Here is a 72089-nt window from a genome sequence, read left to right as displayed (position 1 = left end):
TTATCCAGGTACCAGGGCAGTAACTAGTACAGAGAAACATTGCGATTGTTACTGTACCTCAAATTCTAAAAGTAACTAGAAAAATTTAACTACAATGTTATTGTATAATAATTTGCATAGATAATACATACATTATGAATATGTAAATGTGGCACTTAGCAGGCCAATGACACCCCAAAGTGATAGTACAAGAGCAGATGGAATACGAAATTGATTGCGCCTTAAACCTAGATATTAGCATAGTAGACATGGGTTATGACTTGAAGAATTAGTTGTGGTCCATGCTAATTAGCACTTGAGTCCAATTCTCCTCTTTGACTAGACATAGGCATAAATTATACTAATAATAGGCACTCAAAGTTTTACCTACATTTGTTTTTAAAGTTACAGGGAATTTATATTTTTTGTAAGATTTTTTTTTTTTTTTCTTGAAATACAATAATTATGAATTGCAATAAATATCCTTTAGTGATCAGTCTGCTTTTGGCCTTTCCAATTTAATATTTTAAAATACAAAAATGATATATTCTGAATGCTTCTAGGCATTAATTATTTAGTACAATCACAGTACATTCCATTCTATCAACTCTTTCACAAATTCCTATTATACTGCATTAGAGATGGATGCTGACAAAAACAATGTCTCTCCCCCCTTTGAAAGGCGACACATACTGTAATTATACTCCGGCAATTTTAAGTAATTTACTTGCATTGGAATCTGATACTTCTTTGTTTTAATTTATAGCCACATTGAATACAAAGAACCCATGCATTTTAATATTCCTAAATTCTAGTACAATTGAAACCATCAAATAATGTGCTGAGTGCAGTGGTTTCATGAAGATTGTGAGACACAGAGGACCATACAGTAGTGACTGGTATTAAAAATATGGTAATTTAAGCATTGTCAACAGAAGGGAAGTGTGATTAAATTAGAAACGAGTATACATATATATATATATATATATATATATATATATATATATATATATATATATATATATATATATATATATATATATAAATTCCCACATCATTATGGATAAGGCAAAATTATTATGATGGTAGCAATACAGAGCAACCTTCTTGCCATTTGCATATTTCTCTGGCTATTTTGTCAGAATGTAATCAAGTTTAACAGCAAATACACATAATAAAAACTCAGCTACCTGATTTAAAACAGTAGTATTTAGATGTAGCTCAGCATCCTGAAGAAGGACGGCAGTGACGTAACCACAAATGCAAATATTTTCAACCTGTGTTTAACAGCATGATTTTTTTCCCCTGCCTTAACTAATTAGATCTGTAATGTTGTAGGTGTTTAAACCATTCATAGTTTATGCTTAGCATTCCCCTGCCATACAGTTGGTGATGCATGAACAGTTTAATTAAATTCACTATACGATTATAAAGGATAGTCGGCTCAGAAAACAGAACACTCTTTTTAGAATATTTTGAGGAGTAGTAGATAAGGATTAAAAGCTTGGCCGTTGTTGAGGGCAATTTCTAGTCGTGCATCTTTACAAGAGAGACTGGTCCGCAGACTTGAATTCTTCTTAACCACATCCTTCCACTTCCCACCTCCTGTCATTTTTTTAAATAAACAAATAAGCTCACTTGATTTGAAAAACAACTTAAACGATACAAGCAAATTCATACTACTTGGTTTCATTGAATGAGTAGTACACAACAAGCTTCACTATTGTAATGTGGTGGTACAGGAAGCAATCTAGGCAGATATTCTGGTCTCAAATGCATGTTTTATTTTATAAAGAACGAGCAGTCAATAAAATAAAGGCAATGAACAATAAGGAACACAGGATAAATAAAAGGGTGTAACAAACAGGCAGGTAACACACACACAACGCTAACAGTCTCTGTGTGTCTGATTCAGTTATTCAAAACAGATTCTTCTCTCCCACAGCTCCAAAACTCACACTCTCCACCCAGCCCCCCACCCCCCACCCCCACCATTTCGTGCCTTTGTGCATGCTCCCCCAATCTGTGATTGGCTGCACTCCCGTTGTCTGCGCCAAGGGGACCCTGAACTCAATAACCTGGGTTGGGCTGGCTGTCATGTGAGAGAATGTTTGTTGATCACGGGGTCGGGCGGGGGTGGGGGGGGGGCGTCCAAGGTTCGACGGAGCCTCGTTGTTACAATATGAAATCTGAACATTACTTTAAAAAAAGAACAAAAAAAAAAACATTTTATTTAGGCTTGGTGTTGAACTTAAATGAATTCATTAATTTTTCTGCACATACTACTACTTTATATGCAATGTAGAATAATACTAGTATCTAGAACACTCTTTCAAATAAACTTGTTATGATTTGGAATGTGCGGTTCTTAAGAATGGTATTATTGTCATTGCTTTCACCCTGGCACCTCTGTGTACTGATTAAGCACTGCTGATGTAGAGCCAACTTTAATTAGTACTTTGCATTATTATGGGCATATTGTCAACAGTATTTTGATAAAGAAATAAGGACTCCTTGCTAGGACAGTAGGTTGTTCCATGCAGGTTTTGTTATGCTATTGCTCATTTTTCTTCCTGTTTTAAATAGTGATGATATTTTGGGCATACAAAGGCTTAGTATATTTTGCTCCCATTGTGGGTATTCTATAGTTCTAAGGCCTGCTGAAAGCTGTTCGGCTTAAAAGGTGGCTAATACATAAAAGACAAACATATCACATTGGCTGCCTTCTGCGGCTGTCAAATTAGTGAAACAGGATAAAACAAATCACAGCCTCTCATGCAGGTGTCTGCTTGTATGAGCTGCTGAAACGATGTGTTGGCATATCCTCTGCAGCACAGCAGAATGGAACTGGAACAACGGTTGAATAATTAGACTCACGGATGTGGGTGTGTATGAAATATATTTCTGTGCAACAATGTATAACATTATTGGTACCCTCCTTAATACTAGGGTGAGAATTGGCCTAGGCTAATGTCGACCCGCTCTGAACACGGGTGTGCTTCATGTCGGATTGAAAACCTAAATGTGTGTTTTGTGAAGCGACATTCGGGCTTAAGACAAAATCAGTTAGCTAGTATGTAAGGAAAAATTATGGATTTGGTTGAAGAAACCTTCGGATGAGATGTGAAACCAAGGGCCTATTGTAATGGCTCTGCAATAGGGGTTGTGATGAATAGTTCACTCCCTTGTAGTAGTAGTAGTTGTAGTAGTAATAGGGTTCTGCATACACTATTAGTCTATTCTGTAGGGCAGTTTTTGTATCTTTGCATAATAATCAGTCCTACCAATATGATATGTGATGGTGTTAAAAGTGTCAAGGTACAGTAATAAGTATTTCCTTGAATACTTTTATAATAATTTCACACCATTTATTTCAGGCCAGGAATAAAAATGAAGCTACGTCTGATGCATGGTGGTTTATTATAACTAAATGCGGGGTTTGGAGTTTTTAAATCCATATTCATTGTCTTTAGTTATTGTAATATAATATCTAAACTCTTTGTTCTTATTGTAATGACTTCAATTTGTAAGCACATGGTTGCGTTCCATAAAATATAAACACTATTAAGATATGTAATGATATTTCATTATCCATATGCTGCATGTAATTGCAAAACAGTAAACATTATTGATTATATTGAATGTGTTTAGCCTTACACAGAATGTGATACCAAGAGATGTTTTGCCAACACACTGAAAATCAAAGCTAGTTCTCAGAGTGAAGTTATCATGTGGGACTCGCTGTCAAGTCTCAGCAGGATAGTTTGTTTGCCTTGAACACTCAAAATTAAAGGAATACAGTATAACATGGCAGAAACTGAGCACGTCAAAACAGAACATAGAAATAGAGACACCCCACTTAATATAATGTAAATAAGATGTGTTGGGCTAAGAATCTATCAAACCGATCCATGTAAAAATGTCAGTGTGAGTATGTTTAGTTAGTGAAAAACCATGATTGAACTTTCATGACAATGACCCTATACATCGATGCGACACTGAGTTTGAATTCTGACTATATTTGACTGCTTCAATTGTTAAAAATATATTGTTAGTTCTACAATTGCTGCTTGTTATGTCTCCATGTAATATAAAAAAGAATATACACCAAAACTGTACATAAGGGTGGAGTTCTATCTCAGGTTTCTGGTGACATTAATAAATCCTTTGAGCTCTCGTTATTTGTATCACACCAGAAACCCTCGTTAGAATTACAGCCTTATTATACAGATTTTGGAGTACATCACCATTATTATTATTATTATTATTATTATTATTATTATTATTATTATTATTATTATTATTATTATTGCACTTTTTAATGTATCAATGTATTTATTTTACAAATGTAGTGGTTTAGTTAAGCACACACACGCAAACTCATACTGCCCAGTATAAGCAGGAATGGCACTATATTCCCAAACACTTGCTTTATACTTTATGCAAGCAAAAATACACTAATTACATCTATACAAATGTTATCAACAACATACAACAGGAAATACTATGGATTTGTACTCCATCTCAGCATTTGCAAGCATAGGTGAAACAGAATTGATTGCGCTGCTATTGCTAACGACCTTCGTCTAGCTGCCTTGGAAACTTTTTTTCGATCCATCCTGTGTCTGTTTGTACTACAGCTCATACATTTTACAGCACTTGCAGAATCTAGTGGGAGTTCAAACAACTGCCTTTACAGCAGAGTTTTCCCATAGAGGAAAAACTACAGTTCTATTTAAAAGATTGATAGGACGACTGTTCTGAGAATTTGGATTCATAAATATTTTATTTTGATGTGTAGGATACACATATAAATTAGTAGATGTGGAATATCATTTGAGTTGTTTTTGGTTTTATAGAAACATGGTAAGACTTGATTTCAAATCATTTGATCACAACACATACAAAGTGCCATACTTTATATAAATAAATACTTTTTAATTGTCAAAATGTATACTTTTTTTAATAACCTATAAAGATTACAATGTAATATTTATATCCATTGAAAAACATAATATTGTAAGACAACACAGCTGTTTCCAAAAATGTGACTGGGGGAATCAGGTTGGGATGAACATTTAATATCATACATACAATATGGTTCTGACTTCGGCTTTGTGCACACCCATAATGGTTATACCAAGTTTTAGGAAGATTGAATATTGAAGATTGAAAATCATCTATTAAAGTGTATAGTGTCCAGTAAACTGATCAGTTTTCAACTGTATATGATTTTCTTTTTCAAAGTAAACTAAATGCTTTGCTAAGTATGAAAGCAATAACACAACCTGGTGTTCAAATCTGGTTCAATATCCGCACGCCTGGGGGTGCTGTTTGACATGAGACACAGCCTGCACATTTTTGACTATATCTGAACATCTTGGAGTATGTTACTGCTTGTAGAATGGCACCCTCCACCCTACCCACACTGCTCAAGTAGTCAGAATGCTTCTAACATTTCTGAACTGTGATAGCATGGTGATATATCTGCCTGGATACTTGTTAGCCAATGAAATAAAGAAAACACAACTGATCGAAGGAAAGTAGTTAATTTCCGTTTGTATTGTGTGTTTCTTGAGGAAATATCTAGGAGACCAGGGGTAAATATTTATTCCTTTGCATTTTTTTTTTATGATAAAAGAAGCCTGGTGAAAATATTCATAGAAAAATGTCCCAATTGAGATATTTAATCAAAAAAAGTTTTGGAGTACGAACCCCTGATGAAATTAGATAACTAGGGTATGTGTTATTGATGGATATTGTCGCTTCTCACAGGGCTGAAGCATGGAGATATCACAAAACACCACACATCCGTTTGTGCTTAAATCAAAGAACAAAATATATCTTTATTTTGTACAGTATGTAGGTTATTGAAGTTATATCAAGCTCTACAATGGGGTTAGTAACTTTACAGTACATACCCAAGCTGTGTAGACATTATTTACAGAATACGCGAAAAATGCAGACTTTTAATCTGGCTGAGTTTTTTGTTTTTGACGGCTTAATAAACTTTCATCAGTTCACCCATTCACTGGCCTTTGAAAATTTCCGAACTGTCCTATTTTGAGAAAAATAATATAAATGATGTGCCTGCTTTTTTAAGTAAATGTTTCCATCTGCTTTGAAAGGGCTGACTCTTCATCCAGATGAGATATGCTTTATTTAGTGAAAATGTTCTCATAATCAGTACTTTCTTTCTTCTGATCACCACGCATACATATTGACTTTTATAACAAACTACTTTCTTACCACAATAGTAGTAATCTTGCACCATTCCTCCTCAGTTTTGTAACTTGTATTTCCTAATCAAGCCATACTGATCAAAGTTTTTTGGTTTACAACTTCTCATACTTGACATCAACACTACTCCAGAAGCTTCCTGTCACACTGCGGGAGACCCAGCGTGTACAGTATGGGCATGTGTTCAATAATTTCACCACCCGATCTATATAAAGAACGACTGAGCTTGCAGAAGGAATTCTATCTCGTCTCCACAAAATAAATAGAGCAACTTATACTCAGATCACACTATGTTTTTTTATGGACATCGAGAGAAGGCTAAAAGTAGTATTATTATCCCTGCCAGCTTTTATTACACAAGTATTGCACAAATAATCTGGATCAAGAAATTAATGATCAATTTAACACACATATATATATATATATATATATATATATATATATATATATATATATATATATATATATATATATATATATATATATATATCCTTCCTATAGCTGCAGATCCTTAATTCTATTTTTGAAAACATTGATATTTTTACTAATGACCTCCAGTCCAAGGCATCATGCAAAAATATATTTAATAATACCTTGATACCTTTCCCAAAGAATTCTATAGAAAAAGCTGTTCTCTCCGAGGGTTTTACATAGCCCTGTCCATGCATCTATCCTTTTGGCAAGCATGTCATTAATATTAAAACAAGAGCAACTCCTTAACACATGCGTGAAGAGTCTTATTAAAGTTATGACTGAGTTTGTTCTCCCCTCCATGATGTTTTTAGGTTAGAATGAGTTAATATAGGTTAGGCTCATTTTAATCTCAAAAGTATTATATTTTCTTGAACTTCAGACAACACACAAGGAGACACCCAGAATGTACTTAATACATATGTGCTCCAAGGGTATTCCACTGCAACAATGTAACTGCTATCAATGCAGTGGCGAACAATAAAACTAGTAACACCACTCATACACTTAACACCCACTCAACCCTGTAGTTAGCCAAATACATTAATAAATCACTAAAATTACTCAAATCAATGCCCCCATCTGTGATTAGGAAATAAAAAATATATTAATGTTTTTCATTTAATAATATGTGGCATGGAAATATGTAGTTGTTCAAACTAATCAGATTTTCTACATTTTGAATCATTCTTTTTTTTTTTTTTTCCATGCACACAATTTGTGTTGATTATACTCACTTCCAACCTTTATGACTGAGTCACTGACACACTGAATAGCCCCTCAAATATCTTATCTGGATGACCCACAGTTCAACTCTGAACTGAGTTTCCATAGCAACATTCCAATGGTGGTAATACAGACTGACTGAAGAAATGATGAGAGGCCTTTGTAAAGGATAAACCCGCTATTAAAAGGAGTGTGGCTTCACTTTTCTTATGAGCTGTCCTGCTTTTTATATTTACCTTCAACCTTTCCATTATTCAATTCCCTGCTCTTTGCATACTGTATTTCTAGATAACTGAGCGTTACTGTTTCTCCATCTAACATACGCCAGTTCTTCATTCCTCAACCGTATTTGAGAAAGACAATCTGATGCAATGTATTTTTCATGTGTCCAATTTTTCCTTTGATACTGCAGGTTCCTTGATGGTTTCATTAAAAAAAAAAAAAAAAAAATGTTGCTGGGGATGAAAGAAACAAATATATTGACACAAATTGTGTGTTTCCATCCAACATTGAATCACAACATTTGTAAGATAAGGTCTTTGAGGCATTATATAAATGTTTTTTTTTTTTACATATACAAGAAAACACCACTTTGGAGATCAAGCGATATTTTCCATGTAATCTCTTTATAGAGTACACTTGAATAAAGATGGCATCATCTAATGATCTTGAGGCCCAACAGCTTTGATCTTGAAACAGCATGACTATAACAGATTTCCATAAGAACAGTGATATTGTCTTTTCCAGGCGCCTATGAACTGTATTATCATCAAAGATATATATATATATATATATATATATATATATATATATATATATATATATATTATATATACATATAAATATATATATATTATATAGATATATATATATATGGTTAGTATAGATATAATATATATATAAATATATATCAATATATATATACAACTTAGATAGACTATTACTCCTGGTTGTCGGAAACTAGAACTACTTTGTCGTCTGATATTTGGTATATTAAGGTATTTCTGTCACTATAACAGAAAAGTCCGGATACTTGCAGCTTATAGTTTCTAGATATATATATAATAGTATATATATATATATTATATAACGTAATAGTACTATTATATATATAAAGTTACATGTGCAAATTATCTTCATTTTGTTCGTATATATATATATATGGTTTCTTTATATTATCTATCAAGTTGTTCAGATTTATTGTATTTGTATTTCGTATATTGTATACTGACTCACCCAAGTAGACAGTGTAAATTATTTTAAGATCCTCTTTATAGTTAAGCTAAAAAAGAGCATTCCATTAACTATAAAAGTCAGACAGTGACCTTGTGAGAGTAGTGATGGCTTTTATTACCTTAATTCCTTTAATAATAATCAATGAAGTATCAAATTTATCATTTGCAAACGAATGTGTTCAATTTTGCAGAAGAAACATAATTATATTCCTAGATTGTGTTGCTGTATAACATGAATCATTTTGTAGAATATTACAAGGCTAATTAGAAATCATTAGAGAACCCAGTCAGCCTGTAATACAAGGCTTGTGTCTTTATGAAACACAAACTATAATAAATGGTACAGGGTGGGTAGAATCAATGCAGTGAACGTACAGATGGTTAAGCACAGCCCCAAGCTTCCCTACTTGTAGCAAAGTGTCTTATCGCTGACTTGGTGCCGACTTTTTGCTAAATGTTGCCAACTGAAGCACGACTGACTTCAGATCATTTTAGGTTAAAGTGTGCACCTTTGTCAAGCATACATGTGTGAGTGCTTTATTCTTAAAGCCAGGAATTGACAATGCAGAGCACATCTATAATTATCAGACATGCCTTTTCAATCTCTTTACAAACGTACACAAAGTAGAGGTTGGATTTATTTATTTTTTTTAAATAACAATGTGGCAGGACTGAGTCCCCCTGCATTTTAAACATGTATGTACTGTGTCTTTATGTTATAAATACAGTTTTGAATATTTTGAACTTGAGTTTGGCATGAATGGGGTTAAAATCACAGTCCTACAGAAATACGTGGAATGTGGCCATTTCCAAATTGGTTAACTGATGTATAAAAGAGGAGCTGGGAGACAGCTCCCTGGGTTAGTTAGTTGAGGGGAAGGACGAAGCAGGTTGGAATAGCTTGGGTGCTGTTTTATGATTTGTATGCTTTTGTTATTTAGTAAAAAGTGAATGAGGAGCGCTGAACTGCAGTCTCCTGTCTCCATGTCTGCTGTTCCTGCCGACCTCAACACTACTCAGATAAGCCTAAATACATTTAAATAATTTACTGACGAAAGGTTTGGTTTCATCAGAAGAGTGGAGGAATGTCAGTAAAATTTAAAGCCTCAAAAGTTTTCTGATCTTTAGCTTCAGTCCAAAGGAGTAATTTGTGATTCCTAAAATTTATTAGCATTACAATTCATTCATCTGTACAGTCCAATGCACCTAAAAATGTGTTACCATTGAGGTCAGAATGCAATGTTCTTTTATGATTGGATTGTGAAGTTCAATGGGCAATAGAAGTCTTTAACTTGTTTGACTGCACTACAAAAAGCAGCAGAGCATATAGCTAATACTGCCCAGGTATTTATGATTGATTCCCATTGTGAATACTGAATTAGAAATATTGTTTTAAGTCTAGACTATAAATTTCACCTTTTTGTCACAAGTTGTAAATACACACAAAAAAGTGTAACAAGCCAGCTACGTTTCTTTCAAAAAATATTTTAAAACGTAAATGACAAAGAAAAATGAAATAATAAATAGAGCAAAACATATCAAAATGTTATCAAAGTTATATTACTATAAATCTAAGACAGATAGACTATCTTGAGCTGCCAAGTTCGTTGCAATTGGTATTGAGTACTAGTTTAGTACGTAGCTCTGTACTAACCATAGGATTAGTACGGGTTCAGTACACTGCTTTCAGTTTGTTGCAATAGATCTTAATTAACTTTTTGTAAATATTACAACCTGTGACTTGGAGACCCTGTCGCTGGTTCTTGAGTGCATGTGTGCCTTTATGGAAGCAGCTGGGATGCGCAAGAGGAGACGAGTTACTAAGGAACTAATTGAGCATGTAGGCTCACTTGATGCAGAGTTGATAGGAGGGTCCTGATTGGCTAAGGGGTGTGCCCGGGGAGGATGCGCGGAGCTCTAAAAACATCTACACCACAGCTTGAGGCTACTGCATGGCCGTTGCTACACAGACGGACACAGAGCGAAAGCTTGTGTTTGTTTACAGTACATTGAGGAGCAGAGCTTCCCCTCTGCAGGAACTGCTACACGAAACCCTTCCACTCCAAGGCGTTCCTTTTAGTGGGACTAGCGTACATAATTTGTGTGGCAAACTTATTTTTAGTTTTTGTTTTCTTTATTAAATGTGACACTAGGGCTCCCATTGCTGATATCCTAGTGTGGATATTAAATCTGCGCGGCTGTGTGGCGTGCCAACACACAATGCACCTCAAATATCTTGACTGGATGACCCATAGTTCAACTCCAAACTGAGTTTCCATAGCAACATTCCACTATCAGTAATACAGACTGACTGAAGAAATTATGAGAGGCCTTTGTAACAGATAAACCCAATATTAAAGGAATGTGGCTTCACTTTTCATATGAGCTGTCCTGCTTTTTATATTTACCTTAAACCTTTCCATTATTCAACGCCCTGCTCTTTGCATACTGTATTTCTAGATAACTGAACGTTATTGTTTCTCCATCTAACATAAGTCAATTATTCCTTCCTCAGCTATATTTGAGAAAGACATACAATTTAATGCCATTGTTGTTTTTTTCACATACATTTTCCCTTTGATACTGCAGGTTCCCTGATGTCTGTGAAAGAAACAAATATCTTAACATAAATTGTGCGTTCCCATCCAAATTGTGTGTTTTCTTTATTAAATATGACACTAGGGCTACCATTGCTGGTACTCTAGTGTCAGCACTTGTGTTGGTGTTAAATCTGCGCACATATGTGCTGTGTCATCAAACAAAGTTCAGTGAGGATTCACACACGTAACAAACCCCCCTGTAACACAGCCCAACAACTTCATTTTCTTTATCATAAAACGATCAACAAAACAAGACCAAGACGAGGATAAAGGAAAGCATGATAAATATTTTTGATCAGTTTTGCTTGGCAAGTAATAGAAGGGCGTCTTGTGTAAGGGTGGTAATAAAAAACAGGCTAGTGACACATAAAGGGAATTGCATAATGATTTTGGATTATATAATAATATGTAGCTCAAGGGATGCTTTTCTATTTTGTGTTGTATTTGTCAGAAACAAAACAAAAACAAAAACAAAATCTATAATTATAAATGGATGTCAGATTTAATTCACGATCCGTTAACACAGATCCATTTGTTTACTTACAGGATACAATTATATTATTAATTGAAATAAAGTAATAGCATTTGATGAAAAGAAAGAAAACTCCTCTGTTACAACTATAGTTGTTCACATATAATTTGCCTGTACTGTTGGTGCAGCAAATTAATTCTAGCTAGGTAAAATGCATTGAAAATTTTCAGCGATGTATAAGGTACAGTAGCTTATATGAAGAAACAGATTGCTATTTGCAAGGAGTGGCCAATGTGCACTCACTGGGGAATTAGAACAATAGAGATAGATGTACAAGACAATAATATGTTGAATATAACATAGGGATTTGCAACTTCGCTAAATCCAAAACACCTGATAATTCATGCCTCGGTCTTATTGCAGACTGAACTGAGCCCTGTCTGTTCTCATCCTAATCACTACTGCGTATGCACAAATGCTCTACGTTTTCCAAAAAACTGAATTGAATTTATCAGAAGTGTAACTGGATTATCTGTTCCAAGTGTCATTTTCAGAAAAAAACTAATTTTCCCTGATTCAGTTTTCCGAAAACTTGATCTCATGTAAACATACTGAATGCATCTGATCACAATGTAATTTGTTAATATGAGGATTGTACACTGGAATCATTGTACATAAAACAAATTGAGCTTCAGAATCACCTTTGCTCTTTACTTACCAGTTTGTGTACGATAAACATGGATTGGAATAATAACTGTTCAATTTACTCTACTGGATATATTACAAATTGCCCACTCAATTAAAGGAAATATGACAAACTAACATCAATAGATTCAGAAGAAAAAAAAATGGCTAAAGACAAAGGGTTGCTTTCCCACAGGATAAATATATAGAAATTATCAGCAGATGCCAAACAGTGCCTTAGCTGGATTTACTTAGTGCACCAGTAAACTGACACAGCTTGAGCAGTATCTATTTTTTGATAGCTTCTGTTCCTGCCTATCCAGTGTAGAATTCCTTAAGCCGAGACAAGCAGCAGGAAGTAAAAGTGATGTACGGTACACAAAGGTCCTCATACATATTTATGAGTAGAACATCTGGATTGGATCATTCATGTTGAGTTTTATTGACAGTAAGTGGTAAAATGTAGACAAATCTTATTATTTATTCTGTTTAGAATTGTATTTTTGTAGCACTAATTTTCAACAATCATATTTATATAATTATAATTAAAAAAGCAAGCATATTCTTTTTTATTTGCATATTTGAAAACATAATTGTAGGTCACAATTAATTCAAGGGTACCTTAATGTATAAAGAAATAAGTGGAATGTAAGTTTTGTTGTCAATAATTTAGCTGCACTTAATACTGTACTTACTTGGTATGAGAGGAGGGGAATCGATCCTATTGCTTGACATACTTTTTGATAAAATAAGATAATGAGAAACTCAATTGCATGGTTGGAATACAATTGATGTATTTTTAGTGGCTCAATCATTACCGCATGTCAGATATCACTGGATGAGATCAAATGACATACACAAACAATCACTGTATGATGTATTATTTTCACAATGTTCAACATGACCCACAGTCCTCTTCATATGTCACTTAATACCTGTCTACTCAGTTCTCCAGGCCTATACACAACTGAGTGACTGGATAAAAGAAAGCCTTAAGCCTTATCCAGATTGAATGAGTTTGTCCAAAAAGAATAGATGACAAATAGTCTAGAACTCTGAGGTCCCACCCAAGACAAGCTGAAATGTTTTATAGAGCACAAACTATGTATTAGATTGTATTTATTTTATACACAATTCCTGGAATTTCTAATACAACTGAACTGAATATTAAAAATAATTTTTAAAATGAATGCTAAAGTTTTGTTTTTTATTAACCTGCATGCCTTCTTTAAGAATTTACAACCAAAGGGGTTTAAAACAAATAAAAAAAGGTGACAAATATTTATTTTTTGCCAGGTATCCATTTTTAACAGAAGGTAGAAAGTTATTGGTTGATAAGCGCAACAGCCTGACTTCCCTAAATGCACTGTACACTGTAGTATCATTTCCACAGTATTATTGGTTTATTTAGTCACTTACAACATGTCTCACCTGAAAGATGGAGCACAAGGAGGTTAAGTGACTTGCTCAGGGTCACACAGTGAGTCAGTGGCTGAGCTGGGATTTGAACCCGGGACCTCTTGGTTATGAGCCCTTTTCTTTAAACACCGCCCATTCTTGTCTATTTCGGAATAGTGGTTCACCTAATATGATTGTATTAATGATTTACAGTTAATAACCCAACATGTATAAACCTGATTTATGCAGACCACATCAGATTAATATACAATTCAAGAGCAGCTTTAATTATATCTGCCACTGTTTACATTATGAAACTAGTCCCCTTTGTTCTCCAGAATAAGCTAGAAACATGACATATAAAACCTAGTACAGTTATACCATTAGATCAAAGTGTATAAGAAAGAGTGTATAATTAATATAAACAAATTGATATTTATTGAAACACTTTTTCTTTTCAAACTGCATTTACAGTGAATACATGCCTCTGCTACTGATTCACATGTGTAAGATTGTTGTTCTATTAAAAGCAGAGAATGCTGTTTCGCAACAAAAAACAATTAAAAAAAAAAAAAAAAAAAAACATTACATATACAATGTTGTGTTATTTTTGGTAAATTAGTTTGTTTCCAGTCCAGGATCAACAGTTATCTCAATCTCCTTTCTCCAAACACAGGTCATGGAACCTTAACTATGAGTCGCTGTGCTTTTCTGGCAATGTATGACATCACCACATTGCAACATTGTAATGCCAGTCCACACGGCAGAGACATCTCAATGGACAGTGTTAGGACAATGACTGCACCTCCAAAAGCCACCCAAAAATAAATAAGCACATTTTTTCCTAAGACTGTTTGGATTTATGTAGCACAGACTCACTAATGACTATTGGTGGCTGTGGATTCCATATAAATAATACAAATGTTTTATTTTGTGTAATAAGGACAGAACAGACTTACATAGCGCAGATTTTACAAGGTTTACAATTGTAAATGTTTAAATAAAAAATTGTTTAACTAGACAATTTACTAGATTTTATAAAATATATATAATATATATATATATATATATATATATATATATATATATATATATATATATATATATATATATATATACACACACCCCAAAACTAAACATTAATAAGTATCATATATAGGAACACACATTAAAGCGATCTATTATTTACAATCTACAAAGAGGAAAAAAAAAAAATAAAAAAATAAATAAAAAAAAAAACACACACACAAAAATAAAACATTACAATAAGTATCAGTAATATAGGAAACAACATTAAAGCAGGCTATTATTATACAATCTCAATTCAAACGTATCTCAAGTTAACATGTACTGATGATTCCATTATTAAATTATTAAAGTCATTGTTAAATTCTCTAGTGGTTGCACAGAAAAGGTGTTCTGTTTGACAGCCAGTGGTGCATTTTATCAATACATATCTTTAACTTCAGCACTGTACAGTCATAACTGCGTCCACAACAGAATGCCTGGAACCCTAGCAACAGGGAAAGATAAATTCACAGCCTGTAAATCTGAACACAAAGCTGCTTCTCGGTTTTATAATATAGAGGCACCGTATAACATCTATGTCTTTAGCTGACAGAGAAGAGGTGGTTTTTGTAAGCAGGAATCCAGTTAAGAACATTGAAAGCCGTTCTGGCTCTGTGATTCGTGTGCTAATTGTGTGTGTGCTTTGGGAAATACAGCAGAGGCAGTGTGCTTCCTGACTGTAGCCAGTGAAGAGACGCACACACACAGGCACACACACACACACACACACACACACATGTACACAGTGCTGCTTTGTGGATCGCGGTTAAGTGGTTAAGCAGGAAGCTCAGCTGAGAAAATGGTTTCATTGTCACTCAGCTGGACTGGCCACCCGTAAGGACTAACACTGGCTAGTTAATGCTTGAAGAGGAAATGATGAACTGCTCAAAGATTGGAGCTCTTATCTAATGAAAAGGAAGAAACAGGATTTTTTCAGCTCAGTTTGGTAAGTAGTGAAAATCCTTTAAAACTATACTGAATATTGCTCTGCAAAAATAAATAAATAAATAAATAAATAAATAAATAAATAATCTACACAGGTTGCTTTAGACTTTAAATAAAGCTCTTAATGTGTTTTTTTTTTTTTAAATAATATACAGGTCTGGTTTATATTTGCTGTGACCCAATTATGTGCCTGTTCTTTTTCTTCATTTTGTTCTTCATTTTAAATGAGAAATGTGTAGCATCAATTAACTAACCCCCTACCAAAACTCTTATCCTCATACAGCAGAATGCTTTTAAACTTCTATAGTCATTTTAATACAAAATGGCAGTAGTGCCTGTCATATCAGAATATACATCTGTAAAGTTTAATTAAAGTTCAAGTAACAATAAAAAGGAAGCTGGATGATATCATTCTGTACAAGTAGCAACCAATCATGTGCAATTAAAAACTAATACCAGTGTAAGAGGGAAAATGAGATTACTTTGTATTAAAGACATTACGAATACACACAATCATGATCAAAATAATGGAATTCATTGGGCTACCCAAATATATATTATCTGTGTTATGTGCCTTCGCTTTAAGAAACACTTATGTGTCCCCATTGTTATCTCATGCATATAATACATGTTCTATGAGGAATGCATGCCTTTGGCTGCTGTGATTTATCTTCATCTTTGGCTTATTTTGACCAATCTTGAGCTATTCTGCAGATATTTTGGTGGGTGTAGGCAATCAATAGAGATAGTCTCCCGTTTCCACAAACAGTTGCAGATACTGTACATCAATGCTTAACTGTGTTTAGAAATAGCAACAATGTTCTTCTGCATTATTTCTGTACAGCAAGAAACAAGTTTATTTTTTAATCAGAACTTTTGTAAGAGTTACAAGCTTTCTAATGGGAGGATTTTAATGCATAAGCTTACTGTGTACCCCTGAATTTGACTCCAAAATGTAACATCTGAGAGTGAACTAGTCTAACAGAGTGGAATCTTGTTTCATTCAATAAAACATCAACACACACACACAGTATATATAGCTTTAAGGATAATATGACAGGGCATAATAATAATAAAAAAGAACTCCCTGCACTACACACACACACACATATATTGTATATAACAGTTTTTTAAATATTTGCTCATTATTTGGTTGGTAACAGACTCAGCAGAGAAGTTAAATTTCAGCACAGACAGCTTTATCATTTATCATAGCTCCATATTTATTTCAATTTCAGGAAAGCATTATTAAGCACAGCTGGGCCTATTATGCTGCATGCTTTAGGAACTTAAAAAGCCATACTGTACTAACTCTCCAGAACATTCTATAGTTTAATTTGAAAATTGAACCTGTGATATTATGGTTTATAGTCTCTGAGGATGACAGGTAATTGTTTATTATAATGTGACTCTGGTAATATCATACTCTTTCTAAGGGAGGGTCTGATATAAGGATGTGTGCAAAGTGATTTGTGGCTGCAAATTACCTATATTGGTAACAGCAAAGTGGGACTTTAACGGCTACTAAAAATGCGGCTTATGTAAAAGAATGTTTTTTCATCTGGCGTCCTACATATGATATTGAAATGTATTCAAATGCACTTGGGCAATTGCTGACCCTGCAAAAACTTTGCACCTCCTCTTACAAGGTGCAAACCATTGTAAAACTGAGTAATTAAGAGCTGAATAAAACCACACACCTTCAGAGACCTGTCATTAGACTCAGGATGTCTTCTGCGGTACATTTCCTGATGTGGTGATACTTAGCTCTTGCTGAGGACAGACAGGAAAACCTTCGTCGGAGGGCCACTTTGTTTGGGATGCCGGAGGATGCAGTGATGAGAAGTTATCGTCTCACTCCACTCGTCATGCTCGACCAAATTTCACCTTTTCAATCACCTGGTTGTCACCACAAATCTCATACAGCATCTACTGCTCTCTGTACTTCTAACTCACCTCCTCTCTGGGCTGTAAGTGCATCCGCTAAGTAGCCCGATGCACAGGCGGCTCTCTCTGCGACCCTCATTATCATGATTGCAGCTCATTATTTGTGTGTGTGTGTTGAGTCATTTGCATTGCTCTTAAGCTTACATAGGCATAGTGCAAAATAATTCCCTGGCCGCCAGGCAATTTGGATTTTGCAGTCACAGTTGTTTGCACTACGTCTATCCTTACGGCGGCCTCTAAATGTTGTGCACTATCCAGAGAGCTCAGTTAAGTCTCTTCATGTATTTTAGTCACTCTTATTTTGTTTTTAGTGTTATCCAGAGACCCCTACTGGGAGACACCAGCTTCCCTAACAGCTGGAGCCTGATAAGGCTCTGCAGTGAGATGAGTTATAGCTCAAGGTGTTCTAAAGCACAGAGAGGTCAACTTTACTGAAAATGATATTATAATAATAGCTGACTAAAAAATAGGTTTGGCTCTAAACATTGCCAAATGTATTAAAAGAATTTTTTTTTTTTTGGTATATTTAACAACAGTATTTGCACCCTCTGAACAACTAGAGCTAAAGTTAATTTAGCTCCAAGCTTTCCCTCTTGATTGGAATATATATTATTTAAATAGTTTTGTAGCCTGTTTTTGCAGTAAGTGAAATAAACACATGCAACACATTTTTCCCCAACAATGTGATTTGCGGAAAAACATATATTTTTTTAATTCGCACTTGCATAACTATTCACAACGCCTCCTCTAGAGTTGAGGAAAAAACACTTGCAATTTAAAAATGAATTAACACTTTTTTCTTCTGCAATTCCCATTTGAAATTTAAATTCATAGCAACAACTTTTATCCCAATGATTAATAAATTCAATGCCAAACGTTTTGACTCAAAGTCTTTCTCAGTGTCTTCAATAAAAAAAGACTTCTAGTCGAAACGTTTGCCATTGAATATATTGCTTTTTTTTTTCTTTTTGTTGTATTTCTAAATTTTGTACTATTGAGTGTTTAATAGTTACGGGTCTCCTAAAACTACAGAAAAGATCAATCATTTTGATCAGATTTTTTTTTTCTTTAAACTTGGCATAACATGTTAAATATTTAAGAAAGGTTTTAGCGCAGTTAAAATTTGATATACCTCCAATCTTCTTTATACAATGCCAAGAAAAGAAGTCCCCGAGCCAGGGATATAGAGATACTATAAACTCCAATCCCACTGGAAGTATCTGTGTGAGGTCATGAAACTCCTACACTAAAAGGCTTATTGCAGTTTTCAAAATGACAAGGAACAAGAACACAGCAAAAAAACACAGCAATCTTTCCCAGCCTTACCACAAAAATAAGTGTTTAATTTAATAATTCACAGTAGATTCAGACAAAAAAAAGCAGATAGGCTGAATATGTTCCCTATTTTGAGTCTTAATGGGTTCCAGGGAGAATGTTTGCACTGAGTATAACTGCACAGCAGACGGCATATTGGAATGAATACACATTATTGTGGTTATGAGCATTTGTTTGGATTTATGTATTTGTTCAATGGAAGCTAGCCTTGGGAAGAGAAGCACAGGAGGCCTATGTCCTCTGGGAAGGTTATTTTATTTTCTACCTATAGGGGCATACTAACAGATATTCAGTGTTCTGCTATTGCCTTTTACTGACAGTGTGCCTATCAGTAATATGCATGTATTGTAGCTGTATGTGTTACTGCCCGCTTCCATGGCAGCAGCACTTGAAATAGCAGGCAGCATTATCGCAATAATTGCTGCGACTTGGAATCCGAAATTGAACTAAGCATGATAAATATTTCCATTTTACCTTAGCAGATTGTACGTATGTGTTCTAAAGAACTCTTGAGTTGAGGAGATGCATTCTGCAGAAGCCGTATCACAGGGATTCACATTTTGCAACAGTACAAACTGCACTTGTCTATTTTAATTACAGTCTCACTAGGAATAAGCTGCCTTTCTTCCTTTCTGGTAGATGTGTGTATATGTATTTGTAATATGGGATCAAAAGCTCTGTCATTATCCTTCATGTTCTATAGTTTCATAGCATGTTCCTCCAACACCAAGAACAATTATATTCAATCAGAGTGATTCAAGCCTTTTTTCTTGATTAACTGGATTACAGCACTACTGTGTCTTGTCAGCAACATTTCAAAATTCCCTAATACGATTCAGCTAGCAATACACATCGCAGTTTATTTAAAAGTTACAGTAGAATTGTTTAGCCTTCTTTATCAAAATTATCATACAGTTTTTTTGTTCTGTTCACACCAGTGCACCATTTTACTGCAAAGGAGAAAAACAATATTATACATGTGGCAAGAAATAACTTTGTCAAATGAACTACACAAACTCGATCCTGGTTTGTGTTGTAACATTTTCTATATTGGGGTTTCTATATTAGTATGCTTAGCTACTGGGTAAATCAGTCTTCACTGGTATAAATGACCAAGAGACAGAACTATCATGGAAGGACAGTGGGGATTTGTCTAACAAAATTGGTAGAACACTGTAGAGCTAACTATATCTAGAGACTTAAAACAACATCAGCCTCTTCAGCTAAAACCGATGTCTTCCTTGTTTTGTGAAAAGCTGAACGTTGTGGTAGGCATTTCTTTGGTTTATTTTCTACTTTTGAAAATAATTTTTGTAGCACCCTATGCTTGACCTATTTGAAGTCATTAGTTTGTGAAAAAAAGAACTGCAACTATCAACATTAAGACATAGGGGGTTAGGAGCAGCAGTATAAATTAGGTACACATTAGTCAACTGAGAGAAGCTGGATTGGAAACCGTGTGGCAAAATGTCTTTGGAAGGAATATTATGTTTATGCAGGAATTCTATGAACCGCACACTTGAGTGGTAGCCGCTGTCACACATATACATACCATAATGCAGGATGCCTCTGTAAAACCATTGCCATTCAACCCAAAAATGTATGCAGCAAGGTAAGAAATATGCTTACAATTTAACTCTGCAGTTATTATACATAATGTCTAGATACAGGTTTTATATATCCTTATTGTTATAGCAGGGCAAAATAGATTGCATGCAATATTTCTCATAGGCTAGTAAACACAGGGGTCTAGTGCATCATTTAAATCATTAACAGAAGAAGAGATTGTGACATCAAAGGGGTTTTAGATTGTTCTGTCCAGTCCCTTTGGGTGCATGTGCGTTTATTCTGAAACCATAGCCTGTCTGTTTAGGGCATGGCTGCAACGGCTGTATATTCAATAGGTTTTCCTCTTTATTATTCCTTCCACCTACGTCTTCCACTTACGCAGATGCAAGGTTAAAGTCTGCAGTAAAAGCTGTCAGAAGAAGGCTAAGAAACATAACACAAAAGCGGACAGAACCTCTGTCTCACTTTTACTTAATTATGTCCAGTCCCCTTACCCCATCGCATAATGTTCAAAAAGGTCAAACTTTAACAGCAGTAATCAACCTTTTGGCTGTGACTTAGGAATTTAAAGGTGTTCAATCCTGCATGCGTATTTATGAATTGGTCTTTGGCGTCAGGACTTCAGTTTAAGCTCCAAATGTGCATTTCATGACTGACTGATTACAATTACTGCAAGGCAAAACTATACATGAAATCCAGTAGCTGTAATCATTTGAAAGATGAATACCTTGGCAAAGACAGCTACTGGAGTATTATAGGCAATTTAATGTCAGAAAAAGTGAATAAAATTACAGTTCCTCAAAATGTTGATGACAATGACTCACATACATTGACATTTAATATATTCTTAATGTCAAACAAGCTGTGTCTATGACCAACAGGATTTGCTATTTGTTACATAACACAACTGTGATTGACACAAAATTTGACAAAAATCTACATTCCTGTTGCCTGTTATTTTTTTCATCTTTGTATGGTAACCTGCTCTAGTGTAAATCTAGTTTAAATCATGAATTATGTTTTAATGCATTGAATATATATATATATATATATATATATATATATATATATATATATATATATATATATATATATATACACACACACACACAGCTATGTAAACATCTTAGACATGTTGCATTTTTCTACTCTGATGCATTATGAGCATCAACAATTTCCGAGGTGTGGTATCTGAAGCATAATCAACAAGTACAGAGAAACATAATCTGTAATTGATAAACCCAGGACTGAAAGAGCCAAAAATCTGTCTAACAAAGATGAGCAATACTTAAGATAATATCCTTAAGGAATAGAAAGACAACAAGCGTTGAGCAATGTTCCACAGTCCAATTTCTGTGTTCTTGTGCATATTTTAAATTTGTAGTCTTGTTCCCCTTTTTTAAGAGGTATTCTTACTGCAGCACATCCTTTAAGCGCTTTGTGATGGTGGTCCACTATGAAAGACACTATATAAAATAAAGACTGACTGATTGATTGATATATTTCAAGAGTGACCTTCGTACTGTTGATTTGATGGACAACATACATATTAGGGATGCACCGAATCCAGGATTCTGCCCAAATGCCTACTTTTTGAGCAGGGTTCCGATTCGGCTGAATAGTTAGGATTTGGTGAACAGAATCTGAAATCAGTCCAAAACACACATCCATTTTAACACATCCTTCCAATATGTACAGTTCTTTAAAAAAAAAACAAAAGACACAAATCCGTTATTGAACATAATTGTTGTATTTAATAACAAGATGAACTCTGTTGCAGCTCTCAACTCTCTAAATTACTGGTGGCACATGCAGCTACTGAATGCAAACATACCCCCATATGCAACAGTACATTCACATCACACTTTTCATGGAGTGAAGTTATGCAGTAAACCTGTAATATACAGCAACGACAAACTCTTGTAGACCTTTGTGCTTTGTTGCGTTCTCTGTCAAACGTGTTCTAGTGATTATACTGAAGAGAAAAAATTCAAATCAGTGCACTATATATATATTGTACAGTAGTAAAACAGGCTTATTTAGCCCACCATACTGATATATATATATATATATATATATATATATATATATATATATATATATATATATATATATATATATATATAGTAACTTTACAACTGTCAGATGTGCAAGACGTTGTTGAATGCTTTAGTAAATTAAACTACGCTATTGTAATATGCCAATGCAAGTAGAACTATTTGGGAACTGCTGTGTTTTATTAAAATAGTTTTTAAACTATTTCGTAGCTTATTTGATGTGTGTCACACGCACAGTGCATTTAAATCAATGTGGGTTTTATTCCGCAGAGATTCAGGTAACTCAAGACGGTAATTTTTTCCTCACAGCTCTCAGATAGGGTTGTCAAAAGGCTCCAGAATCTTGGGACGTAAGGCAAGTCAGGTTTTTTAACTCACCTCTCTAAACTGCAATGTATTCGACATGTAAAGTGAGTGTGAATTGCTTCAGCAGTTTAGCAAATGTATTAAATATTTAATTGTGGTGGTGATTCTATCTGGAGAGGCTCGTAACAACGATTAATCATATTGCTTTTTATACAGTTAACAATAGCTATCAAAATAGTGCAACACCATTATTATAGATAACTTTGCACTCACCTGCACTTTTTCATTTAACCTTGTGGCAGCAGGTAAAGTTTGTATTTGTTTAATATTTTTTGCTTCACACAGTCCCGCCCAGTCAGACTCAGAAAGCCAATCAGCTGCTGTATAGGTCTGACTGATGGAAACAATCCTCACAGACAGGTGTGTGTTTTTGGTAACAATTAAGTAAAACAAGTCAACTAATTTAGTGACAGTATGCACAATTCACACTTGTTTTACTGAATACACTGCAGTTTAGAGAGGCAAGTTTCACAATTCTGGAGCACGTTGGCAAGCCTACTCTCAAATCAGGTGATACAGGTTAAAACATCATTAAGAGGGTTATGGCAAAGATGCAGCTCTCTTTTCTTGTAAAGGTAAACGGTTCTGTATTTTGTGGGGGTAGGGGGCTAGCGGTACATTGTGTAAGTTTCAAACTGAAATCTTATTCAGGGATATATTTCCATTCGGTAATAACAATACTATTAACTAAAAGGCTCAAAACTATAGATTGTGCACATCCCTTGTTAGTAGCTGCCAATCTGTTTGTCATTCAACAGTTTCCTTCAGTTTTCTTGACAGTTTTCGTAGATTCGGTATTTGTCCGAATCTCAAAAACTTGGATTCGGTGCATCCCTAATATATATGAAACTCTTCTGAAATGTTGTTTAACATACATATTGTCCCATCTGTGACTGTTTGTAGAAACAGAAAAACAGCACTTGCAGTTGGGTGACATGACATCCACAAGAAAAATACTCTGTCATTTATTAGACACTGGAATGAAAGTTGATTTTATTCCACAGCGGATTTAACCCTAGGAAACAATTTGAAGTAATTAAAAAAAAAAAAAAAACACAATACTTTATTATTATTCTGTTACTTGGTCCTGGAGAAGGTACAATTTTGTAGTGTTTTGCTCATTTAATGTGATTCAGAACGTGATACGGGTGATTGGTATGTTTCCCCAATTGTTTCTGTCCGTATGTAGCTCAGAGCTGTATATACATTGACAATTGCTTCAAGATATAGTAACGAAACATTGCCTGGGTGGAATTATTGAAGTTCATGTTACTACCAGCAAGGTTTTTTCACTTGATCTGTTTTTCTCTGAAGCAATTCCATTCCCTCATTCTTGATGTAGGATTTTGCTTGTCAGCACGTGGTGGGCTAAATGAGCCTGTTTTACTACTGTACAATATGGAAACCTAACTGCATACTGCAGGGCTACAGAGAATAGAGAAATACTGGCAAGATAGGTCTTAAAATAGCTCCTGATTAAGTCAAATCAATTCAGAAAATAAAATTGATTAATGTCTGTGACAAAGAATGTTTATGGGCTTATTAGTTAATTAAAAGAGACCACAGAGTTGTAATTCAAGCAGCATGAACATATAGATCAGCTTTCATGAAAATAATATTTACAGGTTTTGAAGTAAAGGGCCTAACCAATGCTTTATCATTTTGTGCTGGTTTCTACAAAATTACATCACTGGTTCCCTCTTTTTTGTGCCAAGTTGCTTCAGGTCAATTAAGTAATTCAAAAACAGCGCTATGGATAAATGGTTGCAGTAGCATCCTGGTACCTTTGCTGTTGTTTACATGGTCTGATTCCAGCTATACCATTGTAGTGAGTTTGAACTACAACACATCAAGTGATTAGGTACAAAAAAAAAAAGCAGCAACTTCTTTTCATGTATAGCTTTGTCTTTGAGAAAGGTGTACATATGGAATATAAGAAACTAAATGTTTCTCCAGTAAGAGAAGACGTTAAGGTACATTTTTCAGTAACTTAGTTCAATTATAAACGTGTCAGTTATTTTATGTTACTATAATATATACTATTTTTGGTAACAATATTTAATAAAATGCTCATAACCGTGTCTTATTGTAAAAAAAAAAAAAAAATGTAAAAAATCATTTGAATACAATCTAGTAGTAAAACAATTATCAGAATGTGTGACTAGTTGCCATTGCAAGCATACATCTGCAATGAAGACGATTAAGTTGATTATCTTAGAATATAAACTACTGAATAGAACAAAACAATACTTTTAATGACTGGGTAACACAAATAACAGCTGCCTCCAATAAAAAGCTAATTTAACCACAGAATGATGCAGTGTTGTTTTATGGGGCAGATCTAATTAAGTGACACATTGTTATAAGGCAACTTGATTCAGATTCAGAATATGCAGCAATTCTGAAAATTGAAGCAAACTGCATTCATATTAATTTTAGTTTTGTGAGTCTGATCACAGCTCCAGATAAGTTTTTGGGTCTCTGAGTAAAAGAGAGTAAAATGTATTTTCAGGGGGTAAAATTCAACATTACCTTGAGGTCATGAGTAATCTCGATAAATACTGCACACACTTTAATGGTATTGTGGAAAGCATTAAAAAAAGAGCCTTCCACTTTAACTGCAATGTTAATTTGATCTACTGTACAACCCTGGGTTTTCAATTAGTTTTAAGGTATGTGACCCTTACAAGGTAGTAAGGGGCACCGATCTCATGGTGGGTTTTAGTGTCTGACGAAGTACCCAATTACTGCAACCAAGGAGTTTGATTTCAGCACTGGCCACAGCAAGGCAAGATCAACAAGAAAAATGGACTTTTGGAGCATCAAGGCCCCTGCAATACAAGACTGGCTGAAAATGCGTGTGGAATTGAACTGCACCTTTAATTCTGTACAACTGTAATATGGGAAACAGCATGCTGCAACTCTCATGATCAGCATCATCCATGTCATGATCTGACAGCACCTAACACAGACAGATTTTCTAGTTACATGTTACCCTTTACTTTTCAGTAAAAAAACTTGAATTACAGCGTGCTCGTTCTGCTATTTTCGATATTAAATACACCACAGCAAGCACATTGTCATTATTCTACATCACTATGTTTCTCATATTTTCATTAGCACAATCTGAGAGCTAAATTTAATTAGTCAATTTATTTACTAGACAAGTACGTAACACGTTATGTTACATGGTATATATTAATATTAAATAGTTATGCAATTGTATATTTAATTAATATTTAATTAATAAATATGCAATAGCAGGTTTCTTGCAAAATGTTAACCAAATGTCGACTGAAAATGTTATTTGCATATCTCGTCCATTTATATTACGTTTTGTGACCCTTGAAAATAAGTTATCACTTCCCATTGCTTACATGTTTTTAATTGAAAATAGTTAATCATATTTAAATGTTAATGGAAAGTAAAAAGGAATAATGAACGTATATTTAATATCAATTGCATATGTATTTTATAATAATTTAACATACACCATATGCTAAATGAAACTCGAAGCATTATTTTGGCACTTTGACTAGCGAAAGACAACGTAGGCTTATTGGAGATCAGAGAAAAAAAAAAAAAAAAAAAAAAAAAAACAATCCGCTTGGTACGGTAACCTTTTCACTTCCTTTTTAGTTTAATTAAGTTGAATTTGTTTTGCTGCATTACAAGCCTTCATTAAACTTATTTTCTTTATGTTAAGTTTTCAGGGCATTTTTAATGCACACAACACACAAACCTTAAGTATATTTTTACTTTTCGCTGTTCTTGTTCTAAATTTCTTGAAAGCGACTGTTTCACACACCAGTACTCACACACATTTGGTTACCATCACAACTGTTGCATGGGGTTACCGTACTCTTTAGGTTCCTCTGAGCACTGAAGCCTTTGAATATCAGCTGACAAGTTCATCTGATATACCCATCATGCCTTTCTTCTTAAAGGTTTACAGCCTCTATGCATGAACCCCCAATAATCTCTAACAACATAATGGGTACATATAGTTTTACGCTATCACAACAAAAGGAATACGCTTTTCTTTTGTTTTTGGTGCATATGTGTGATAGATATTATGTACTGTATACGCGTATGTTCTGCAAGGTTCTTTAACGGCTCAGCGCATTTGTTTTTTCGAAGTATACTGACTACAAATTAATTTAAAAATAAAGCTACACAGATAAATAAAATAGGTAATGCATTAATAAGTTATAAAACAGTTTGTTTAATATTATAGGCATTTTTTTTTAGCGGTTGTCTCTGACGACGTTTCTACTTCTGTAGTTGCGAATGTTCTTTTTCTTGTGTACAGTTATAACGGAAGACATTGCATTCTGGGAGATGTAGTTGTTAGTGGAAGTTGTAGGGTAGGTGAGGGGAGGCAGACAAGCTCTGCAGCAAAATTGCTATGCGTATTTATACGCATTACATTTTAATTTAGTGCTTATTTCGGATCTTTTAATGCGTAAAAAACGGCAGGTACGCAGCTTACCTGGACCACTGCAGCGTGGTAATACAAGCGAGGGTCAAGCTGGCAGTGCAGGCTAATTCATTAACTTCTTATGCATTGCACTTCCTGAGTCCTGCATTTTCAGCTCAGGTTACACTTGAATTGAATTTGAAGGTCTCAATCTAGTTCCAGTGGACATTAGTCTACATCACTAAAATCCCTACATTGTTTTATCACAATTGGCAGTTGTCTGAGAGAAGCACTGAATGCCCAATCCACTGAATATCACATTGCTGGAATGTTACTGTTAAGACTTGAGATAAATACTGGTGATACTAAAATGTAATTGCACTATAATATATAATTACATAATTATTCCCAATAAGACATGAAGTGTTACCAGCATCTGTATAACGAGCTGTTTTATTTTCACATGGCAAATTTATTTTCATGGTAAATTTGCTCTTTAATTTTACATTTGACCATGATTTTTACATGCAAATGACATGCATTTCTTTCAATATACCATTTTCACTATGTTTTTACCAATTTGTTGTCATACTTTTCTCCCTGAGCATCTGCACATTTACAACATTAAGGGAGCAGGCTGACACCTTTAAGCCTTGGATTGATGTTCTGGTGTATGGTACAGGGGTAGCATCTTCTCTGTAGAAAGGAACTGGAGCTCACATTAACTGCCCGGTTTATAGGTAGAAGCATACTCTCAAGACAGGTGTAGTCGTTTAATTAGTGCTGTGTTCAGTTGGTGTGGAAATGCTCAGATGTTACTGCAGCATTTCTCGCTGGACAAATTGATAACCTGCACCTGCTTGCTTTAATAATGTTGGACTTTAATCTTTAGTAAACTTGTATGGGCTCACTTTTAGACAAGACTAAATTAGCAAGTTAATACAATCTGCACAATGTCTACATGTGCTGTTCAACTGAAAATCTGCTTATGTGTTTAAGTTATTCTATCTAATGTTGCGTTGCTGCAGGGTATTAAAATCCAATGGTCATCTCATTTATGTACATGGGATTTCAGAGCCTCAAATCTTGCAAAGAAGCAAACCTTAAGTAATAAGTAGAAAAGTCACTACAAATGTTCTAAACACTGGACCTTAGTTGGACTTACTGTACTTTCCTTCAATTATTTAAAAAAAAAAAAAAAAAACTATTTTCCACCTATTTTATTTGAGATCTGTAGAAGATAATAGCATTTTCTTATCAATATTTTAAATGAATAATGAATTGTTCTATTTTCCGACAATTTGGATAAACATTGTCCGATTGCTCAAAATATAATTACTTTTGGAGCCCTAATTCAAATTTATTTTCTTAGTTCAGATGCATCATTTGTAATTCATCTCTTGATACTTTTTGTTTTGTTTTGTTTTTTGTTTATATCAATGTAAAGATCTTTCTGTAACAAAATCTTATTTTAATTCACTCTATAATTACTTTTCTTCAGATTAAAGGTCTTACATTGAAGAGAAAGTGTTCTATTCACACGTGATTGGACGAGAGCCGTCTTTGCAGTTGGCAGCTGAAGATGATGTTGCCATGGAAACCTCTTTTCTTGCTCTCATTCATTAGCTGCCTTGCAGGTAAAATGTCTTACTTTTTCCTTTTATTTTAAAAATACCTTTTTTTCTCAATAAAGAGATACAATCTGAGAATGACCTATAAAGGGAGTATCTTTACATCTTCCTTTTAATGGAATATTAATCTTTAAATAATGTGCACTTCTTAAAATATTTTCCTAATACGTATTAGCCTATTTTTTTAATTGAAACACACGGCAGAATTCCATGGCATTTTAAAACTATAAAATTATACGTTATATGTAAAGTCTGTTGATATTCTAGCACACTCACAACTCACACTGTGCTACTTTTCTCAGCTTGTTTGGATAAAGTTATTCACATCCAATCATTCTAACATATTGCATAGAGGGAGAGTTTTTGTAAGCTTTAAAGATGTGTGCAACATTTTCTCATATGAGAAACAAACGCCAGAAATGTTTTTGATTATTTTTCAGTTTTAAACACTGTGGACCAATGTCATAACAATGTAGATATCTGATTTACCTTGCATATCTCCTACAAGATCATGTGCTGACAATTTTATTGCAATTATGACAACTTGTTTTCCACCACTAGAACTTTATTATGATGATCAAACCCATCAGTGTAATGGTTCATAAAGGGAATTTGTATAGAGTGCTAAAGTTTTTTAAAGATAATGCTGGTTATATTCTGGACATGACAACCCCAGGGAAACCAGTCCAGAACTGAGATCACAGTAGACTTTCTCACGGATAGTGACTTGACTGACATGCTAAACGCTGGGTGAGAACCTACAACCACACTTGCCACAAGATAATGTCTTACCACAGTGCACAAGAGGTGGGCCGGTCTGCATTCGTGGTTTTACAGCTTTTTTTTTTTTTTTGAACAATTAGTTGTATTCATTTTCCATTTTCTCCCTATTGTGGAATTGCTATTCAACCTGGCTCAGCGTTGCAACTCCCGAACTAACTCGTGTTTTCCAAAACAGCCATCTGCTTTTTTTCACTCTGCAAGCCTGTCGTGCAGCCATATCCACAACTTACAGCGTCAGAGGGCCAGCCTGCAGGCGCTCGGCCAGCCACAGGGGTCACTGGTGTGCAGTGAGCCAAGGACTTCCCAGCAGACCTAACCACTATCCCACATGGGCAGCGCTTGGACAATTGTGTGCTGCCCCCTGGGATCGCCCGTCCACGGTCAGCAGTGGCATAGCTTGTATTTGAACCGGCGATCTACAAGCTATAGGGCTCATCCTGCACTCTGGGCGGAGTGCCTTTACCGGATGCGCCACTTGGGTGCCCGTGGGGTTAGAGCTTTTAAACTCATCTCATCTCACCGACAGGGAATCCATGAAGGCAGTGTATTACACAACACTCTGTTACCCCTGCTTGCACGTATCTTTTTATACTTTACCTTAACTTCCTAATAATTTGATATATTTTAAACATATGATGGGGCTATTATTCAGGGCCTTTTGTAATTTTTTTTTTTTATTATTCAAATATAACAATGGCATTCAAGATTAAAAACTCATTCCATGCTGCAGTTGAGATTACTGACTCCATTTCTGTATTATCATTTCCATGACAATCTAAAAGGCTCTTGTATTTTTTTTTAGACCTTTTGTATAATTACATATCTTGATCTGAGAAAAGTAAAAAGAACAGTAAAAACACTGGTTTGATAATTAGCATTAGAGTAATTCAAGTTTCACAGACAAAGGGTGTTATTCACAGGATATGGTGCTTTTCTTTCAACACCAATTTATAACAGATAGAGGTGCAAGTTCATAGAATGCATGGAATGTAAATTGACTATCTCTGGGGTGTGTTAAATACAGAACATGTTGTCACAGTGTGCAATGTTTTGTATCTAGCTATAAAATCTTTTATATTAATCTCCTGTTATAGCTATTTTATGTTACTCTCATTTATAGATGTCAGGTAAGGGCTTGTTTTGAAATATCAGGGTGGAACCCCCCAAACATCATATCTAAAACTACTTGGAATATTAATTATCTTTATGGTATTGAAAAACCTAAGGTTTGTATTGTATGCTGCCACCCTGTATAGTGTATATTTCCTTGGCAGAGTTTGCAAATTCTCCTGCTTGGTAAAGAAATTCTACCCAGTACTTGACTTGGATGTCATTGTCATGTATTCACGAGACATAATTTAGTGATCAGGAACGACACTTTATTGTTACAACCAAACAGATGCACATGTCACACTAACTATTTTGCAACTGCTGTCGAAACCCAGCTGACTCTATTTACGGTAGCTATTGTTTATATATAAACCTGTGTATTTTACACCAAAAGTATTCAAAATTTTTCCAGTTTTGTAATGGTACATGTAGTCATTTTAAATCAAGTCAAGTAAATGCATTAATTTTACATTCTAACAATGTTGACACACAAATGAGTTAATCACTTCACAGATTATTGTCAATACCATGCTTATTTTAGCCCTAATGAGTGCTTTGATGTAAGAGGTAGGTTAACCTGCTTAGCAAGCAGCAAATTACAGAATCCATATGGAGATATAGAACTATTAGCATTTCAGCGCATTAACCATGCACTGTTACAGATTCATGCTATTTTGAATGTCTTATTGATCAACTGTGATGCAATGACTGTGGCTATCAGAAATACCCTCATACACATTGCATATAAGGCAAAATACATTTAGGTGCAGATTTATCAAATGTGTACCTTTGTTTGGAGAAAGGAAAAGTAAGCAGTTAATCTAAACTAGGAACAAACAACAAAGACACACTTTTTGGGTTCCTACATTACCCCTCAGGTTGGCTTGTTATTAGTGTAGCAGTTGTATTTTCCTTTCACTAAAATAGGTGAAAGGATTGTGAATACAACAAAATGCACTATGCCCCTTGGTCAGATATTGTTATTTAGTGTGTACAAAAGTGATCTTGTCATTAACTTCAACCGAGTTGTTATAAATTTGCTTTTGAAAAATCACAAACGAAGGAAATATAGCGTTAGCGCAACACCTGCATTCTAATTGGACATTTAGCACTGTCAATCTAAAGGCACCGGCGTCTACATTGTTTATTTAGGCCACTGAGATCTCCAGGTTTTTTTTTTTTTTAGTAATTGTTGCTTAAACACCAGTACAGTAGAAAATAAATGGAATAATTTAGATTACTATTGTTATCTGTCTTCTTAATATTTGGCAGATGCAATGCTGTTTGTGAAGTAACTAGAGGGCATTGGTATGCAGGCTAAGAGCCACTGCTGTGTAGAATATATATATATATATATATATATATATATATATATATATATATATATATATATATATATATATATATATATATATATATATATATATATTTTCCTTGTAACGGTTGGAAAATAAGCACTTTCCTTGCATAAACCAAGCAACAAACACAAGACAGTGATATTCTTGTCAACCTGCTATTAAGGTATTTTAGTATTGTATGTTGTCTTTTATGGTTTGCAGAGATGATTGTTTTGTCCCTGCATGATTAATATACTGTATACACAACCAATTTAAATACAGCTTTCAAAGCAATACTAGTCAAAAGCACATAATTGCAGTAGACCATTACCCATATAAATGATTTGACAGGGGCATAATTGTAAAATGATACACATTTCTGTTAAGTGATACATAATTTGTTTTGGAAGTAATTTTAGTTTTCTTTGCAAGGCTTCTTTTTTTCAAAAGAGATAAGTAAGAATATTATGTGCCATGACAGTTATCTTTATCTGTTTGTAAAGATTACATTTAAATGTGTTCGCAGTTTGGAAATAACAGGCTAGAACAGCAACCAGTTCCTCCCATGAACCGTTATTTTCACAATAACAAAAATATTCTTTGAACATTCAACATGTTTTAAACTGTGAAAACCTGTTCTAATCTCTATATGACAGCATGCTTATGTAAGATATCAACATATAGGGCTAAATTCTCAAAGCTGTTTTCTTCAATTTGTCATTTGCACAAATTCTTCAGAAATACACCCAGTAAAGTTACCCAACCAAAAATACACAACTAAGACTTTTAATTCCATGGCTTGAATGGAGTATTAAGTTGTTTCTTATTACATTCATGGTGTTTTTTTTTTTTTTTTTTTCCATTAACAATTGTAAATGCTATAGCTTTGAAAATCTAGCCCATAATGATTTATATAAATCTTTTAAGGTCCTTTTCCTTCTTATGCAATTATCTCCATTCTTTTTTTTATTATTATTAACATTAAACTGCTGTTCTCGTTTAAGTTTTAAATGTCACTCTTTGAATATTTAAAAGTAGGCAGTTGTTAGATGTATTAGTTTATCAAAGAGAACTCATTAAGGCCTCCTTAATTATGCCCCAAAGGGGTTTTCAGGAAACACAGTAGAACCAAAGTGGCGAGGGCAGGGAAGTTAATAAATAGAACACACAGAACCAAACCTTTCTAAAAACATATTAATAAAAAAAATGCATGCACCACCATTTTGTGGCAGCTATGTCTAATGTTGATAGATTTTGACATAATGACAAAAGTGCTAAATGGTCCATACATATGTTCCTGCATATTGTACAGGAACATAGGGAAACTAGTTTTTTTCAGTTAAACTGTAGACGGGTAACTGGTAATTACATTTCTCAGTCTATGAAAACAGATTAATTACAAGTGTTTCTCAATACTTCTGTATTAAGATGTTTGTTTTGCAGTAATAGATTTTTTAAAAATGGATAAATAACAAATCTAAAACATGTTATAACAACTAAAATACAGTGATTAGGTGTAACTTGTAAAATACTTATGTCAGTAACATACATCCTCCACGACAGCTGTAAATTATAAATCAGTATAATAAAAAAGGTTGAAAGCCATGACAGTAACTATATATCAATGGTATATAAAGAATAGTTATCCAGCTATATGCATACATGTAGGTGTGACATACATATGTACGAATCTACAGACAGACAGACTCCACATATATCTCCAGAATCTGATACTCTCAATAACTATGGGAAAATAAAAACATTGTTAAAAATCATTACAAAATGTATTTTGTTTGCTGCTGAAAGCAAAAAGTTTCATTGTTTACTGTAAAGCCATAAATATTTGCGACCAAAATATTTGTCGAATCAAGCCTATTTTGCTCCAGAAATGTTGGTGACCTGTTGCAATACGAAGTATTTATTGTTTTTGATATTCGTGCCAAAAATGTTATTTTTTTTTAATACGGGGAAAAACACATAATAAAAGGCTCGCAAATATTTATGACTTTACAGTATATATCAAGATTGTGATGGATTGTTTGTTTACAAGTTAATTGCAGTCTTTTTTTGTTTTGTTTTGTTAATTTGCTGTCCGAGTTCAATTTTATTGAAATTGTTGAAATGATTTCCAAGACTGTGTATACTGCAAGTTGCAAACAGTTTATGTTCACTTTGGGCTTCATGTGTGAGTAAAAATAAGAAATGAAATTACAAATAGCTCCAAGACAACTCTGGGCTAAGTTTAAACAGAGGAAGAGTATGGAATTGGGACTAATACATGTTATGTAGTATGACTGTAGTTTACTGTACTGAAACCATTAAAGCAAATAGTATCAGCAGTTTGTACATTTGAACCATAAGTTATAAACTGTACCCTAACTGAACCTTGCTGTTATTTTGTTTAATGTACTTTCATGCGGTTGATTTCTTTAGGGCCACTCTTCTGTTAAAAATCACCATGTGTAATGAATACCTAGTGACTTAAATCCCAGTGGAAGCATCCCAATCAGTCAGCTATTAAAGTTTCCAAAGAAGACCACCACAGACAGATTGTTTTTTATTTACACAGAGAGCAGCGTACCCCATGGACCAGTTTGGGCTACAGAACCAACCAATCTTATTCTCCCGATTGAGTCTGAGGCACAGGAGGCAACATTGAATTGTGAAGCGACTGGGGATCCTCCTCCACAATACAGGTATTTGATTATACCGCTTTGTGAAAACCAATGGAATTTTAATCAACTTTAGCTATTTATTTTAAATCTATTTGAAATAAGAAAGTACCGTGCCCTCAGCAAATCATGGGGCTAAATTAGATTTTGTAGCTTGCCTGAAAAGCTGTGCTTAGAAAACTGGCTGCATAATCAACAAAGCTCTGGAGAGACCAGTGACTTGTAGGTTCGAGGTGATTAATATTATACTTGTTGATGTACTGTAGCTGGAGCAGAGTCTGGTTTTTGGTATTATGGTATATAGAAACTGAAAAGACGAAAAAAAAAAACATTTTCAATTGGTTAGAATACATCAAATCCATTTACTTCCAATATTCAGAGACAGATATAAAATATAATCAGTAAAGCCATTAATTAGGCTTGTTCAGTGACTTTTGTAAGTGGGTTTTTAAATCATGTCCTGGTATTTCTTAAAATGATTTTTGTTGACTCAACTACAAGCAATCATGAGAAAGTCATATCATGTTTACTTAATCTGCATGATATTCCATCAAGTTCCCTGTGGAAATGAATTGTTGCATATGGATTTCAATGTATAACTGTCTCTGATGTGACACTTTGCCAAGGGTAACTCAATTAAACTACATAACTAAATTGAACATCTCAAACCTGCTGGGTGCAGAGTTTTACCTGTGGGTTCTGGACAACCTGGGATTGAGTTAAGACACACAGCTATTATTTGTGTTACTAATTGGACTTAATACACTTCCAATCGCTGAATCAGCCAGCCTCCCACACACAGCCTGACTGAAAATAAAGGTTGGCAAAAGAGATTGTATTGCTTAGCATTGAATTTGAAGTAATAACCTTTGCGAGTGACATCCTGTTAAACACTATATATTTCATGCTTAATGCTTCCAATAATGATACATTTTGTTTCAATAATGAAACAATTACTTTGTATGTTCTTTGTCACCTATACAAAAGTTATATTCTCGTAACAAAGGAGTCGTTTGGGTAATCATTAGTAATATTATATATATATATATATATATATATATATATATATATATATATATATATATATATATATATATATATATATATATATAATATTATGAAAGAAAAAGAAAACGCTTAATAAATAATGTATACATATTTTTGCAATACAAATATTGATTTAGCTGTCAGCACCATGTCAATTTTGAATAGGCAGAATGCATACAGTGAAACAGAACACTGTGCATAGAATGTATTGATTTTATGAACGTATGCTCCTGACTTTCTCCAATTGTAGTATAAAGCCCCAGTGAAACCAGGATCTTTGCTGTATGATGCTGCAGCCTCAGCAAACAGCCATCGTAGAAGCTGTAAAAGTCATGATCTGAACAGTGCATCATTGCTTTTTGTGTAAAGCAAAATAATCATATTTGTGAGTACAGTTCTTGAAATGTATATAACACAAAACATAAATGAGAAGTTTTTAAAACAAGATCATTTTAAATAAATGTTATATGTGGAATATGGAAAATGTATTTTGTGTGCTTTTTGGAGTTTGATTAGGTGACTGTTTGCAGATGGGCGCTCAGTTGAAATTTGCTGCCTGCTAGGCTTGGTTAAGAGGCAGGGCAGCGAGTGATTGGCTGTGCTGGTCCTCAATCAGCAGGTGGACGGGTATCGACTGCGTGTCTGTCAGCATAAAAACAACTGGTGGGGATCGTTCTGGGCAAATGCAATGCAACCCTTAACCTGCAACACGGTACTTGTCAAGACAATGCCCAGCCAAGGCCATATGAAGAGGAGGAGAGCACCTGCATTGCACGATTAACTACTACAGAACCCTTCAACTGCAAGACAGTGCCTGTGAAGGCTCAGCATAGCCAGGAACGTTGCAATGACCCAGAGTCACTGGGAGGCCGGGACTTCGGGAGCAACAGCAGTAGGCTAGTTTAGGGGATGTTGATCTCAAACAGGATAAGGGGGTTTCGTAGTGTAGTAGGTTCCTGAAGCGGGACGTCTCATGTGTGCCAACATTTTATTTTTAGCTTTGTTTTGTTTTATTTTCTTTATTAAATCTGAAACTTGGGCCACCATTGCTGGTACCCAAGTGGCAGCATTTGTTTTGTAATTAAATCTGCACGCCTGTGTGGCATGTCAAAACGCAATACTCTGTTGGACTCACTATTATTCCCTGACGACCCACACACGTAGCACTTAACACTTTCATAAAACTGCAGGCTGTAACATGTCTTTATTACTGTACAGTACCTCTTGCATTCTTGCTGAAACATAGATGTGGAAATGATTTGGTTTCTTACAATTGACAGTTTTTTCTAGTTATTTAATAGGAGCTTTGTCATCATCAACAGGGCTGCAGCAGTTCCACTGATAGAGCTATTAGAGTACAGCTGGGGAGTCACCAGGGAGTGGGCAGGTGTAATAAAGGTGAAAGGCTTGCGGCAGAAAATTGTGTGGCAGCATTGCTGTCTGACACATTTTGATTAAGGGACCTTATACAAAATTGATAGAAACAAGAAGTTCAGGTAAAGTTCATTTGTGCTAAGCAGAATTCACTTGGCTACCAAAAGTCATGAAAAGAACAAGAGTATTTAGCCTATATTCATTTTCAAACTAAATGGTTAAGACTAGAGGTGTGCAAAAACTAGCTTGAAGAAATCTGAAGTTGTTAAGTATTAATTAACTGGAATAAATTGTGTTTATGACACAACAGAAATGAATACAGTCCCTCAATGTCTCTTGTTCATACAATTATTGATTATCAATCAATAACCAATTCACAGTGTGATTTAATATCGAACCTGATGTGATTAGACTAACTAAAACTCATTTATATTTTATAAACAATTTGTCTTACCTTTCTTGTAGCATTTTGATATGACATTTCTTTTATCAATTTCCTTAGTACGAGTAAAAGCGTCATTGCCTCAGATGAGAGGAAAGTTGACTCTGTGGAAGTTATTTGTCATTTTTTGTTATTCAAATACTTCTTAAAGGTAATTGCTCAGAAAATATGAGTATCAGCACACCCATAATTAAGACATAAACATGCAAATAAGACAGTTAACAACTTGCAAAAGGGGCCTGCAATTAATCATCCTTACACGTTTTCAGCATAACTGCTGCAGTTTTAAAGCATGAATTTAGCAGCTGTGTTGCCTTGGTACTGTATGGTTAAAGGCCTTTTATTTGACGCCTTTGGACTGCAGACGTTTTGTGAGTGAGGCTTTTTGTGCATTGGTTGAACATACACTACACTTCAATACTTTGCATTTGACTGAAATTGATTCTTTTTCTGTTAGAGGAACAGAAAGCAATGCTGCTGCCACAATACATTAAGCTGCTGCTTTGAATTTATTTTCACTGTGCTGTAGTTAATCTAGAGTTGTTATTGTTAGAGGTCATGAAGCTAATTAAACAATCCAATAAACTTTACCTCAAACGCAATGAGAATTCACTGCATAGGTTTCACATGTGTACTTGTGAAACAGTGAAGGGAATGTTTCTTGCATTTCCTGGTTGATGGCCCTGTGACTGGGGTGCAGTTCATTAAGAAGGGAGGGGGTCCACCCAGCATAACATTCAGACAATGGTCTTGTCTTTAGAGCTTGCTCACTACATCTAGTATTTGAGTTACTGTGCTATTCATTGACACCTGGTGCACAGTTCAGCTAATTTGCTACATTCACTTATAAAGGGATTATTTTGCTAATAGTTTCTTATGAATGGCCACATTTACAGTGTGTCACATACAGTGTGTCAAGCTGTTGGCAGGACCTGCAATCTGCAGGAATACCACACTATAGGAAATACATGTGTATTGACTATAGATTTAATGACTCAGATGTCAGGGTTCACATAAGGTAAAGTGTTTAGCATTTTCCTTCAATGAAAACTCAATGAAAATGCTGTGAAAATACAAAGCAAGAAAGCTATAAGAACTACATTTGTCCCCTTTCTCATTTGTATTAATATGTACTGCACTTGTGTGAGGCGCATTGGAGCTGACTCCACAGCATAGCCTAAAAACCTTACAACTGAATACTCCTGACCCTCTGTATCATGAGGTCTGCTTGAGCACATTTGTATTTTAACTCTCAAATGGATTAACTGCCTTGAGCTGTAACAGGAACTTTTCAGTGCAAACAGCAAAAATTGTGATATGTGCCTGCAGAATCAAATCCCTCTCCATGTTTTTTTCCCTTCCCTCCCACATGTGTAATGTCGGGGCATTGTCAGGGCTTTACAGGAAGTAATTAAAGTATATCTTTTAACATTCAGTCATAAAACCTCCTTCTGTCTTCTGGATGTGCATTATGCTAGGTTAATTGTATTTAGAGAACATCCATATCATTTTAATTGATTCTGTATGTAAAGGTTAGCCAGTTGTACATTTATCTAAATGGCTGAGCACAAAGAACATAAAGAACAAAATATTGAGAGATAATACCCAATACATATTGAATTATTATCAGCCCATGCAATCAGACATCATTAAAGATCATCATCCTGTTCAATTGACGCAGCTACCTTTGAACCTTTTTGCAGGTAGTTATCAATTATTCAAATGGATGATCAGAAACTGCTCAGCCCAGCTCTTTAACATTCTAGACATGGCATAAAATATGAGCACACTAGATGCATTCAGAATAGCTATAGGTGTAAAATGAAAGGACACAGGCAGCCATGAGCTCTTGTTTTGATAATGAGAAGAACGAATATTACATACAACTAACCTGAAATTGTAATCCTAAATCGAGTATATCGGAGAAATAGTCACGATAATGTAAACTTAATGAATGCATGACATTTGGCCATTAAAAACAGGCATTTATTAAAGAGTAAGTATCTTCAAATATAATTTCATGTATCTGTTTCGTTATTCCCTTTTTCTTTTTATAATGATTGCAATCATAGAGAGCAGTTCTGATGCTTCAATACTGAGTTCTTGTCATTTTGTCTATTTCTGTCTTTATCTAGCTTTAGTGTTATGTTGAGATTATCTGGAGAATGCTATCTGCCACACACAGAACAGACGTCCTCCTCCCAATCAAACCATGACAATTCATTCGGACTGAGGAAGTCCATTCAGTCCATTAGACTTTTCTGGACAGGCTCATAGACATGTAAAGACATATACAGGGGAAAACAGCAATAGCTAAATATTGGATAAACAAAACCTAGAACCAATCAAACAAAGGTGGAAAGGCTGGAAAATAAACAAAATGCACATTGTAGAGCAGTTGCTCCTCACGTAACTTCACTTTCATTTATTTGTAATATGAAACACAGAAATTAGTCCTAGTATTATATTATAATTATTGCAATCAAGTTTTGTCTATAAACATATACAAGAACCTTGAAAAAAAAAGAATGGAAAACATCTCAAGTGTCCATTATAGTACATATAAAAAGCACTTGCAAAACAGACGACTAACAATAATTAATTTCTGTCATAAAGATCAATAGGTTTTTCTTAAAATGTATATATATATATATATATATATATATAATATATATATATATATATATATATATATATAGTTATGCTACCTGTACTTATTGTTTTGTGTCTTACAGATGGAAGCTGAATGAAACACTCATTGATCTTAACACTGACTACCGACTTCGCTTGTCTGGAGGAAGCCTGTTAATTAAAAGTCTGGACAAAACCCAAGATGCAGGGATATACCAGTGCATAGCAACAAATGTGCTTGGAACTATTGTTAGCAGAAAAGCAAGCCTCGGTTTTGCATGTAAGTTTTTATTGAACATATATTAGGTTACAGTAATATTAGAAATAGGTTATATTTTTAATGGATGGCTTGGTTCAAATGCAAGTTATAATCCAATGAAAGAGTGCATATGATGTCATAAACTACAGAAATAAATACGGGACAGACAGACATTGCAGACAGCAGACAGTCCCCTGAATTGAATTACTGCCTTTAATTTGTTTAGTCGCCAATGATATTTTTAGTTTATAGTAGTATAGATTGTATAACGGTTTCTTTTAAAATTCTGTTCTGGTTAAGCTTTGGTGATCATTAATAATCATATTTAAGTTACTGATACCTTTTTAATTAGATTTTAGAACTTTCCACAGCCTCATAACTATTAATAAGACCTCAATGTTTTATGTTTGACAGGTGTAACATGCCCTTCCAGGTTAAATATAGACATTGAATAAAATTATAAATTATAAGAAAGTCCTAGAATCTAATTATAAGCCAGTGATATAACACAGAGAAATACTGTACCAAAAAACAAACAAAAAAAAAAATCCTACTATTGACTTTAGATGAGGCTCCTTAGAGGAGGCAAGGGAGACAGTGCCTGCTCGAAAATTCAAAATAAAATTAATAAAAATATTCGTTGTTATGCAGCATTATAATATAACTAGCTGAAGTGCCTGGCGTTGCCCAGGGAAATTAAATATTCCAATATTTCATGAATTACAAATTATTATTTTTTTTATTTTTGTTCTTATTTATTTATTTATTTGTTGGTTTTGTGGGGTTTTTATAATTTGAGATATGTGGCTACTGTAGTGATCCAGCAATGGGGTTACTAAATAATGTATATTTGTATGTATCCTTCAAATGAGACATGGGACCCTACAGCAGCAGTTGCAAAGATCACCCCTAGTCTCTGTCGCGTTGGATGAAATAATAATAATAATAATAATAATAATAATAATAATAATAATAAATAATAATAATAAAATATTCCAGTCAATACAGTCAAAAATGTGTGGGTACTAATTCCATTAGAAAGCGTTGTGTATACAAGACGAGAACACAATGCTTTAATTATTATTTTTTATTAATTTTTTTTGGTGGCCAAATGACGCAGGCCGCACTTTCAGGCCCAGATTTATAAAAGTGTTGCGCATGTTTTATGACTGTAGAACGGCCGCTGAGGGTTCTGAATTCTTGGATGGAATTTATAAAACACACGCAGTGGCAAAAACATGCAATTAAGACATGATTTGCGTGGGCAATGTCTCTGTGTTTAGACCTTGATGCATATGTAATTCTTTATATGCATATGTAATTCTGTATATGCATATGTAATTCCGTCTATGCATATGTAATTCTTTATATGCATATGTAATTCTGCGACCAATAGGCAGGCAGATCCCATACGTAATGTTGTTGGTGGTCGTCTTCGAATTGAAAGGGAACTCATCATTCACCTCTTTTGAATTCTGATAAATCTGCACTGCTTAGGATTTGACTAAAAACGTAGTAGTCGCCTTTATTAATCTTCTACTGCTTGCCATTAATTTGCCAGTATTAATCTTGTTTTAAAAAAATGAAAAATATCTAGTTTTCATTATGCACTATAAATGTGCTCTTGACACTGAGTCATTGTCGAGGAGGTGTTTTTCCCTCTGCTGGGGGATAACGGTTTACTCAGCTGAAGGCTAGATATCCCTCATGTTGTCAAAATCAAGGCAACAACTAACAAATGGTAGCTTGATCATTTACTCTTCCACTTTAGATGAGTGCTGTGTCTGGATATCAAAGATTGACAGCAGGTATAGTATACCGGTATTTGAGTTATTATTATTATTATTATTATTATTATTATTATTATTATTATTATTATTATTATTATTATTATTATTATTATTATTATTATAAATTTAAACACCTGTATTCTAAACATTTGCCAGTTGGATGGGCAGTTCAGACTGCTTCTCTTATACAATATTATCTGAGGCTTCTTGTTCTTAACTCTGTGGCATTTTTTTTTGCTTTATGGACTGACCTGTTTATATCCTAACCATGGGGGTGGTTCAGGGTACAGGAGCATTGGCTCCTCCCTTACCTTCAATCAGCTTGCTACTTAAACCCGACTATAGCTCAAGCACTTCTCTCCCTCTGAGGGCAAGCAAAGCTCACTTTCCAGCCTGGAAGGCTTGGTAGCACCAGCCTTACCTCCTTCAGGTCGGTTCTCAGCAAGCCAGACGCTCCAGTACACAAACCAATCTATTCCCACACAGACATTGCTCCTTTCTAGTGAATGTTCTGTAGAAAGATAATTGATACACATTCCTATGAATTCCAGTAAAATTTCAGTGGAGTTGCAATTACTTTGTCGTTATTATTCTAGATTTGAAGATAACTGTAAAATAAAATGGCCACATTGTAATAATGAATTCAAGGGACTCACCATGGGAGTAACAGCTTATCCATTGGAATTCATATGAATTTGCTACAATTATTTTAAAGTAAATGTCACTAAATATTATTGTATTATTTATGCAGCACATTACATTCAAGCATCGTAGATCACTTAATAAGGCTATCAAAGGTTACTTTGGGGATTGGGCTAATTGCCAAAGAACAATCAAAGAAATGAGCCAAGATTTAAAAACAGTAATTCTGAATTACTACTACCAACTGAAGTGCTTATCAGCTAAGAGCCCTGAGCCAAGCCAAAAGTTCAACTTCCAACGATCTAAGTGTGAGCAGGGACATAGGGAATAAGCCATTCAGCTAATACACCAGGGCCATGTAAAAACCCCCAAGGCTTAGTAAGTTACAATTCAATTATAGATAATAATTCACCATAGATAATAATGTTCAAAGAAGGCACAGAAAGGTCTACAAACAAAGCATTTCAGGGGCATAATCTTTGAGCTTACAAGGACATGCATGAGCATTTAATTCAGTGTTAGCTTGGTTTAATACGGACCTTTGTCACACAATATTTTGAAGGTGGAAATGTTAGCTATTCACACCCCAAATATATTGGATCACTGAGCAATCACAAGGCAATTAAAACTTCCTTGTTGAAGGTTTCTGTTGTTTTGCAATTCTTGATGTTGCTTTTTGCAGGAATTCCAATGCTACAACATGTTTGTTTCTTGTTTATTCAGACCTTGAAAACTTCAAAACCCAAACAAGAAGTGTAGTGTCAGTTCGAGAGGGACAAGGAGTTGTGCTTCTGTGTGGACCACCCCCTCATTCTGGTGGTAAGAACCTTCTTTAACTATTTGTTTGAAGGTATGAAAGATGCACAGCATTTGTTGCATTTATGTTTTCAGTGCCTGATTTATATGCAGTGTTGGATGTTTTTTTTATATATATTTATTTATTTTTGAACATTTTTAATGACTGGTTTAGGAGGTCAGGAAAAGCACTTTCTTATTAAGTAATGACTCTTAATTCGATTGATGTTATTGTCTGTGACACCACATGTCAGTTGATAAGACACTTTATTTGATATAAAGAATATTTATTTACTGTTCTCATTGTGAGGAAATTACATTTTGGTTCCAGCTTAAAGAATTGAATAGATTGAATATGTCTTAATCATGCCACAGTCCCAAGGGCCCACATATTGTGACAAGCTCCTGTTGATTAGTTGTAACTTCAGCTGCTGTTTCTTTAGTTGTTCTCCCGGTACTTATCCTTTAGTTCATTAGATGCTTCTTTTTTTTACACTTGGGATATGTTAGGTAATGCAAGGCTTTGATAAGTGTATACTTCTGCAGCCTGGTTTACCATTACACACTTCAAATGTCCCCAACGTATGCTACTGTATCTTCTTTTTGTTCTGTTACTTTCCCAAGAGTCTGCTAAAAGAGACACACTATTGCATTCGGAGGAAAGAAATAACTGAAAAGGATTACTGGATTACTGTCTGCTTCTTGTACATCATCCAAGGGTTCTTGTTCATTACGTTTTATAGGCTGACCTGAATATTATGTTCTGTAAAATAATAAATGGATACTAGCACTTAATATTTAGGCTAAACATATTTAGTCAGCACATTTTAGTTGATCTCACACTCGTGGGGCCTTTGTTCAGTTTCTTTGTTTGTCATAACAGTGATTTCACTGGATTTGCAGAAGATGTTTCACAAGTTATATGACACTATAATGATTCATCTACGGACATGGCCTCCTAAGCCTTCAACAAGCAGCAACCTGGGAGATGGCTTCCAACAACGTCAACACATATTTACAAGTTGCAAAATAAACAGCAATAAATAATGTTGCAGACAGAGCTCCAGACCTCCACATATGTTAAACACAGAGATGTTACTTAGTTCCACTCTGTACTATATTGCACCTGCTAAATTGGGGCACTTGTGCGCTGTAACAAGAAAGCATGCCCTCTCGATTAAATGTATTGTAAGCATCACTAAGGCATTAAACAATAGGAACGTTGCAGGGGTGGTAGTTAATGCAGTCTTTGGTCTGGTTTTAAAGAAACGTATTAGTTACATGCTGTGGCAGGCTAAAAGAAATAGCCCAGGGTTCAGGTTAGTGGTATTGTGTTAGTAGTCCTCCACTTTTCCACTGGGCTATTGACCTTTCTGCTTCTGGTTGTCTCAGCGCTGTCTCTGTGTGTTTCTTAAGCACAGCTGAGAATATAAATGAATAATGCCCACCCTTTTTCTTGGCTATTCTGAGTCATGAATATCTGGACTTTAAATCCTAAATATTGTGTGTGAGCAGATACCTGATTTGAGACCAGAATCAAAATATGAACACCACAATCTCAGAATTTTGTTAATAAATCATTTCTTGTAAGCAATGGCAGTCGGGTGATGGATTTTTATACCACAATAATATTATGTCACTAGGAATTAGAAATCGGGGTAAAAACTACTTGGTCAGAATGATTAGTGTATGAAGTTTTTTTTCTCTGGTCTGGCTGCTTGGCCAGCATTTTGCATCATGTACTGTATTTGGGGATAAGACTGAATGACAGTCAGCTTACATACCTTTTAGATTTTTTTAGAATGTGTTGGAGACAGCCTCAAAATTAACTCAGAAAGACTTCCTAAAGGGATGCCTGGAAGGAAGATATCGAGGCATGAATCTAAATGATCATAAATGTGGATGAAAGATACTTAGGTGTGAGATTAGCAAATCTTCACATACCCAACAGCCCTGTATTGTTTATCATGTAGACCAGAGTGGTAGCAAATAAAGGGGCTCCCCGTTCAATATACTGCTCCAGACAAGTTCAAGTAAAGGGACTAAGATGGATTAAACAGGATTATTTCTATGGAGGGAAAGACACAAGTCCTAACAGTGAAAAACTGTGTTTCTGTGAGCTGTGCCTTATACAGGTGGACAGCCCACCCAGACCCTCTCAACAGTAAAGTAATGAGAAAACCACACTGGCCAACAAAAGGGATCCATAATTATTTATTTATGTATTCCTCTTTCATTAAATTTACTTCAATGAATGTGTAGCACAAATGCTTGCAGAAAGCTGGGCATTTGGAAGTGTATCCCTTACGAGCCTGGTTAAGAATGTGAATGTTGAAATGCCAATTACTGGATCTATAGTAGCAGCAAGCTATTTTTGTACACATGGCTTGAATTTATTTGTGAGGCTCTTTGGGTTGCAGAACTAAGAAAGGATCTGAACCAATACAGTGTATGCATTCAATAATTATTAACTCATTGATTAAAGTATATCTTAATTTTAACACATGACAAATGTTTATAAAAAAAAAAAAATAAGGAAGATATGCATTTTGAATTATGGATTATAGTGGATTTTTCTCACTTGAGATTTCATAATTCAGATTCTGTATCATTCAGTAATGGTTTCAAAACAGTTTATTGTTTCATCACCTAGTACTACACCTGCATCTTGGCATTGTCAGAAGCAAATAATGACGTTTTTCTTGGTTGCGTAAGGCAGATGTTCCAGCCTTATCAAATATTTCTCTGTGTATGTAAGTGCACAGATGTGTAAGTGTTTGGAAAAAATAATCACAAGCAACACGAAAGAGGAAACTGATGTAGTGCATTGCATAATACTGTTACAAATAAAAATAGTACTGACATATATTCTTGTGTGTTTGAGGCAAGTTGATTTTCTGTGATTTTATACAGCAAACAAATTAGATAGAAGCTACTTCATTTTTTTTTTTCTCTAGGCCAAGTGGGAATTCCCTATACCCTGGGATCTTACTTTCAACCTAAATTTGTGGCTATATACAATGTACAGTGTAACTATGACACATTCGAATCAGTGTTAGACTGATTTTTTTTTTTTTTGAGGAGCATTACCTTTTGCAAACTCGTGAAGGTATTTATCATGTGTGATTCACCCCAGAGCTAACTGTGTGGAGTCTGTTCACTTTTTAAAGAAAAAATGACAGATGAGGAAGATATTCCATCCTCAGAAACACAGGCTATGTGTGGTGGCCTGGATACAGGTGTCCCTGTAGAGCCCTTGTAATTTAGATCTGCTTTGGGGACACATTTACAAGACAAGAATGAATCAAACAAGTTACAGTACTGTGTGTTGAATAGAAATACATGTTTGCAATGATAAAGCATTACTGACTAATTTAAGCAAGGTTGAAATATTGATGTGATTGTCATACTTAAACTAATTAAACCTGTTTCACATTATTTTCATTTACTCTTAAATTACACTTATTTTTCATATTGTATGTACCTTTTATTGGGATAATCAAAAGAACAGGCGTTTTCAATCAAGCTAAAGGAAAAACTGTAAAGTAAGACATAAATAATGGCATGAATTACAAGTGTGTCCTTATATAAAAGATCTCCGTACATTTGTATGTAAAATCTGTTTTCACTTATATTATGATGTCAGATCATTCTGAAATATAACATAAAGTTAACTGCTGTAGTACTAACATGCTAAATTATTTTCCTAGATCTTACTTATGCCTGGGTCTTCAATGAGTATCCATACTTTATACAGCAGGACAGTCGTCGATTTGTATCTCAAGAGACGGGGAATCTGTATATTGCAAAAGTCAAGCCATCAGATGTGGGCAACTACACCTGTGTGGTGACCAATAGTGTAACGAAAGGCAAAGTTCTGAGTTCACCTTCCCCTCTAGTCCTTCGAAATGATGGTAAACTTTTATTTCATGTTACATAATCCAGAGTATTGAGTCCATATTATCCTTTTTTAATGATTTGTTTAAAAAAATAAAAAGATCAGATTGCAGTATTTAAAAGCTGCCTATATATGTTATAGTACAAAGTACAGTATGTGTGTGTACTATAACAAAATATACTTCATAGAATAAAGGATTTGTAGATATAAAAGCCTCAGATGTCAATCTAACTCTCTCTCTCTCTCTCTCTCTCTCTCTCTCTCTCTCTCTCTCTCTATATCTATATATCTATATATATATATATATATATATATATATATATATATATATATATACACACACACACACATACAAAAAGCTACTTATTTATTTTCTCTCTGTTTCAGGGGTGATGGGTGAATATGAACCAAAAATTGAAGTTCATTTTCCTGACATAGTTCCTGCAGCTAAAGGATCTGTTGTGAAACTAGAGTGCTTTGCCTTGGGAAAGTATGTTGAAATTACTATACTGTACTTTTTAAAAAAAAATAACACACACAGTATTCAATTGCAATAGTTGGATCACTGTAACAAGGTACAGTAAATTATGAGAATGCTCTAATTGAGGCATGTAACTGTACCACCAGATACATCAGTTTTTTTTTTTTTTTTTTTTTTTTTTAATAATAATAATATGAGTCATGTAACCTTTCTGAAATAAACAAGGATTATAATTGCAGCTCCAAACATTTGGTTTTCAATGTTTATTCATTAGGTGGAGATTTCCATTCAACTGAAGGTCGTATCCCACAATTTATTCAAATAAACTGTATGTGCACTGTAAGGCTGGGGTCCAGAAGTGAACATTAGGGAGTCAGTAGATGGAATAGAATGGCATTATCTGGACCTAGTGTGCAGAATGATGTCACAAAAGCTGATACACAACTTTAACTCATGGATATCAAATAGTATATCATTTAAATGGATTGGTTTCTTTTGACAAATTAAAAAAGAGAAGTGTTTATGGATTACTGGTTCATGGTTTCTAATTCATCCTAAGCTCCACTTTAATAAAGTCAACAGAAAATGTCAACCATTAAACTACAAGAAATCCACTTTATCAATCCAATGTTCCCCACATTTGTTAAGTCAATCTTTTAATCCCACTTTTTTTTTTCATTTACTGTAGCCCTGTACCTGTGATTAGTTGGCAGAGGACAAATGGCCTTCCATTTCCCAGCAAAGTGAAAGTGAAGAAGTCCAATGCAGTCCTTGAGATTCCAAATTTTCAGCAAGAAGATGCAGGGGCATATGAATGCATTGCAGAAAACTCAAGGGGCAAAAACACGGCGAGAGGGCGTCTCTCATTTCATAGTATGTACTGTACTTCTTTTGTATTATTTACACCGTGTAACAATTTTTTAATTTTTTTTTTGTTCCTGGGTAGTAAGTATTATTTCCTAATTGCTTATGCCTCAAAAGTATAGAAAATGGCTATTATTCCCCACAAACTTTGCTTTTGTGACCAGGACAGTGATATTTTGAAATATCACTATTTCCAATGAGAAAACAGGAGCTTTTGTGTCTTTTCGTTCACATAAAGTCAGAAAAAAAACAACATATGAATCCAAATTAACATGTATTTATACTAAAGTAATACAAAAATGTATTTTTTATGATTATACTGTATTTACAGTATAATCGTAAATCTCGAAAAACTACTCACTTCTAAATCTTTTGTAGTCATTTTTGTATTACTTTAGTATAAATACATGTTAATTTGGATTCATATGTTGTTTTTTTCTGACTTTATGTGAATGAAAAGACACATATTTGCTCGTTTTCCCATTGGAAATAGTGATATTTCAAAATATCACTGTCCTGGTCACAAAAGCAAAGTTTCTATACTTTTGAGCCATAAGCAATTAGGAAATAACACTTACTACCCAGGAACAAAAATTGTGTTACATAGTGTTATTAAACCTGTGGGTCTTGAGTCAGTGACTGAAAGATAGTACAAAAGTTACATTTAAGAATCTGAATAAGACAGTTTTGTTGAAACGTTTACCTAAACTACATTTCTTTTAGTACCTGAATACTATATCTGCACTCTTGATGACTGATGAGTTCTTGAAAATCTTCTTTATTATTATTATTATTATTATTATTATTATTATTATTATTATTATTATTATTATTATGATTATTATTATTATTATTATTATTATTATTATTATAATAATAATCCATTAATATATTTGATTTTAGCAAAACCTCATTGGATACAAACACCTAAAGATGCAGCTATGGCCATAGAAGACAGTATTGTATGGGAATGCAAGGCTAGTGCAAAACCAAAACCTTCTTACAGTTGGCTGAAGAATGGAGAGACTCTTGTGTTGGAGGTAAACATACATATAGTTACAGTTCCAGTGTACCAAAGTAACTTGTATCAGTTATAAATGTATACATGGAACGTGGTTATTTATTGAAATTTGAGAATTCTACATCCCCAGCTGCATGTGATTACACACTAGAGAGAGTGAATAATGCATATGAATAATATGTGCTTATATTTATTTGTGTGTTTTATTTGATTGTTTCATTAACAGGACAGGATACAAATTGAAAATGGAGTTCTTTCAATCACTGCTCTAAATCTGTCAGATTCTGGAATGTATCAGTGTGTAGCTGAAAACAAACACGGAGTTATATATTCTGGTGCTGAGCTAAGGGTGTTAGGTAAGAGTATGTGTCACTGGATTTCTAAATTATGCTCTGTATAATGCATTCTCAACTCTAAATGTGTTTTATTGACAGTTGATTTTTTTTTTTACAATGATATAATACATTTGAAAAAGTAGAAATATATAACATAAGCTGTCGTTACATAAATAGGTGACAACACCACGTAGTGCACAGCTGTGTATTGCCAGTAATACAAAAGCAAACTTGATCTAAAGTAGTACCTGTTTAAAGACTTTTGGCTAATCTAGCCTATGCTATATATATCGATGGTGGGCAACTAAGATTGAAGAACAGCTCCTTGATAAATAATTCCACTTGTGCTTGCTTCATACTGCACGACCCAAATGTACAGTTTTGAATCAACACGCATGTTTGAGCAAACATGCATTTTAATTTAAAGCATGATATCTGGTATTACACTACAATTCTCATTTTCCATGTCTTAATAAACAGGAAGTCTATTACTGCTTCACTTTCAAAGTCACTTTACCACAGCTGTCTCTTTTGAGTCAAATCATACCAGTCATTAGGAGAAGCAGATGGTTGGATAATGATAGGAAAGAAGGTGTTGAATGGGTGGGGATCATTTCACTCTCCCGGTGAAGCAAGCAAGGAAATGCAGCAATACATGAAAACATGGTTTGCAAACAGAAATTTCCAGATTGCAGGTTTTAAATAAAAATGCAGGACATGGTTGCTATGACACTGAACATTCAAAATCAATATAAAATGGAATGGAAGTGCACACCTGGATTGATAAAATATTTTTGTTAGTTACAACCACTATGCTTTGTAGCATATTGCTCTTTAACATTTATATTTTTAGTTTTCATTAATATTTTTAGTTTTAGTATGAAAGTATGGATTGATTGAAGATAGCCAGTATCAGGTCAGGTCAGATAATAAGACTCATTTTTATTGCTGTCTAGAGAAGAAAGAAATTCATAAAGGATTCCTAACAAATAAAAAAGAAGACTACACTATAATTCAATACAGTGTTTATGGGCTTAGAGAAACCATAAACTCCTACAGGACCCTTACTGTGCCTTTATACTTCAAATATATAGTGAGAATATGTACCTCTATTAGTTGGGAGTCTTTAAAAATTACATTAGGAACATAGGCACCATTAATACAGATATTATCCTGTTATACACACATGTCTTATTGTGACGTGACCTGGACAGAAGCCACAAATAAATTGCATTTAATGAAACTTTGTCTGTGTTAAAAAAAAAAAAAAAAAAAACAATCCAGACTTTCTGTTGAGGTTTTGTAGCTGCCTCCGTGTTAAGAAGTTTGCATTTCAAAAGCATTTACCAAAAGGCCACAGCGACCCGTTCTGTTATTTGAACAAATCTTTCAATTTTCTTCTGCCACCTGGTGGGAGGAATGACAAAGTGCTGCTGAAGGAAAGGTTTTTTTGGGAAAATGTTCGATCGCTGCAGGGGTAGGAACATGCTGCTCCCAGTCATTCATTATTTTATACAGAGAATGTTAGCATTTCTCTTAAAAAGGAAAACAGTGTGTCTGCACAACCAGCAATATAGTTTGTATAGCTGAACTTTCAGATCACGCTCACTTTTTGTTATTTTGGAACATAGTTGCAATTGCAACATAGCAAGTATACCTACCTGCTCTAGCTATGCTGGTACAGACCTATGCCTGGTGTAAGTTCTGGTTATACTGTAAACCACAGTGACTCCATATTTTAAAGTAAGTTAAAATATTTGGCCAGCCATTAAATCTGTCTTTTGGGGAATGTAAACAAGCAAGACTTTCAAAGGCATGAGCACTGCACATTTAATCAAAACAAAGGCAATGCCATATCTTTTTAGATCTGTATGTGTTACTTTTCTGATTTATTTCAGCGGCAGCTCCTGATTTTTTTAAGAACCCATTGAAGAACTTGCTTAAAGCCCGCGCTGGCAGTGAAGTCATTTTAGAGTGTAAGCCCCAAGCTTCTCCCAGAGCAATTAGCTTGTGGAAGAAAGGGGATGAGATTCTGCATGGAAACGAAAGGTAATTTGTAATTGTTGTGATCAATCATTTTCTGTTTGTACCTAAATTTATTGAAAACTTGACCCTGTCACTTACACAGGGAACAATAAACAGCTGCGTGGATTTTTCATTTCTTATTTTTTTTTTTTTTTTTTTTTTTTTTTTAAGAGAATGTGATCAATCACATGGAATATAATATACTGGTTCCCAAACAGGGGTTTTATAGATGTTTTCTATACAATGTTATCAGCACCCATGATATTGGGAGAATGTATGTGTTTTACATATGGCGTATGTATGATGCATAGCTTTGGTTAGTGGTGTATGTTATACAAGAGATGCATATTATATACCAAAAAAATACAGGATATCAAAACATTGGCCTTTATTGTATCATCTTACTTTCCAACCAATTACAGAGCTTGGTGATGTATTGAATAATCTAGTACTGCTGCAAGTTGTAAGATGTAAAAATGTTTCACTGAAGCTTTACATTTTGTCTGGACAATTAACAGATTTTTGGCATGTTGTATAACACATACATTACCTGTTTCTGTTATTACTAAATTTGAAATTCCTTTATAATTTAATATATACGTCGTGCTAGATAATACATTGTTTTCAATGCTTTTCCAAATGGGATTAATGACATTGTTTAAAGAATGGTAAAGCAAGTCACAGCTAAGAACATGTTTTTAGTTCTCAAAGAGCACCCGGAGGTTGATGGACACAAGCTTCCTAATAAACAGCAGAAGCCTTACGTGTTCAGTTTTTTTCTTATCTTTTGCTGTCAGCTGTAAGCTGATAGTGTGAAGCTATGCTATGCACTATAGCAAATATACTTATTATAAAATATAGGGCTTAATATTGAGTGTCTTGAAGAATATTGAGGTTTTAAAAGAGCTTTTACAGTTAACCTTGAATGCATGTATTTTCTCACATAGCTTTATTCTGGTACATATGGCTTCAATTATACTGACATGAACACGTGCACTGAAATGTAAAATTGTACTCCAGCTAGCTTTTCATCTTAACTTTTCTTTAAATTTCTGATATCAAGATGGTAGAACATTCATGAGTGAACTTTTGACATGGCAACTTGAAGTTATGTTTTAACAAAACAGAGATGCTACCTAAATGATGTAATATATTGATAGGACTCAGTGGGACTTGAAGTTGACTTATTATCTCATGTTAATTTGCCTTGTGAAACACTTTATGAATAAAAATTACTTATGAATAAAAAATAACTTTTCATCCTATGTATTGTGAGGTCATCATGGAGCTATGACATCTGAGGTTACGTCTGAGAGGCTATGAGCAGCATACAGGCTCAGAGCTGGCTTACAGCACTGCCTAAGTGTAAACAAGTGGCTCCAATGATAAGGATATTTTAATCTACAATAATCGACCCTAAGCCAGCTTGAGTCTGTTTTAAGTGTAAACGCATTATATGTTACATCTGAGCCAATGCCAGTCAATAATATCTTTGCCTCCACCTATTTAGTTTGCTTGTTTTATGTCTGAATCACATAATATACAAATGAAGCAAGTTACAGCAGTCTTTAATAGTGTATATTCACTGTATATCTTTCAGTTTCCTCTCATCAAAGTAAATTGTGCTTTTCTTTTATTTTTATTATTTTAAAGGGTGTGCTGTACTTTCAGCACCAGAATAACTGTAATTATGGTTTGTTTGTTTGGTTTTTTTTTTGTGCAAGAATTGTACATTGTTTTTGACACAAAGGCTGTTTCTTTGAAAAGATTTTGCATGTGAATGACTAGCATAATTGACAGCTATCACTGTGTGAGATTTCAATGTACAATGTAACAAGGTTTGGATTACTTTTAATACGTAAGCACTTGTTATGTTATTGTTTTTCATCACAATATCGACATTTCTTTTTTAAAAGTTTAAGTGATTCATAGCAACAAGGTCTTTTAAATATTAGTCTCACCTCTAACAATTGTGTGAGCTTATCTGCAGGCAATTGTTTTATGAGGTGCTGGGTGAGTTCATTGTTACTGTTAACATGATGCATTGTGTATGCTTTTAAAAATGTATATATTTAAGTAAATGAGAAATGCCAAAATTGTATTATATTTATGAGGTATTGAATCTTAAAGAAAGGTTTTGAAAATAAGTTGATATGTATTAATGTGCCCTTTGTGGTTAAATATTTTAATAATAATAATAATAATAATAATAATAATAATAATAATAATAATAATAATAATAATAATAATAATGAAGCACCTAACCCTTTTCCATTTTACCTTTCAGTGTATGTATAGTAATGATTATATTTACAATGACAAAATAAAACATGTCCCAGTCATATATTAAAATGCATGGGGGTCGTATGAATATATTTGCAGATGCAATGTTTCCTTAGCCAGTATGACAAATACATGTTTGAACTGTATAAAGCCTGTTGTGTCTTGTTTAGGATTACTGTTCTGGAGGACGGCACCCTTAGAATTGCAAATGTTAGCAAGTCAGATGGTGGAAGCTACACCTGTGTAGCAAGAAACCAGTTTGGAGTAGCAAGTACCAGCGGAACACTGCTTGTTACAGGTATTACTCCTCTGTCTTGCTAATGCACGCCATTGTGGTTGGCCATATTGTCTTAAAGTTATCAAAATGGGAAATCATAAAATAAATTTAAAAAAAGATCTTGATACATTGTGCTCGCTAGTTTATAACATAACAGGCCAAATACATTGTATTCCACTGGATATGTCTAGAAGGAGGATGAAAATACCTGCATCTTTTTGTCCTGCCACTCTTATATTCCAATGCATCCAAAATCTTTGACCATATTTCACAGTATTCTCTCTGCACAGCTTGATTCCCCTCATAAATGATGCCCCAAGACTTGCCTGTATCGTCACCAGTCATTGTGTATCAGTCTTCAGGAATAAAGATGCTCACAAGTGTATTGTCCATGATTAATGTCTGCTGATATGGGTATTGCATTGTCCTCATCAATGACAAGCCATTGAATCATTCTACCTACTTACACTACCTATTACGCTATCAGTTGTGCTTTCTATAACATGAATTCTGATAACAATGCTAAAAGCTCTGTTTATTTGTAATAAACAACAGTAGATGGAACATGAAGTGGCCATTTCACTGATAAATGATAGAAATTGTATAAATAAATTCATGTAGCAAGGTTTAGCTCTATGTTTACATATGTACAGTGCACCATGAGTATCCTCTGTTATTTCCCTTATTGACTGCTTGGTAATGTACACACAGCTATAAAACCTTTTACTCCAATGTAGCATCATTAACTATAATTTCTCTGGGGATCCATATAATGGATTAAACTGGCCTCTGGCTTTGATAACTATGTGGTGTGCATTACATTTTGCTTTCTGTTTTTTGTACATTGAGTGTGTTATCGACTGAAAGATACTATTAGGAAAACCAATGCCAATGGTCATTGTGATGCACAGGAAATTGTTCAAATTTTATGTTTGTATTTCACATATTATGTAAAAAGACACATGTTGTATGTGTGTAGCTGAGGTGTAGCTATTGTACATTTCAACTACATGTACAATTAGTCTTCAATATTGTCTACACCTTTGTAAGACTTTAAATGGTATTTTCTTGTGATACCATAAGGAACTGTATCTATCTCACAAAATAGCATTTATTTTAACAGATCCAACAAGAATAACTCAAGGTCCTTCCAACATGGAGATAATCGTGGGAGAAAGTGTAGTTTTGCCATGTCAGATTTCCTGCGATCCAGCACTGGATGTATCGTTTAATTGGTCATTTAATGAGCAACTTATAGATTTCAAGAATGATGGAACCCATTTTGAAAAAGTGGGCGGGGTAAGTGTCATAAAGATACTGTGCTTACTGCTTAATCAGGAGCTTTAAAGAGATATGGCACAGCAAACTTATAAGGCATCTGAGGATAAGGGTTTACTGTTTCCCTCCCTGAAGATTACAGCACATATTCTACACTCACTGCATATCCTTCTCATTAAGTATATTTACGTTCTGTGGGAGTACAAAAGAGATTATCTGAGCTTTTCTTTTTTCAGTGATGTTATACCTTCAATGATCAGCTTCTTTTTTTCATAGTATTGTCTTGATCCATCCAACTGGTAGCAGCTTTATATCAAATTGCATCAATATACATTTTGTAATTTTGTTTTTTCAGAGTGTAGCTGGGGATTTGATGATTAGAAACATACAGCTAAATCACGCTGGGAAATATGTCTGCATTGTAAATACAGATGTAGAGAGTTTGTCAGCTGTAGCTGATTTAATTGTAAAAGGTAAGAAAATGCATTTAGAACTAACAGACATGCTTAGAATGGTAAATCTACAATGTTATAGACTTGGATTGAAGGTGATTGCCAAAAAACAGCCAGCCAAAGCCTTGAAGTAAAATAAAAGAGAGAACTTTCATAAACATATCAAAAATACAACTGTGAGTACTTGTAATTCTTGATCCTCGCGGAGCTGCAGTGCAACACTTACAAGTACACTTCAACAGCGTTCTTCATTTTGACTGTGATGGAGGGTCCTGCCCAGCACTTGATGTAGATTTCTGGTGCCTCAAGAAAAAAAAAATAATAATAATTCTAGAATGTTCTAAGGGTCTAGGCAAATGTAAATGGGAGTACTAAATGAAATATGTACAGCTGACTGTAGTCAAACATGTTTGTGTAAATGGGGTATTTGTAAAACGTTCTTAATGCATTCCAAAGTCATTTAAAAGTGCACTGTAAAAAGCTTTAAATATTGCATTACAGTGTGAGAATTATAATTGACAATTTTAATGATTTGATGCAGAAATCGGAATCCAGATTGCACATTTAATTAATGTATGATAAAAATGATAAATTGAATTCCACTCATTCATGCTAAACGCATGCAACTCTTAGGAGCAAAGACAACGAAGCAGATGGATATTAAAGTACTCAAAATATACAAACAATTTCCTGGGTGTTGAATAACAGAAGAGTGTAATGTTGTTATCAGGAAGCTAGGGCGAAGCATACATAGAGTTGCAAGTAGCAATACATTGTAAATACGTAACAGATGGTTGAATGTGAAGCCTATCGTACTTTTAATGTTGTAAATTGAGCCCAAACTGTGCAGTTTTGTGTTTTTAAACTAATACAGATGTGCATAGGATATGTGTATACAGTGCTTAGTTATGGAATTAAGTATGTATTTATACAGTTTCTTAAATCATGAATACTAATAAACTCTTCTAAGACAAACTTAGAGGGTTAGTGTTATTATACAAGAACCATAATAGTTTGAGAAGGAATTTAGTCTTATATATTCAAATGTATCTCAATAGCCTGCAGTGCCCCTGTAGGCTGCAACTAACTTTGCAAATTTCCTGATTGAGTTAGGTCCCCCGGGTCCACCAGAGGCTGTGACAGTGGATGAGATTACAGAAACCACAGCGCAGCTATCCTGGAAACCAGGCAGCGATAATGCGAGCCCTGTCACTGGGTATGCCATTCAAGGAAGCACACCCTACACAGTAGGCTGGCTGGCAGTTGATACAGGTAAAAAAAAAAAAAAAAAAGATTTGGTTGGTTTGTTTGTTTGTTTTGTGTGAGAAACATATAGATTGCTCAAAGCTGCTTTAACAATAATTCCCAGGGATTTTTAAAATATTTTTATTTATTTATTTGCATACTATGCACAACAATTTGAACAAGATAAGGTCCCAGTTAGGTGCTAATCATTCTTAATATGTTCTCCTTTTAGTTCCCAAAGTCATTGATGGTAATACATTAACTGCCACCATAGTGGATTTGAACCCCTGGGTGGAGTATGAATTCCGTGTGGTTGCAAGTAACAGTGTTGGAGTTGGAGAACCTAGTGCGGCGTCACTCAAAACCAGAACAGAGGAAGCAGGTGAGTGGAATTTGACCTTTTTTTTTTTTTTTTTTAGATCCATGAGACTTAAGAAGAGTGCTTAGTTTGTGTAGGGGGTTGATTTGATTCTCCTATATACCACCGGGATCGAGCATTTTGCAACACTGGAGAGTCACCCATGGTTAGATATTCGAGATGTTATGAGATTGTCAGTCAGAATCTTTAACATTGCATGTTGATCACTGGTAGTGTATTTTATTTTGTTTTTGTTTTTGTAGTTCCTGACATAGCACCTTCTGAAGTAGGCGGTGGAGGTGGCATGAAATCTGAGCTGGTAATCACCTGGGAGGTAAATGGTCTATCGTTTTTCATTCAGTACTTTAAATTGCATTAATATATGTTTGAAACTTCTTCTGGGGGGAAAGTCAACAGCACATGCAATGCTGCCTACTTTTTACCAGTAAATTATTCTGTACATGCTGTTTGCCCTAATTACCTACTGCTCCTACAATAGAAGCATTTTCCATATTATTCTACAGATCCTGTGTTGTCCTGTGGGTAGACAGTAGTGGGTGTGACATTTCCTTGTCTCACACACAGTCAACTTTATTAATCTATTTTTATTACGCTATTCACAATACCTAAATAATGTACCAAGTGGTTGAATATTTAATTTGTTCACATCACATGTTAAATACGTGTTGATCAAACATCAGTTAGCTTATATAACAATTTGAAATGTATGCATATACCACTAAAGCTCGTCATAGTATACATTGGTTCATTAGAAATGTAACCTTGCTTTATATACAGTGTTGTGTATTTTTTGGTAGCATTTTAGATTACAGGGCATAAGAACTTTTATGAACAAGAGGAGGCCATTCAGCCCATCTAGTTCATATATAACAATGTAATACCAGCGTAATAACTGGACATCTACCAATACCTTCTGCTTTTACATGGTAACTTCTGGTCTAATATGTGTGCAGTTACATGGCAGCAGTCATGTAAAAGAACAGGACACAATATTACAATGTTATGACACAGATATTCATGCCCTAATATGTATAATATATATATATATATATATATATATATATATATATATATATATATATATATATATATATATATATATATGTGTATGTGTGTGTGTGTGTGTTTTGCATTAATATAATATATATATATATCTTATACATAAGATATATGATCCACATATCAATATATTAGGTATAACATATATGTAATGTATAAATGGTAAATGTGGTTCCAATGCTCAATACATATAATATATGTATAACTTGGACACGGATTTGTTTACATATATCACTATAGTCTTCAACATGCAGCCAAAAAAATTGGTTTATAATTATATATAGAAATTTATATTGATATATACCACAAATAGTTATTCCTTAGTTGTATATGAATAAATATAATACAAGTAAGGCTGTGTCTTGTTTTGTATTCGTTTTAATATCACTATAGTTTTGTGTTTTGCTCATAGCCAATCCCAGAAGAATTGCAGAATGGTGAAGGCTTTGGTTACATTGCTGCTTTTCGACCTACTGGCACAACGACTTGGACACGAGCGGTTATAACAGCACTGGGGGTTTCAACATACACCTTCAGAAATGACAGCATTTTACCATTTTCTCCATTTGAAGTAAAGGTTGGGGCCTTCAATAATAAAGGAGAGGGGCCTTTCAGTTCTATAACAACTGTATTTTCTGCAGAAGAAGGTAACCTAATATTTACACAGTTTCACAATAATGGTACTGTATATTTAAAGTTCTAACCCTAACTTTTTAACAGTAATTATGGATTTAAAATGAAAAAAGATGTTTATATATATATATATATATATATATATATATAACATTGTATCATCCTCATAAAAAACAAGAGAACTTTGCTTGTTACGTGCTAATTATACTATAGATAAAGTATAGGTGAAAGCACACCTAAATTATTTTGCAACACTTTTCCTGTTTGTCTAGAACCCAGCAAAGCACCTGACCAAATTTCTGCCAAAGGAGTCTCAGCTTCGGAAATTGAAGTCTCCTGGCAGCCTGTATCCTCAAAGGAGACGACTGGGAGAGTCCTTGGATATGAGGTACAATATAGCACTTTGTATTTGTAATCTATTAAACAGGGATGGAAATTAAACTTCTATTGTATAGCAGTTTCCCAGATTTACTATGGGCTTGATTTATCAATGTACAGGTAGAAAGCTCGGGTGTGTCTCATTAATCTCATCATAAAACCAGGAATGGATTAAACTGCTATGAAATGGGATTCTTACAGTGTTTCTATCCCTGTTAAATTCCGTTATATACACTGTGGCAAGCTTTAACAGTTGTTTATGTTTTATGAAACAGGTTTCACACTGGGAAGATTATACAAAACCTGAGGCAACAGGCACAATAAGATTAACCGGAAATGAGACGTCAGTAAACATTACTGGATTGAAAGGCAACAGTTTATATTATATAACTGTCAGCGCATTCAATACTGCTGGGATAGGTCCCTCTACTGATTCCATCAATGCCACAACCAAAAAATCACGTAGGTTTGTTTTGTTCTTTTACTCAATGACAAATCCTTTTCCAGCATTTTCTGCTCTATTGTTTGTTTTCATAAAACAAATAAAACATTGTTTTTGTTGTTGTTGGTAAGGGTAGGTTTCTTTCATGTGAGTTGCAGGTATGTTGGAACTGTGCTAGTACAGAATAATGTGTACACAGTTCAATTTCTGAAATACACAAGTAATTCATTTTAATATACATATAGTATAGTGGAATAATCACTTCCAATTCTGAATACTGGGATTTTGCCAGCTTTAACTATGCAGTTTATTTTAATGTACCTATATAACTTTTTTTTTTTTTTTAATCTTTTTTAGCTCCAAGTCAACCTCCAGAGAATATTGAATGGAGCTTTATCAACTCAAAACTTATTTTAAACTGGGATCATGTAATTGCAATGGAAAATGAATCCGAGGTTACAGGATATGAAGTAAGTAACAGGTATCTATTTCAATAAAGGTTTAAACAAGTATTTAAGTATGATTATTTAAGTCTTTATTACATAGACCTTAAGCAGCCTAACACTGTAAAAAAAAAAAAAGAAAAAAAGAAAATGTTCAAGCACAGGACACATTATTATATTATAGAGCACATTTTGAAAAGATATGTAACATATTAAATTTCATATTGGTATAGTACAAAGCCACTTTAAATCGATTTTTAAGTTAATAGCCATGTGGTAAATGTTATTTTATTTTGTAATTACATATGTGTATCAGCACCACATAAACTACTTTTACTTCAGTGTCGTTTGCACAGTTTTCCAGAAACAGAAAACACTGGTTACTGTTATAAAACTAGAAATAAACAACCTCAGATAACCAGTCCCTTGAAATAATTTCAACGGTTGTTCATTTCAAGTTTTGTCATTTCAATAGGTGTTTTTCTCTTTTCAGAAAACCTGGTGTAAGGACACTTTTGAGAAAATTGATTGGTAAACTGACAGTAAAAATGCAATCAAGTTCTTTATTTTATCTAATAATGTCAGTGTGGAAATGCATCAGTAATAACGTATTGTTGTGCCACAGGTTGTATGCAGACGATATCGACATTATAATGACGTAACAGCAGTGAAAACCAATAGAACATCAGTAGAGCTGCAGCTTTCCTCAAGTGATGACTATATCATAGAGGTTAAAACATTGAGCGATGGTGGTTATGGAGTGAGCAGTGGGCAGATACGCATTAAGACATTAAGTAAGTCTGTTTACATGGTTTATCACCCTAGGCTTATTTAAAAAAATAAATAAATAAAATAAACACACCAAGCAGTGAAAAAGTAAAAACTGGTGGGTCAGTCATCACTTTACTTTTTGCTTGTAACTCTTGCTAATAACATTGTGTTATGAGAAATGAGAACATGAATACATATTTTATTTCTTTAGATGTTTGTTTTTTTAGTAAGCTCATCTTTCTTGACATTTGAAAACATATCCTTTGAAAACCACATTAGCATGCACTAGATTCTATATTTATCATAGATAATCACAAAGTACTACATAAACTAGTTGTTTAGTATTTCTGTACATGTGGCAAACACAGACTTACATCATAGATAGCAACTAAAGAGTAACAGCAAATGTTCTGTTACAGGGCACCTTTACTATTATTATACTATATTTTTCTTTACAGGTATGGGTGCCAGGGGTTCCAGTGCATCAGCTTCAAATGTCTCCACACTTCCAACATGTATAGCAGTGGTGCTTTCTTTCATATTCAGATCAACTTTATTATGATACAAACTGATTACTTGTGGTTCAACAACATACTCAATTTGATCAATCATTGATTTCCTGTCAATGCATCATGCATTACTTCATCAGTATACAGTAAACACCATGTTCTCTCTGCATTTAATACAGGAATCATTTGTTGTCTAGGTAACTCCCCAAGAATAATTGCCTTAATCTCATTTGCATACCAAAGTAGTTTAACAGATACATTAAGGATGGATCATTCATTATCGACGATCCAAAAAAAAAAAAAAAAAATGCTTTATATGAATTATAATCTTGAGGGTAAAATATGTTGTCAACAGTTTATTGAATTTAAAAAAAATATCTCAATTCAAGGCAGAAATATATGGCAGTGTACAATCTATTTAAAGGTTTACAGTAGCAATATAATAAAACATAATATAGAAAGAAAAAAAAAACAGAATTTGTATTTATATATTTTTTAAATGGCTTAAAGCTGTAAATTAGTATTAAACACATTTTGACTTTAGTGTCCAACTAGCTTATAGTGTATAACCTTTGAATCATACGTAAAATTAATATTGTACAGGCTTCACTTCAATGGGAACAATTTAAGTTATTAAGTGGGATGTATGTTGCCATTTAGGTACAGATATTTAACAATATTCTAAGTTGCACATAAATATATATTTTAATTATTTTCTTTTGAATAAAACAGTGAAGCAACAATCAAATGATGTCGATGGAACACAGGTCTATTAAATTAAAGTCTACAAGATATCAATAGCGATGTACTATATTTAGCGAATGTATGTGTTTGTTTTTTACTGAGGATTGATTATAAAGATGCTTTGTTTGAGGTGAAACTAGAAAAAAAGTACTGTAGACAAACTGTGGCTAATGCCTTTCTACTGCCTTCTTAGTTTCTTGTTGATTGAGTGTTTTTTGTTTTCCTGTATTGTGCAGCAAAAACCTACAAAACTCATCCCAAGTGGAGAACCATGATTATTTTCCCTGCGGGTCACTTCTGCCACATCACTTGTTCAATAATTTATACAGTACAGAGCAGTCATTATTATTCAAGAGCATGCTTCTTTCCTTTCATACTGCTGCACACCATTTACTTCACACAAAAGCAAACATGGCTGAATACTTGACTGCACAGAGTGAGAAATGGTTTTGTTCTGCTAAGGCCAAATTTAAAACTTGTATAAATCAGAAGCTACAGTAGTACTTTGACTCAGAGTAATTTCGAAACTGGACACTCTTTATGTTGTATTCTTTGCACTGTTTACATTATTTCAAAGTGCGTTCGCAGTTTGATAGCTGAATTAATCACCCATAATAAAGTTGCCCAGGCTAAAAATAACCAGAATTGCAGTAAAACAATGGTAATACAGTAGGTGTTCCAGCACAGAATAGATGAATATTAATAATGCATATTAATGCCAAACAGGTATAATAAAGCAAGATAAATATTCCAAAACAAAAAGGCAACTCAGCTGAAAGGAAAGCTACATTAGCAAGAGAGAAATGCTATAAAAAATGCCTGTGATGAATTTGAATGTCATGGAGTCCACACTCAATACAGAGTATGTCCTGACATGAAAACTGTAAGGTCTGTTCTGTGGCATAATTTATGATCTATTAAGACATCTAAATAAATTATAACATGCCAGAGGTTTTCAGACATGTAGGACCAATAGAATAATGGCTGTCATTATATCTGAGTGATAAATGTACGGTGAACTCTAATGGGATCTGTCGGAGTAAATTCGCAGCCCCATAGCTTCTTAAAGTAAAGCTTGTGCGTCCTGACTTTGCTTGTCTGATTTGATATTATCAATAGAGGTTTGTTTGTGTCTGCCATAATTCAGGTGACACAGATTGGGCCCATGTTAATTTGGAAATCTTTTCTAGCATGCAAAACACAGTAAAATATCAATTGGTATTTAACTTTATTTAGCATCTTGTTTCCAGTGTTTCTGTTATACCTGGCTTCACAACTGGGTTGCACTGAAGGACAGATGTCAGTGCCCATGAGACTACCCTTAAAAGTAACCACAAAGTTACTTCATCATCCGTGATTTGATTAAATGTTTGCCTTGATAAGTTTCTACTGCAGTGTATTCAGTGGGGTATTGATTTGCCATCCTATTATTGTTGCTGTCACAATTCAGACAAAGCAGATTGATTGATGCCACCATTCCTCTCACAGGTTTTAGTTTGCCAGTGATTCACTATTGTTTGTTCTTTCTGTTTATGAGCTAGTAAGGTCCTCACATAAAGATCATAAATCATACAACTGCTGCTGGATGAAGGAAGAAAAGGCTATTTTGGATCTAAAGTTCAATCCATTTACAGCCGCTTTACATCAGGATACATTTCTACATGGTTTTGTGGGGATTTTTTTGGACCAAATAAAGTCATGCTTCTTAAAAAATACCATCCAAAACCACTTGTTTTCTAAAGTATATTGCAGTATATTAGTATTGCTTTCTTGTATATTTTGTTCTTGAAATAATTACGATAATTTCTTCCCTTGTATTGTTAGTGCTTAGTAAATATTGTAAGTTACATGGAAATATCTCCAGCTCATGACTTAACATGAGCTCCACACCTTATAATTTCTCAGTAATTATTTTACCACAAATGTGTTACTGAAACAGTGTTTTTCTGTTATTTTGCGAAGGAAATACGTTCTATGTTCTGTTAAAGGTCAAGCATTGACATAAATGTAAAAGAGATTACAGTGTTGATTGGAATAAATATCTGGATGGATCTTGAAGGTTGAGAACCTCTGTACTATACTATGTGACACACGGACAGTGTATGCACACTATAACTATATTTACAGAATCATTAGATTTTATTGGATTAGATTTTATTCCCTGATGCATATTTTTTTGAAAATGTAAAGTCTGGTTTAATATGAATGTTAAAGTCATCCACAGTGGAACAATAGTATGTATTAGGATGGATTTTCTCTTGGCTAATCCTGAATGGATCTTTCCTACTGTGGAATGAAGCATTTCAATGAGTGCTCTCAAATGGTCGACATTATACACAGTCATAACATTTTAGCAAACTGACGAAGTCTGCACTGTTTGAAGCTTACCATAAAGGTAAACAGTATTTGAATAAAATATTCATTAATGCTGTATTTCAGAAGCTGCATCTTTCCATTTAAAATATAATTATTAAAATATCCTGCAAAGGATTTACTCAGAAATAAACAAACTGGGCTTCACGTTTTGTGCTTTTTAAGCTGCCAGACAATGTATAGGCCTACACATATCATTTAGTTTTACAACACTTGGCCTTTATTTTTTAATACTGCTGTATTAATTCTGTGTTTTTTGCTACATCTCTATGAGATGCTTGATTTTTATTTAAATTAATGATTTCATATTGAAAAGTAAGGGGTTTGTCTGGTATATTTCAAAGTTGTGCATGTGAAACATTGTTTGGTGCATTCTTGTGGAATTTTATAATACTGTGAGTAAATAAAAATATTTATATCAGCATACCACCTTGTTAATAATTTTCTTGAGTTGAAACATAACTATTTAATAAATTAATTGTAAATAAATAAGCCAAGGGTGGTTGTCCTCAGATGTTTTCCAGTCCATTAATCAAAAGCCTTCCAGCACATTACTCACAATACCCTTGAAAAATGACATTTAACATGCTTTCTGTCAAAATGCTGGCCACTAGTTTATAACCTTATCCCCACCACACCATGTTTTTAACAAAACAATAAGATTGATATATATATATATATATATATATATATATATATATATATATATATATATATATATATATATATATATATATATATATATATATATATATATATATATAATATATATATTTACTTTAGAAATTAACCCCAAAATGTACATTATAGTTAATACAACTAGTGGAATTGTATCACAATTAGAATGAACATGCATTTAATAAACTTGCCTTGCTAAAATAACTTTGGGAACTAGAAGTAAGTGATGATGTTCCCATTTTCTAGACAGGTTAAAGTAATACAGAACACCCTTTAACTTTGCTCTGTCCAGTGTTGTTAGTATGAAGCAATATAGTGTTTATTTACACATTATAAGAATTACATGCATTTGGCAGAAAGATAATGTATGTTATAAACGTTTAATGTATCTAGATTAAGGTAGTTCCTCAAGGGCTTTATGCCTTTTCAATGTGAGGCTGATTATTTGGATTATTAGTCTCATCTTCTATAGTACGCCTGTGTGAGCTTCCCTAGTGACAGTTGATTTGTGATGGGCTAGATAATTATCTGATGTGCTTCTTTTGTTTTCATTGCAGGGAAGCTCACACAGGTATTGAAGGTGATACTAATAATCAAGTTAGTCTCTCTTTCCTTCACACTCTCTTTCCTTTCCTTTCCTGTATTCACACTGGCACTTGCTTTGTTCACACTTACATGAATGTGTCACTTACTGTTTTCTCAATGGTACTGCAGAGCGGTGTTGAGTGTGTGCTAAAGCAAGACTCGCAACCTGTTTCATTCATACTTATCTTTGCATGAGACTGGCTACTGGAACAAATAATCCACCTCCTGCCGAAGATTTGAGTCCGAATTAATTACTACTAGTCATTTTACCCTGCATTAGCGTGTGTACACAAACTAAACCACATTAAAAACAAAAATGCAACTTACTTTTTTGATTGTGCATATGTCATGCTCGTAAATATGCACTTTAGACATGCACAGATCAAAGAACTGCACTGCAAAGTCAACCCCACCTTTTGTGTTATCTGCAATGAAGATAAACTGTATCATAGTGCCATTTATAGTCCTAACCATCACAAAAGTAAGAAATGAAAAATCTTATTTATAAACGAACGTTCTTAAATATAAAATAACAATCTGTAGCGTCAGGTTGGGTCATAATATCATTCTGTTTATGAAATTAACAGAAATTAAATATACAGGGAAATGGGTCCTAAGCCATTCTTTGTGTTTGCTTGGTTTCTTGGCACAAATTCCCCCTCTGAAAAATAATGCTTCCAAAAAGAGTCGTAAACTAAATACTGGACAAGGGGTTTATCTTCACCACTTCTGAATAAATCCTTTGTGCCAGGGGTGTCTTCCAAGAGGGTACAAACCAGTTGGTTTTGAATGTTTTGACACCTTGCACAGAAAACAGTCCACCTCATAAATACAGCCAACAAGGACAAAACAGTGGACCAATTGAGAATGCTGGGCCTTCTCCCAGCGAGAACAGACAATGGGAAAACACTCCAGGTGGACTCGGGCACCACCCCAAATAAACAAACTATTCATTCATCGGGGTGAAGAGAGGAGTAGAAAAAGACAGCGCAACTTTCAATCAGGGCTCCTGGCACACAGAACAAGGCTTTGAAGTTTGACAATCTGAAGACCTGCCACCTGCGATCGTCTCGAACAGAGATACCGTTTTCAGAAACTCTGATATGGGATAACAACCCCAGTGTTTGCCTTGGTGTTGTAGTCCGCCACAGAAGACATCTAGAATCTTCAAAGTACTTGGAATCAAATATCTAACTTAACACCTAATTAATCATCTGAAGAATAGTTGGACTTATCGTTTGAAGTCGGCAGACATTGAAATATAGTCAGTCTTTTATTTAGCTAGCAGTGTCGGAGTTTGCGATGGAATATCCCAGACATAACCAGACAAGAGTGTACATATTGATGGAGGAATTGCTGTTTCTCTTGTTTTTGCAAAAACATTTCTTTCGTCCCCTGGTGTGGAGACACAATGCAAGGAAGGCAAACTCCGGAACCTGGACCTTTCCTTGCCGGCAGGAGAGCCTTTGAGCACCTTTTTTCGAGGACATAGGGAGCAGCTGAAAAGGAACGAAAATCCATTAAGAATTCAACACATAGTGTTTTATCCTCTTATGAACTCGCGAATAAGCCAACCTTAAAGTTAAATTAACGTTTTGTTTTACAATGTAAGAAAAGTATTATCGCTTTCAGTTCATGCTTTGAATTAATGAACACTATAGTAATTGTTTTGTTGTATGTGATTCATACAAATTGATGTGGGATTTACAAGGCAATTATCATTCTGCATTTAAAGCTAGAATCATAATTAGCTGTATTGATATTAAATAATTATCATAAGGTTGTCTGGACCCAAAGAGTGTCTTTATCTCGCAAAAGTAAAAATTGCCTTCTGAACCAAAACATCTATATGAAAATGATTTAACGATGCTTTGATTATCAAATATTAATAAAAGTAAATATTTGTTTTACTAACGATACCCCTGTTAAGACTATCCTTCATCATAAGTAACTGTCAGGAATGTGGTCGTAACCTTAAAGGAATCTGCCATAGATTGCTCTGGATCGCTAATCAGCTATCGGGAGTGGGGTGTTGTTGTTTATCTTTTCCTTTCTGTACTGTTAATCGAGGAAACTTTTCCTTTCAGTATTACTTTAGTTTAGTTGTTGCACCTTTAATGTTTCCTTTATTTAGTTTTATTTCTAACTGTTCCTTTTGTATTCACTAGAAGTAGTGTCCAATTTGATTATTTCAATAGAGGTGAGTTCTACATGATTTTGAATTCAAATAAGGTATTATATTATTACAAATTAAACTAGTCCAAATACAAATATACCTTGCACACTACAAATCTTATGTATAAATGAACTGCCTTAAATATAAATGTAACATATTGATAATTAATTCGCCATCTTACATATAAATGAACCATTGTGTTTATTAATTCACCATCTTAAATACACTGAACAAAAATATAAACGAAACATGTAAAGTGTTGAACCCATGTATAATGAGCTGAAATAAAAGATCCCAGAAATTTTCTATATGCACAGAAAGCTTATTTCTCTCAAATTTTGTGCACAAATCTGTTTACATCCCTGTTAGGGAGCATTTCTCGTTTGCCAAGATAATCCATCCACCTGACAGGTGTGGCATATCAAGAAGCTGATTAAACAGCATGATCATTACAAGATGCACCTTGTGCTGGGGACAATAAAAGGCCACTCTAAAATGTGCAGTGTTGTCACACAGCACAATGCCACAGTTGTCTTAAGTTTTGATGGAGCTTGCAATTGGCATGCTGACTGCAGGAATGTCCACCAGAGCTGTTGCCAGATAATTGAATGTTAATTTATCTACCATAAGCCACCTCCAACATTGTTTTAGAGAATTAGGCAGTACGTCCAACCGGCCTCACAACCGCAGACCACGTGCAACCACAGCAGCCCAGGACCTCCACATCATGCTTCTTCACCTGCGGGATCATCTGAGATCAACCACTCGGACAGCTGATGAAACTGTGGGTTTGCACAACCGAAGAATTTCTGCACAAATTGTCAGAATCTGTCTCAGGGGAGCTCATCTGCATGCTCAACGTCCTCACCAGGGTCTTGACCTGACTGCAGTTTGGCGTCATAACCGACTTCAGTGGGGAAATGCTCACCTTTGATAGCCACTGGCACGCTGGAGAAGTGTGCTCTTCACTGATGAATCCTGGTTTCAACTGTACCGGGCAGATGGCAGACAGCATGTATGACGTCGTGTGGGTGAGCGGTTTGCTGATGTCAACGTTGTGAACAGAGTGCCCCATGGTGGTGGTGGGGTTATGGTATGGGAAGGCATAAGCTACGCGCAACGAACACAATTGCATTTTATCGATGGCAATTTGAATGCACAGAGATACTGTAACGAGATCCTGAGGCCCACTGTCGTGCCATTCATCCGCCGCCATCACCTCATGTTTCAGCATGATAATGCACGGCCCCATGTCGCAAGGATCTGTACACAATTCCTGAAAGCTGAAAATCTCCCAGTTCTTCCATGGCCTCCATACTCACCAGACATATCACCCATTGAGCATGTTTGGGATGCTCTGGATCGACGTGTACGACAGCGTGTTCCAGTTCCCGCCAATATCCAACAACTTCACACAGCCATTGAAGAGGAGTGGAACAACATTCCACAGGTCGCAATCAACAGCCTGATCAACTCTATGCGAAGGAGATGTGTCGTGTTGCATGGTGGTCACACCAGATACTGACTGGTTTTTTGATCCACGCCCCTACCATTTTTTTAAAGGTATCTGTGTATTCCCAGTCATGTGAAATCCATAGATTAGGGCCTAATGAATTTATTTCAATTGACTGATTTCCTTATAGGAACTGTAATTCAGTAAAATCTTTGAAATTGTTGCATGCTGCGTTTATATTTTTGTTCAGTGTATATATATATATATATATATATATATATATATATATATATATATATATATATATATATATTTAGCATTAAGTATGTCCTGACTGGCACCTCCTCACAACATATATTACATTGTGTAATGTGAATTAATTTGACAGGATATCTTTTTTTTTTAAGTTCTGGGGCATTTATATGTCATCCATGTTTTAAATGAACAAAAAAAAGCCTTAGTCGTAATTGGGTTTAATGCAGTTGCCTCGTGTAATCTAAAACATGACTGCAAGTTCAATAAGTGTTGTTCAAATCAGGCTCATGGGATTCATACACCAATTGTGTCTTAAACTTTTTAGTATTTGAGGTCCAAATTGGATTGCATATTGCCGTACTGGTTTGTAGAAAAAAAGCATTTGCAGCGAAAAGTAATCGCTTTCCAATAAGAAAAATGAAATGACTGTCCACAAGAGGAACACTTACAGGTTTAAATGATTTCAGTTGTCAATATTTTCTGTATGAATAAAATAATGTACTTTGTTGAAAAATGTCCAATTAGGTTTATTCTGCTGACTGTCATTTCGATTTATGAAACATCAATTTTTTTTTTTCTGACCACTTGTTTGTAATCATATAACAGGTATACAACATCAAAACAGTTACCAAGAAATATACCTTGCATAGTATATTATTAATCCATTTCAATCTTCTCAGACATGCTTGCAGAGATAGCAATATTTTTTCCACAAATATGGATCATCTGCTTGATCCCTTGAATGTATCAGTACTATAAATAAACTCTTACTGTTTTCACACTGGCATTAAAGCGATGTGGAATGTGCAGTGAAGCAAGACTCATACCCCTTCTCCACTGGCACATCCGACCCATGAGGGCTCGCTATGGTACAGGTATGAGTGGTTCTCCACTGGCTATTTGTCAAGCCGAGGGAGAACCAAACCGTGAAACTCTGGTCTCACAAAACATCTGAATCCAGCGGGGTTAAGAATTTTCGTCTTTACTTTGCATCAGTCAGTATACTCCAGAAAGAAAAACAACAAAC

The 72089-nt window shown here is 34.4% G+C and overlaps 1 protein-coding gene across 1 annotated transcript; it reads left to right on the top strand.

Moving 5' to 3' along the window:
- The first annotated feature begins 29028 nt into the window (after positions 1–29028).
- LOC121298397 (contactin-3-like) lies at positions 29029–68119 on the top strand. The gene is made up of 22 exons (XM_041225505.1): positions 29029–29149; positions 34943–35069; positions 40644–40819; positions 43954–44049; positions 47736–47939; positions 48311–48413; positions 49093–49277; positions 50172–50308; positions 50516–50645; positions 52523–52673; positions 55103–55230; positions 56333–56508; positions 56843–56960; positions 58053–58211; positions 58417–58566; positions 58806–58876; positions 60035–60269; positions 60528–60643; positions 60909–61095; positions 61433–61545; positions 62144–62312; positions 67989–68119. Exons 1-22 carry the CDS (start codon positions 29095–29097, stop codon positions 68117–68119), a joined length of 3117 nt encoding a protein of 1038 aa, XP_041081439.1. The 5' UTR covers positions 29029–29094.
- The last annotated feature ends 3970 nt before the right edge of the window (positions 68120–72089 follow it).

The sequence above is a fragment of the Polyodon spathula genome, chromosome 23, assembly GCF_017654505.1.
Source record: "Polyodon spathula isolate WHYD16114869_AA chromosome 23, ASM1765450v1, whole genome shotgun sequence".
Lineage (NCBI taxonomy): Eukaryota > Metazoa > Chordata > Actinopteri > Acipenseriformes > Polyodontidae > Polyodon > Polyodon spathula.
This window is presented reverse-complemented; position numbering and strand designations above follow the sequence as displayed.

Bases quoted from the DNA above. Each gene is read 5' to 3' on its own strand.
- LOC121298397 (XM_041225505.1), top strand. From the start codon at position 29,095: ATGATGTTGCCATGGAAACCTCTTTTCTTGCTCTCATTCATTAGCTGC. The intron at 56,961-58,052 runs GTAAGAAAATGC...TGATTGAGTTAG, and splicing joins AGCTGATTTAATTGTAAAAG to GTCCCCCGGGTCCACCAGAG. The intron at 61,096-61,432 runs GTAGGTTTGTTT...AATCTTTTTTAG, and splicing joins TGCCACAACCAAAAAATCAC to CTCCAAGTCAACCTCCAGAG.